General features: G+C 39.7%; 1 protein-coding gene and 1 pseudogene across 2 annotated transcripts; both read left to right on the top strand.

The window, feature by feature from the left end:
• The first annotated feature begins 39,206 nt into the window (after window positions 1-39,206).
• LOC147903020 (glucan endo-1,3-beta-glucosidase 14-like) lies at window positions 39,207-40,666 on the top strand. Its single transcript, XM_087373992.1, has 3 exons — window positions 39,207-39,289; window positions 40,106-40,398; window positions 40,482-40,666. Exons 1-3 carry the CDS (start codon window positions 39,207-39,209, stop codon window positions 40,664-40,666), a joined length of 561 nt encoding a protein of 186 aa, XP_087230118.1.
• A 2,283-nt stretch (window positions 40,667-42,949) lies between these two features.
• On the top strand, window positions 42,950-47,411 carry LOC147903019 (pentatricopeptide repeat-containing protein At3g03580-like; annotated as a pseudogene). Its single transcript, XR_015540913.1, has 3 exons — window positions 42,950-43,677; window positions 43,852-43,956; window positions 44,086-47,411. The product of XR_015540913.1 is annotated as a pentatricopeptide repeat-containing protein At3g03580-like (transcript).
• Window positions 47,412-63,331: the final 15,920 nt, after the last annotated feature.

Genomic DNA, 63,331 nt, shown 5'->3' with positions numbered 1-63,331 from the left:
TTGTGTTTTGCCATACTAGATGGTCAGTATTGTGGGTGATTCCATGTTAATACTGATGTTGCTAGTGTTATTGGTGTTGTGCTTGATTATTGTGCTTTGAGCACGGTTATGTTGGGATCGGTTGATTCGGTGATTCGTTCGATCGATTGTTAATAACTAATGTAATTGGCGGCTTGAGTACAGGTGATGGAACTCATAGCGAGAATTGGAGTTAGTGCAAGGGTACCAATTGAGCTGTGTCGCACAGTGCATTATAAATGGCCATAGGCCAATTTTGTATTTGTTTTATTATTGCAAGTTTGAGCAGTATATTTTGTGGAGGACATAATTCATTTTGGGCCCTAAGATGGCTATGTAAAGCAAATCCCTCATTTTTGGATGAGAGGGATAATTTTGGCTCCTCAGTGCTTTTATGAAATATCATAAATACTCTAGATGAGGAAGCATGAGCCACTCATCTCTAGGGGGGTAGATTGTACCCATTCTGCTGTCGCTTTCGTGGTGTGATTGTGTTCTTCTTCTCCAATTGATTAAGTGGTGAATTTGTGTGAAAAGAATTACCTTTTGGTTTCATTGTTATCAATATGTTATATAGGTTTGATCTTTTTCACGTATTTTCATGTAGTTGTTTCATCATGGCAAAGTCACATGATGAGATTATCTTTCTAAATCAAAACAATAAGCTAGATGATACAAATTTTTGCAATTGGAAATTCAAGATGATGAATATCTTATAGGAATATCGTCTAGTTAGAGAAGTTGTGGGATATTATCATAGAGATAGAGAAGAGACTTGAGCCTTTGGCAATGACTTCAACAACGTCACTCACTATTGCTTAGCTTCAAGAAATAGCAAAGAAACATACAGGTTAGGATAACAAGACACAATCAGCATTGAATATCATCAATTTCCACATTAAAGTTTTTGATACACAATCTTAGAGGTAAAACACTGATTGGTAATGCAAGGAAAGCTCTTGAGATCCGATTCAATCCAAACAAGGTGTCTAAGATCATTCTACTAAAGAATCAATTAAACAATTCATTAGCATCAGAGTACCTAATTGGATTGATATATACAATAGATTAAGAGTATAGAGATCAAACTAGAAAGGCTTGTCCAAATTGCTCTCACTAGACTAGTAAAAATTATGATCAGTTTATGACTATAATGGGCACTAGAGATGCAGCACTATCATTTGAAATCATGTCAAATATGAGCACATGAAAAGGTTAATCCAAAAATTCATGATCATGCCTTCTCAGCTAGAGAAAGAGGATTCCACAAAGGCAAATACATAAATATTGGTGGATTCAACAATGAAGCTAAGGAAAACAATTTTCATAGCCATGGCAAAATAGTTTCCATCCTTATCATCAAGACAATAGAATTAACACCATGGTCCTTTGCTCAGAGAAAGACATGGAATCCTAGAGTCATAGCAAAGGAAGAAGAAACCTTTGAAGAGGAGGAAATTAGTCCAGTAATCCTAAGAGAATAGGCAACTCTAAATGATAGAAGCAACATGGAGGTTATTTGTGGATGCACAGCTAGGGAACTTGAGAATCCAGTCCCATTGTTGCCAAAGATTCCAAGATGGCCATATGTTTAAACTATCTTGAATGGTCCCAATCAGAGAGCCTTAATAGCCCAGTATCAACATCATGATGCATATCAAACTACACTACGATAGAGGTTTTGATAGTCAACTTCAACAACCTAGTATCCTTGAAAAGTAAAATATTGCCAATGGCTTTTATAAATATGCTCTTTGAGAGATATTTGTCAGTCATGTTACATGGGAAAGAAACATAGATAGCCATTTTCAACATCTTCATCTCGAAGTTCAGATGTTCCTTAGATCGTATATTCTTATGTATGGGGGGTTATGCTTCCACATAGTCAATCAAAAGAGAATTATATTTCAAGAAGGCTTGGATATACTTGTTTGAAATAGAAGTCCAAGTCAATGACCTCAATTCCTTTTGCAAGCATGGTGGGAGTAAACGACAACTCTATTGTAGATACAATCTTGAGCAATGGAGTATCCGAGTAAAAAAATAGAGTCATTGAGTTGTAGAGTCAACAAAATGTATGCTCAATTAGAACAAAGTACCAAGGCACTCTTGACAAAACTCAGTCAAGCTAACTCAGTTGTGGGAAGCTGACAAGTACAAATACATGTTGGTTATTGAGGGATATGCCCAAAAGTATAGAGTATCAAACAAATAAAGGAGTGACCGTTGCACTAGTTGCAAAGATGACTACTATTAGGATGGCTAGAGCTCTTGCTTCACTAGTTACAAAGACATGTTGGTTGTTGAGGGAGATTTCCAAAAGTATAAAGTATTAAACAAGTAAAGGAGAGACCGTTGCATTAGTTGCAAAGATGACTACTATTAGGATGGCTATAGCTCTTGCTTCACATTTTGATTGAACCATACATTGGATGGATGTGAAGAATGCCTTAACAAATATTTGGATGAGGAAATTTAGATGACACACCCTATAGTATATGTTATCAATGGTATGGAAAAGAAAGTGTGCAAGTTGCAAGAATCTTTAAAACAAGCATCCCTATGCATGGAATGCAAGAATTCATAGTCACTTTCTTACATCCAAATTTCAACCACATGGGATTCAAATATGTCCCTCTACACAAAAGTTTATAGGAGACAAACTACTTGTAGTTCTTTATCTTGATGATTTGATCATCATTGATTCCAATGGACATCCCATCTCAAAAGCAAAAAGTCAACTCATCTCAGAATTTGACATGAAGAAGAAGGAAGAACTCCATGATTTTCTTAGGATAGAAATATGGAGGGATGATACAAGCATCACACTTTCTCAGGTCAAGTACACATAGAGAGTACTTAAGTAGATTCTATAGGCCATTCTCAACTTCTATGGAAAGCATCCATGGTCCACTAATGCTATATATGTAGTTTGGTTCAAAAGGCTTCTATCAAAGATTAAGATTCTTTCTAAAGCCCCTACAATGCTCTTTTCTAACAATATGAGAAGCATTCAACTAAAGAATAACCTTGTGTCTCATGCTAAAAAAAATCACATTCAGTGTATTATCACTTCATTCATGAAAACTTTCTCAGCAAAGAGATAGACTTGGTTTCATATCCACCAACACAAGAATAGGTCACATATATCTTCACTAAGTCACCTTTGCTTGATGAGTTATCATATTTTTTATCTTGATCTTTGCTAATTGAGAGCGAAGGATAAGTTGTATAAGATGTATTTTAATGCTAAAACTTTCATTGTATAAGTACAATGGCTAGCACATACTATCTTGATCTTTCCAAGTTAATTTTGTTCAGCTTTGGTTGCTATCACATGCACTAAAAAGTATAAAAAGATATCCTATACATGCACCCTCTATTTATGCAATGCAATTTAAGAGAGGAGTGCTAAGCATAGTGTAAATTCCACTATTCAAGAGAGGGCTATAAGGGTATAGGGACAATCCCTAACCCTAAGGGATAAAGATGTATATATCCTTCATCATGTTAATGATAAAATCATGTGCATTCCTCTCTCCCTTACTTTCTCAATAGATGGGCACAAGATGGTGGCATGAAACAATGCTCATGAAGTGCCAGGAAGTACAATTTAAGCCTATGAGAAGGCTCCCATAATGTAGTAGGCTGAAGGGTATATTTTCCATACCTTCAAAGTTTAACCTATAAACACTTCTATGCTCTAAGTAGATAAAGAGCATGAGAAGAGTAATATATAAGATAACTTGGTCCATGAGGGATGCAATGACCATTAAAAAATTCATAGTCCATGATAGGATATGAAATGACCATATTCTAGAGAAGGCATGCCACGTCCATAGCTTTAATGAGGACAAGGAATTGTTATGTAGAGTGATAGGGTTGTGAAGGTTCCCATGAAGGCTATTGAGCTTAATTCTAGTATAGGATTAGAACAAAAACATTTGTTAATGCTACGAAGATTATGAGACATCAAAACCTAGCTTGCCAATGGACACACTTATGAGAACTGTGAAGTGTTTGATAAGCAAATATATCCTTTGAGTGAATCAACTAGTGGAAGTAGATCTTCACTTAGACAAGAAGCATTAATGAGTTTGTGAAGCTAAAGAAAGAACTATTTCAGCATGGATGAATTTTATATCTAGAAGTTTAACCTAGTTTACTCAACAATGTTTTGGCTTTGAGTACGTTCTTGCTTAGAGTCATTGAGAAGCAAATTGTAGGATGGAAGCACGATTCGAATGATTTCATCTTCTTCTATTTAGTGATCGTACAAATTCAAACCTCAGGGAATTTCTTGGCTTATGGAGAGCATTCAATATGAGACCTTGGAATTCCATATGTACATTTCTTGCCTAATCTCCATCGAAAACTTGTCACTAGCTAAAGTAACTATAAGATGGTTGTCATTGCGCAATCATTTTAGTAAATCTTTGAACCAGTGCAGTGGCTAGGATAAACATCCCGCAAGTACAGGGGTCCATTTTAGAGCTACCATATTACGTCATCCCATAAAGTCAAACCAAAAAGGTGGACCAATTGAACTTTGAGCCGCCACTCCAAAGGGTCCTTACCACACTATCATTTTAAGCTAAATAAGCACATGTAATTGTCCATGTCCCAATTAAGCCAATTGAATGGTAGAATGAATAGGCATGGTGGACAATTTCCTCATGTAGAATAGAGTACCACTAATATAGAGATGTGCCATCATTATTATTTTGGGAAAAAAAATGTATTTGCTATATTAGTAGAAGAATTTGTATATCCAGATGAGGCCAATGTTGCTATGCTTGAATGTGATCTTGTTTGTAACAACGGGCATCAGAGAGCTTTACAGTCTGACACCGACATCGTCAAAGTTTTCAAGGGCAAGGTCATTATCTCGACAGAGCGTTTATGCCGTCAGTACAACCTCTTGCTTGAATGTGGTTTCATTTTATTCTTTGTGGGCAAGGTTCCTGGTGAAGAATCAAGATGAGTTTGCATGCTGGTTTTTATCATCCTTTTAAGGTCTCTTCAGTTTGCAGGACTTTGTCACTTGTAATGCTGAGCGAGATTGGATGTTTTCTTGCTCAATCGGTTTCAAAGGCAGCATCGTATATGCTCTTCCATGGTCCGCTTTGTTCTCTGCTGAAGAGGTTCTCTTACACGAGTGCCCAGTGTGGGTTCATTTTCCCAATCTTTCTGAGATTTTGATTGATGAAGTGGAAATGATCGCCTCCTATTTGGCTCGGGTGCTGTATGTTCTACCTACTCAGCCAAAGCGTGCTTCTCCCAAAGTTTGGGATAGGTGCCTTGATCCTCCTTGCTCACTACTCCCAATGGCTGGGAATTGGTAATGCAGATGCGATTCGGGGTCTTCCCGCACGCATGCTACCACTGTCGTCAGGTTGGCCATTAAGCTCGCGACTATTCGTTGAGATCGAAAGAGCTTGCAGAGAATGGTCGAGTTGTTCAGAAGAGCTCTCTTAATGATTTGGCTTTACATAAAGGGCTGGAGCCGCATTTGGGTGACATTAGTTCGGTCGTCTATACTGGAAATTAGTCTGGAGTTCACCTGAATGGAAAGACACATATTCCTTCAAGTGGAGGGAAAGCAGTTGTTGTGCCTCTTGAACCCACTCCTCATGAAGTTCCACAAATGTTGCATTGCCCGGCTCAAACTAAGGTGTAGGGGCGACTGCCCCTTGCTATGGGTGCTAGTAGAGACTCCCCCGATAGCTCAGGGATCCGCCTCGACGATGTAGGTGCTGGAAATCCCAGTAATGCTGGGCCTTGCTCCTCCACAGTTTTGCTCTACAAGGCGTTCACCAGCGTAGACATGTGAAGATCCTCCGTTGCATACCATGAATAAAAATACACATCAGAGGAACCCTTTTACTAACGTTTATGCCCAAGAGGGATAGCAACAACTTCCTTGATTTCATGCCTACTATCAACTTAGCTAGCTGGAACGTTCGCGGGTTGTGTGGGAATTGGAAGCAAATATTGTGACCAGATTTTTGCATCAATATTGCCCGAATTTTCTAGCGGTGCAAGAGTTGAAGACTGGACCCACCAACTTGGAGGGAAGGGGTATCAGTTTTTTGGCAATTGTCCTATTCAAGGTAGGGGGGTATCCAAGCTCATATATTCGAGGCCGTCGTTGATGGCTCGGTGCTCATTTTGAATGTTGACCTACACTCTAGTCAGTTCATGGTTGCCTCTGTTTACGTTCCCAGCTGCTCTCTTTCACGGGCTCAATTATGTGATAATCTCTGCCAAAATGTATGTGGAAGAAAGGTTCTCTTGGCCGGGGATTGGAACATGGTTACTTCACCTAAAGATTGCTCTCATGCTTTGTCTGACCTCTCCTTGGCGGAAAGGCATGCTTGGGAGCGATTGTATTGCAATGTTCGTTGCTGGTAGACTGGTGTGACTATCAGCAGCTTAAATAGCTTTCTAGGTTCACATGGCACAACCGTCACTCTGATGCTTCCTGGTGCGCTGCCCGCCTAGACAGATTTCATATCTCCGATTATGCATGGTAGATTGACTCTTGTGTGCATTGTCACATTATTGATTCTTCGCTTGCTTTAACCATTCTCATTTGGCTTAGTCCTTCCAGCCCTGGACCGAGCAATCTTGGGCCTTTACCATTCAAAATGAATGTCAGCTTCTTTGGGAGAAAGGATTTTGATGAAGCTATTGCAGAAGTGTGGCGTTCAAGTAGGCAAAGATTTTCTTGTCCTATTGCTAGGTGGGAAGCATGTATTCAGAGCATCACACAAACTTGGAAGCAGTTCAGTCAGCATCAAGCCAGGAAGCATCGTCATCAGTCTAATGCCCTTCAAACTATTCGACAAGCCTTGTTGGCTGCTCTACAATTGTCGCCCGTTGATCCCTACTTACCACCTTTACTCTGCTCGGTCGAATTGGAAATTCGCTCACACAATCATTTTTCGTCTTGCTGCGGCACGTGGACAATCCCGTTTGCACTAGCTGGAGGCTGGGGATAAGCCATCAGAATTTTTCTTCAAGGTGATCAAGCAGAAAAAATTGCAAGAACATATTTTCGTTATGCTGGACAGTCAAGGCCGACAGATTTCCAATGAGCAGGAGATATCTAAAATTGTTTGTCACCATCTTTCTTCCATAGTTGGGGCCAAACCGTTGCTCCCTCTAGATTATGAGCAGCGTGTTGATGTATTTCTTCAACACACTAATCCTGTGGTGGCTACTCATGAAGCCATGATGTTACAACGGCCATTCTCTCAAGACGAACTACACTTTGTTGTCAAGTCCATGGCTAAAAACAAAACTCCAGGCCCGGATGGGATTCTAGTGGATTTCCTGCAATACTTCTGGACAATGTGTGGTGCTGATCTTTCAAGTATGGTTAATACCACTTTCAGGAGTGCGTACATCTCACCAACTATGAACCAAGGAGTGATCAAGCTCATTCCAGAGTCTCTTAATCGGTTACATCCTGGAGATTGGAGGCCATTGACGATGCTTAATGCGTCGTCCAAAGTCATGGCCAAAGCTCTTGCCATGAGGGTGAGGTTTTTGATTTATCGATTCCTTCATCTCCCCTTCATCTTTGCTAGTATGGCTTTCTGCATGGTCAAAACATCCATGATGCCATTCTTAACAGGCTCATTGCAACTGACTTTGCTGAGACCAGGGATTCCAGATTTATGATGGTTAATCTTGACCTTGGGAAAGCTTATGATCGTGTACAATGGGATTTTGTTTTTTGAAGGTCATGAATAGGCTTGGGTTTGGATCAGGATTTTGCTTCATGGTTAGTGCCCTCTTTAGGAATGCTTCTGCAACTGTCTCTATTAATGGGTACCTCTACGAAAGTTTCTCGCTCAAAAGGTCTCGAAAAGGTTGCCCTCTGGCTCCACTCCTCTTTGTGATTGTAACCTAGCCACTTCATCGATTCACATATTAGTAGGGGATTGATTACAGGGCTCCCTCTACTTGATGGCTCTGTTTTTGCTTCACAGTTCTTTGCTGATGACAATTCCAATATTCTACTGCCCTCTTAGGAGAATCTGGATTAGTTATTTACACTTATAATGATTTCGCTTATGTGTCGGACTCCAAAATTAACTCAAAGAAAACAGCAATGCTCTTTTTAGACTGGTTGGATCAGCCTCAATGGATTGAGCAGCAAGGGTTCTTCATCGTCAAAGCTGGAGAGGTATTGCACTATCTGGGATGCCCTGTTGAGGTGGGAATTTCTATGAAACGACGACTTGATTGGTGCAAAACAAAGGTGTTCAATAAATTTTACAAATGGCGAGATCAGCGCATTTCATTGCTTAGGCGGTTGATGGTTTTGAAACACATACTTCATCCCTATATGGTCTCTCTCCATGGTTCTCCCCTTCTCACATCAAGGTTTCTCCCATTTCGAGCGATGGTCTTCTGACTTTCTATGGCAGGATCAATGGATTGCATTTCCGTGGCTGTATGCTCAGACGCCTAGGGATAATGGGGCTTTGGGTCTCCAGGCTTTCAAAGCCAAATGCCACAATTTGTGTGTCAGATGGGTTTTCAAGTTGCATGCCAACCAACCTTGGCCAATTATTTGCATATTTTGGCTACAACAGGCTGGGGTTCTAGGTTTTATAGGGGGACAACTAAAGTGGCAAGAAGTTCTTCTCTCGCCTTTTAAAATCGACATTCGCCGCTCTGACATTCTTCGCCACCTCTTACCAATTTGGAGATACGCGTAGGAGACGTTGTCTGGCAGATGAACACCTGGTTTTGTGCGGATAGATCGTTGGGATTGAATGTTTGGGTTAATCATTGGCCATATCGCAAATGCGTTGCTCCGGAGTAGATCAAGCCAAGAGTCTCCTTGAACATTCACAACAAAGGTCTACAACATGGAACGCCATATGGGACCAAAGGAGATCACAGTTTATGTCTTTGCTTGAGATAGTTACGTGTTTCCATCTCTCAAATGTGGAGCAAAGTTTTGTGAGTTCGGCATTGGCGAGAGTTTGGGGTCATTAGCCTACTAGCCCTATGATGCAATGGTTGGCTGATCTGCGTGGGTGGGCTAACTCCAATGGGAAAGAGCTTTCTCGTCTTTCACATTTTGATTTCTCTCTACCATTACCGGTTACAAGCGACCAGATTGACTTGGGTACGATTGGCCTCACATGACTCCTTTTCGATCTGGGCACACAGACTATGGCATATATGGTCTACAACCCCTTCACGCTGCCTCAATTTCTTCCTCTGGAAATTGATGGTTTGTCCACCAAAGACAGATAATCGAGGGATATCTTCCCTCTTTGCCCGTTCTGCAAAATCCAATTGGAGAGTCACTTTCATCTGTTTTGGGTACGTTACGGTACTAAGGAGGTCTGGCAGATGGTGTCACGTGTGGGAATGGTTGGACTGCGCATTCATTCACATTCAGGTTTGTTGGAAGTCAATGTTGCTGGGCGACAAGGGTGACCTGACGTACTTCCAGCTTATGATATCGCATTTGATTCGTGCTACAGTTCTTAGAGGGCTGTGGAAGTGCATAAATTCGTTGATTTTCCTCAAAGTCCCTATGCCAATTGGTTTCCATTTGAGTTTGAAAGAGTCTTTAAATGTTCTTTTTTTACGGCAACCAGCCTAGAGGCATGTTTCGGTTTTGTGAGCTCTCATTAAGCCACATGTCACAACCTTGGGCATTAATCTTCAAACAATATAATGGTCATTTGTTACTCTGGATTGTTTTTTTGTGCTGCTGCGTTTGTGGTTTTGGCTTTTGGAAATTTTGGCTGTGGTGGGAGTGTGAGAGAGATGATGCTTATTGAACCCTTTGGCTATGGCGGACTCTTTTGCCTTTTCCTGTTCACTCCATGGATATGGTTGCCCTGCCCAGCATGGAGCAGCCCCTCTGTTGCCTTCTCCACCACTTGAGCAGCCTCCCTTGTCCTTGATTTTACTATGATATGCCTGCTAGCCACATTGAACCTTCTTTCCCCATAACCTTTACAAAGAACACCAAAGGGATGCTCGGCAATGCCAGTATTGAAGGTTCGGGATTAGGCGATGAGCGGTATTCAATCCAGTGATCAATGTCGAAGGATTCATGAGTAAGATTTACAAACTCTTCCCAGAGGTATATCCTAGCCAGAACCTAGAGAGATAATAAGTCAACCTTAATGGAATTGTTTGGGCAAAGCAGTTCCAGATTTCTTGTCCAAAGCATCCCATCAAAGTTTGGGAATCATCATCGGAATGAACAATCTTCTTGAAAATGTTGGATGACTTCTTAGATGCGTCATAGAGTTTCTTGAATAGCTTCACGCAGGGGGAGCTGATCCTTTGCAGACCTTGGCGCTATCCATGTTGTGAGACAATAGTAAGAGTGCAGGAGAGGAGTCATGCCCTTTTGCATAGACAAAACCAATTGTGTGCACTCTTGCAACCCAATGCCAAGAGATTGGGTGTCAACAACAATAGCTTCAAAAGTCAACAATAAATTGGCTCCAAAAAGGGTTTCTTCTAAAAAGGTCTTTTTTTAGTTTAATAGCAAACATATCCTTCAAGTTTTGGCTTTGAATCCAATGATCCACCTATTAATTTATATTTGAAGTATTGATAAAAGCTAAGTTTTTCGAGTCCTATGTTGGATTTGAATTTTAGCACCCTCGTGTGCTTTGCTAATTTTCTATTTGTGGACGTAGGTTAACATGAGAGTCGTTAAAACGATGTGGGCTTTACAACCAACATGCAGAAATACGATTACAACTATTGACATCCAAATAATATGCCAGTATCATATCCATTTGCGAGACTTATTCTTGGCACTTATATTCTCAGTGCATGAGGAAGGGCTCGTTTCCTTGGATTACAACTCTTTGGGGTTTCCCTGGATTATAACACTTTGGGGAAGGAAGCACACTCTCTCCCCACTCACACTATGTGTAGTTATAATAATTAAATATTATGTATCATCATACAAATATTTTCAATTGCTCGTCCATTCAAAATTGCTTGTTTTCAATCCTAATTCTTACATCATTTCTCTCTCGATGCATGTTCTCAATGCGAGGGGACAAGGAAAGCCAAGCTGGATGCAAGATCGAAAAGATATCGACACCTTTATTCATATGATTGTAGTCCATGTGACAATATTGTATAGACTGCAATGAAGATTAGTTATGAGCTCTTATCAGCGTCGCCTTATTCATGTATTTGTAGGCTTCAACTCCCAAAACGCACAAACAATATGGCCAAGTGAATAATAAATCACCACCCTTAACATTTGCAAGGAGGATGGGTCCCAACGGCCCCTATGTAGTGTCTCATGTCCACATTTTTACTCATTCACTTTTTTGTTTTAAAATTTTGATAAAATGCTAGGATTCAGGTTCAATTTCAAGTTACTAGTTACGTGCTCAACGACGAAAAGGCTACGTGCTGCAAATCTAGTAATGAGTCTTTGCTCATGGCAGCCAAAGTGCTTGTCCACGCTCTCTAATTAGCTTCAAGCTATCTTTTTTCATTTCATAATTTAAGTACTTTTATTATCGAAAAAAAAAACAAGGGGCATGGGGTGCCGAGAGTACTACCTCTAGAGGAAAGACCAAAAGTGAAGTTTTTATAAAAATTTTAAGAGTGTCTCCCTTTTTGGCAAGAATCTGTTTGAGTTGGAAATTTAAATTAATTAAAGGGAAAAGGGAAATTTACATTTTCAATGACAAACTCGAAGAAAGGTATAAGTTGCGCAGAGCTTTAAAAACATGATACTGAAGTGCTTGATTGTGCTAATATAGTGAGACGAATCTTGTAGATTACATCATGCAAACATTTAATGTGACTGAGTAGTAAGAACTTTGATGTTCTCGAAGAAGCAGATCATGCTTTGTTTATAGAGTTTGTGAATAGGTTCAATATTTGGAGTTGCGGTTTTGTTGCTATGCTACTATCATTGATCTCGTTGATGCTATGACCTATGAACGAGTTAAAAGAAAGTAGGTTAGATTGTAGCCACGATTTCAAAGAGAGATAACACATTTCGTATCCAATTTACCTGTTTTTCAATTAGTAACTTTATCGCTTGGGTCCTTTATTTTTTTGTTGCAGGATGTTGACTTCTTTCCTGTAAAATACAGCAAGACTTGCTTGGTGTCATTGGAACTTTGCTATTGAAGAGAACTGCTTGTTTTGAAAAGAAGCTATGGTTTAATAAAAGTTAAGATGTGAAAGAGAGGGAAATAATGTAAGTAAGAATTGATGCGAATTAGTTATAAACGTACTTGTAAGGATCGATTGTTGGTCGAATTAATTACGAGCATACTTGAAGGGATCAATTGTCAATGTATCTAGCATTAATAGAAAGCGAGCAATTTACCGATCATCTTAATTGAGGATTAGGAATCAGAAAGTCCATTTTTCTGGTTATCTCATATTCCAGTTTCAAGTTTCCAAGTATGAAGTTTTCTATTGTCAAGTTTCTTGTCTCATTTTGAATGAAGGCATACACGATGGTGTTTTGTACGATAGTATAACTGCATCATGATCTGACCAGTAGATTAATATGTTATTGGCGATTGATTCTGACAGTGATGCATTTGTCCATATCTAATCTAACAGTGATTTGTAATTGGTTGTTGGTAAGCTGTTTGCTAGTACTAGATGATTGGCAGACAATCAATGATTGCAATTTTCTCTCTTCTTTACTATTTATGAGCATATCAATGTTAAAGTCACCAAGGATGAAGGTTATAGAATTACTTGGTGTTGTCTTTATCTTGTTGTTCAGTACTGTTAGGAAAGCTTATTGGTTACTAGAAGGTGAACGATATATTGCTATGATATGGAGTAACCCGTGTCTAGCTTGTAATGTTGTTTCAATTATGTCATAATCAGTTGTTGTTTTTACGAGTGTTTCTTTTAAACTATATTCACTGTCGTAGAGAAGTGTTGTTACGTGTAAACTAGGAGCTGTGATAGATTTGTATTTGTTGTTGCTAGTGAAGTATGTTGTTAAATGAGATGTGTTGACTTATGTTAAACAAATGGCATGACTATATTTCATAAAGTAATGTGCTTTTAGATCGTCTGCATGTGCTAATAAAGAGCGAGTGTTTAATGTCAATATATTGTGGTGACTTGCATTTAAGTCTTGTATTTGTAAGATCGAAAATTTCCACGAGAATTCTGTCAGTAGTCGTTTCAACGGTGTTGTCCATATGAAAGTTCGAATCTGTCAGCGGTGGTGGTAGAAGGTATAAGTGTTCTTTTGATCTTATATGTGATAGTGCAGTGTATGTTAGCCCATGCCTAGTAACGTTTGCTAGGCAAAAAGCTACCTGCTCTAGAGTTAAGCCTTGTGAGCGATGTATCATATGAGCAGCAACTCTTTGTATTGGAAACTGTTTTCTGATTACTGTATTTGTGTTGTGGTGTCCTATTTGTATTTCTTTCGAGATAGGAAAGATGCATGTCCAATTGTGTTGTATGCCATCTTTATATAAGTTTGCATATCGAGCTCGTGTTTGTGCACCTACACATGGTTGAAGGAATTGTATCCAAATAATTGAATCGCTTGTATTCGTTATTGTTGATGCACGAAAGTAGCCGTCTGCTCCGTTAACTAGTCCGTCTGTTGTGTCGTAATTTCTTGCACATAGTTCCACTAACATTGATGGCTTTAACTCTATTGATGTATGTAAACCGGCCGTTTTGTTCGAATTATTTGGTAACGTTATGCTTGTTTTAAAATGTTCGTTGTAAAATTCTTTTGCTTCGAAGATGTGAATTTCACGTTGGGTTTTTTGGAAAACGATGTTATTGTGTTGGTTTGTAGCCTTTTGAGTGTAGAATAAGTGTGGTATTGTCAAGTCATCTAGAGGTTCACGGAAACATGTTTCGTTTATCGTAATCATTTCCTCCTGTGTTTGTTTGTTTTTTTGAAATTTGTTTAGAATGCTTACGAACTCAATGTCAGTTTGCCGCATAACCTGTAAGAGTTCATAGTACCTGAAATTCTGTGTCCAGATGTTTGCAGGCAGTATACCTTCTCATGCGAATATCCACCTGTCATGTACGGGCGGGATTTGATATAAGTCACCGAAGAAGAAAACATGCACTCCACCAAATGGTAGATGTCGAGTGTGTTTAATTGCACATAAATGCTTGTCTAGTGTTGTAAGCATTCACACTCCTATTAGCGATACTTCATCTACGACTATTGCTTGTAGTTCGAAGTATGCTTTTGTGATTGCATCTAATCATTCATCTGGTAACTGTGACTTTTCTCTCTGGTTGATAGGAATATGTAAAGCTGAGTGTAGTGTTATTCCATCTATATTGTATGTAGCTTTACCAGTGTATGCTAGTTTTAGGACTTTTAGTTTTAAAGGATCAACGTATTTATTTGAATTGAATTTTCTTGTTAGGAATTCAAAGAGCACTCTTAAGAGAGTTGTTTTCCTAGTACCGGCTCCTCCTGTGATGAATGCGTGTATTTGTTCTTCTTCTCGGTAAGTTACCTTGAAGGTGATGCCATCGAAAATTTGGTGCTGTTGTGGATTTAGTTGTCTTATTTGTTTGTAGTACTCATCTGAGGATAGAGCAACTCCTTTTGGTGTTAGTAGTTGGTAACGGTGGCATGTTTCGCTTGACTTTTTGCTATCTTCTTCGTAGGTCAAGTTATATAACTCAACATTTGCACCATTGGTTAACTTGATACAGTTCTCATGAGAGTCGAGTGATGTTGAGCTTATGAGGTCATCGTTGTCTTTTGACAATCGATGAGCATTTTCTTCAAAGTTATTCTAGCTAGAGTCTTCGTTATTACAGTAAGCATGTTTGTATTTCTTTGCGTTATTTGTTATACTATCAATGTGGAGATTGTAGAAGTCCTTCCACGTTGTATATGAACCTTTCAAATTTTCTTTGTTCTATCGGAAAGGTAAATGCAGTAAGCTCATCTCTTTGTAGTAGTTTTCGGGGTCATGGTGTCTATTGTATTTAATTGATCTTATGATTCTGCCTTTTTTTCGCTTTCTGAAGCCCTCGTTGTAATTATAAAATGCAACAATGTCGGATAGGGTACAATTGTCAAGGCAAGAGGGACGTGCTTCATATTTTTCTATAATGGATATACACATTATGTTCGTGGAATTATCGGGTAAGGCTTGGAGCTCATAATTACGTTTCAGTACGAAAGATTGGTCTTCCACAGGTGCTGTGTTGATGAATTGGAATGATGTGGAGGCATGGTGTAGGGGTAGTGATAGTATTATAAACACTGCTTGTTGAGCAGACATTTACTGCATGTTTAGGAATGCTGACCCAAGTTGCTTGATGCATGTAGCGGCATCACTGTGCTCGTGCTTGCATTTCTCTATAATTGCATTGAAAGTTTTTGTCACTGTATTGTCACATTTTGTGAGGTACGATGTGCAGTACGATGCAGTTGCATATGGCTCCAAGATATATTAAGTGTCCATATTAGATTTCCATAGATTTATAAGTTGTGGTGAAAACGGATTGGTGCATATGTTTGCTAGGTTACGTTTTAAAAACACTCTTGAGTGTTTTAATGTCACAAAAATTGACTGTTTGTATGCATGTTCATCGAGGCATAAGGCGGATAAAAATTCTTCAAATGTTTTAATTTTATTTTCTTCGGTGTATGCTTCTAGGAATTGGAATATTTCTTTCGCTTTTTCAAGATCTTCTTTCTTTATGTTTCTGTCAGGTACTAGAATCGTAGTTTCTTTCATTGGTGGTTGAGGAAAATTGAATCTACATTTCGTTTTATATTTTTTTCAACATGTGTGCATGTGATAGTGTGTTTGTATATTTCGTATTTCTTCATCGATAAGTTCTCTATTGCATGAGATATACATGTCTACGAACTTAATGATTTCATCATTGTTCGATTGGTTGTATGCAGGCACGTTTTTTATCCATAGTAAACCATGTTCGTGTTCATTCCCGCGCAATTGGAATGCTGTCACAAAGAAAAAATCTTCAACTTCACCGTGTATATGTTTTGTGTGTTTTAGAAGCTCTCTAAGTGAAGAAGTTCTATGTGAGTAGTAACATGTGTATGTAACAGGATCCTGTCTAATTAGTTTATGTATGTTATCTTTACTAGTATCTTAGTTGTTAGTAAACGTCTCAAAAAATGTAGGTGGACCAAGTTGATGTATCATGGCAAATAGATTCCTTCACAATTGTTCAAGGTAGTCTGGTGATGTATGCAAACGTCACAGGTCACGGTAGCCTATGTCTGATCGTAATATTCAATCGAGGTTTGGTTTTGTTTTAACCTCTCATGCATAAATGATTCTATTTTTGAGTTTTCCTTTTCGAAGCCGGATCCATGATGATGATGCGATTTGTTGGATCATAACTTTGATCACCTTGAAAAATATATTAGTAATATGCGTAGCGAATCGTTAGTCTTGGTTTGTTAATTCCCATTGTGCTATTTTTTGGTAGCTGAGTCTCTCTTTTGCTGTTTTTCCTCTTTCGTTGCCATAGAATAATTTCGGAAAGTTTAATTCTTCACAATCCTCATCTTTGAAAAATCCAAGTGGATGGTATTCTTGTGAAGGTGCTATTGTTATAATATTAGATGTGGCATCAAAAATTTCGCCTGAGTCTATGAAACCATGTACAAGTGTATCTGTACAAGCATCGATGGCCTCTTCATTAGAAATTTCAATATTAGCACTGTTATCTTGTTCGTCATCATGTGTTCAATTTGTTTTGTTCATTTCATAATTTAGATGAAATTGTGACATCCACAAATTTGAGATCTCGATTTTGTACTTTCTATAGAGTGGTGTTTCTCCAAGAATATGCATAGCTTCCATGATCTTATATGGCTGAATGTGCTCGCTTGTGTAAATTGATTTGTACTCAAGTTTACGCTTTATCGTTATACCTATTGTTGTTGTATTTTCTACTGGGCGTGGAAGTACAGTTTGTATGATGGTTGGTATCTGCAGGCACATTGATAATGCTACCTTTTAGTAAGTATTGCCCGTAGCTCAAAAATTGGTGTATTTGGCCGAATGTGTTTCAAGGAGCAACTAGTCTTTCTTCCAATTCGCTCAACTTTGAAATTTCTATCAATTTGTTTTGCATTGTGATGCAGTATGGTGACGTGTATTTTGGTATTTTGTCTTTTTTGATTTGCTTGTAGCATTCAGTGCAAATTTTTGTGTCTTCTTTTTCACTGCATGCTAGTTGCAATTGCAATTCACGTTCAAGGAAATCTAAAAAGCACATAAAAGAACACATCAAAGCACATAAAAGCATAAAAAAGCACACATAAAAGCACAAAACACATGCAAGCACATAAAAGCACACCTGAAAGAACATAAAAGCACCAAAAAGCACATAAAAGAATCTGTAGACAAAATCAATGTTGCCTTCATCAATATGTCCCTTGAGGGGTCCCCTTTAGGGGCAAGGGACATATTGACAAACAAGTTTAGGTGGCCCTTGCCCCTAAAGGTGACAATGGTACCAATGCCATTATCATATTCTCATAAGGCTATGGAGATTGCCACTAGCTCCATCCTCCATCACCTCATAGGGAGAATGACACTAGCTAACATTCTCTCTATGAGGTGATAGAGAATGGCACTGGTCACATTCTTTATAACCTCATAGGAGAAAGGCACTATTCTATTTCATATTCTCATAGGATTATGAAAATGGACTACTATTCTTCATAATAGGTGTAGTTGCTGGGACCTTTGCTCTCATGTTTTACTTTGTCGGATTTTAGAATCTTGTCTTTTTTATATCCTTTCCAAAAGTTTCAAATTTTCTTTTTGTTTTATTTTTAATAACTACTGGTTCATAGTTACTGTTATTTTATTGTGTATCGTAGTACGCTAAATGCATTTTCTCTAGGTTAGGGTCAATATTTATTTGAAGGAATGGTTGACTTGTTGCGTGTGACCAGAGTGTTATGTTTTTTTGTATCCACTCTGCTATCCGATGTAGCATGAAGAAGTCACCTTTTAAACCACCGTCAGTAACACTTTTACACATGTTAATATAGTATTCCTCCATGGTACTAATTGTATGCAACTTGAAAAGAAGTTATTGGTTAAAGGAAGGTTGTGTGGTTTTAATTGTTGTAATATCTGGGTATTGAAATGCGAGTTGCAACTATTTAATGGCCTCGAAGTGTACCTATTGAGAAGTAAAACGTTTTGCGAGCAAGTAAGAAATACTATCAAAAAGGGAATCTCCATCTAGATAATCGTAATCTTGGATCCTTTGTAGATTGTGTTTTGCTAATTCCATGTCTAGTTGTGTCGTGCTTTGATCTTCGCATGTTGTTTGTATAGAGTGTTCAAGACGTATTAACGGCTCAAAGTGTCCTGTATGTCTAGTTTGGTCGTCGTATAAAATGTTGAAGGCATGTGGGATTTGTCAGTATACGTAATGTATGGTTTTACGTGAGTTGAAGACCAAAGCATGATTAAACGAGCAAAACACCTTACTAACCAAAAAAATGCAAAAGTGGTCACCCCATAGTCCATTAGTTGAAGCTGGTAATCGCATATGGTGGAACTATTCTTCTCTTGTGTATACTCCATGTAAACTTGAAAGTATATCAAGTGTCAAGAAAGTATGCATACACGTGGTTGCATCGTGGTTTTTGTTTTTTAAGAGCTACTAGGAAACTATCAATTATGATTTTATGTATGTTTGGACTAGACTACTTAAAACCCATTAAAAGGCTTAAAGTATCAAATAAACAATCACCAGGTACGTATTTATAGTTTGAGGGACAATGTAAGCCATGCAGGCTTAGGGCTCTATCTATTCTATCCATGGCTTGTATGTATACTTTTATTTGGAGCCTGCAAGCAACAAATGAAAACAAGACGTAATGCAATTAAAATTTTACTGTCTAAGAGATCGTTTGAATTGGAATCAAATATTGGAATAATGATAAATCGGTAAAAAATTAGAAGAAAGTGACACTACGTATAAATTTGAATGGCATTGCCTATCTTAATTTGAGTTTGAATAAAGAATTGTAAGTGAACATTTCATAAGTTAAAAGAAAATATGTGCGAACTAAAATCTAATAATGGTGAAAAGCATACTTAATAAAGCAGATTACAAGCTTGCATGTCAAGGTAGATGGTAAATTTACTTCTTACAACTTAACAAACTCTATTGACGGATCAAGGTACAGTGATAGAGTCAGTGAAAACAAAAAACCACTTTACTAGGAACATGTAACTAGGAAAAGAGTTGTGATCTTGAAATATATTTGAGATGTCTATAAGGTGAAAACAAACATGAAGATCCATCCTATCTTTTGTTATCATTCAGATAACATGTTGACTGCATTCCCATTCACATACAAGTAGCGACCATCAATGATGGTACTTGGTGATACCAAAGCTTATTGCTGCACGCTAGCCTGTGATTAGTCAATCTTTGTCTTTCCCTTGTTGCTCTCTGTATTGTTAATGTTTTCTATTTCTTTCCTCCAGTGCTATCATATCCAATAATTGAGTTTGACTCTGTGAGCATGAACCATCCATGTATCCTTTTTGCATTAGTTTCTTTGTGAAACCTTACTCGGTTCTCATTAGAGTAGATTTCGATTGGTTTATCTGTTCCTAGAAATGATAGAAGCCATTGATCTCCGACAAAAACATTGATCTTGCTTGAGATTGTACTAATGGTGCCTGCCATTAGCGGTATTATTTTTTACTCGACATCACTTTAACACTTCAAGCAGTAGAAAGCATCTAAGTTTTTGTTGATTTGTACTTTCGAACTGCACTTTGAACAGACATGGTGAAAAGATTTGCTTGTAGGAGCAAATCTGAACTCACCTTCAACCTACACAAATCCAATAACGTCTTTAATAAAACTTGAGGGTATTGAAAGGTTTTTTAATGTCTCATCATAAATGTACGAGCATGTAAAAAAGCATACTTCTCTGTAAGTTTTTTGCTTTCTCCAATGTCTTGCTACCTGGGTCAACTCTTCTTGTATGGCAACATCATTTATTGGAGCAACGATACTAGATGTTTGGAATTGAATGTTTCTCTTGTTATTGTATGTACTTACATGTACATCTTTTAGAATGCACATGGGAAAATCTTTTGAGTGTAGTTCATCGACCATCCAATTTCTTTCACTCTCTATTTCGGGGAAAAAGGTAAACTATAATTCCAAGAAGAGAAAAAAAAATCATAGTTTTAGTATAGTTTTGTTACTGGATTCAAGTAAATATTCTAAAAAAGTATAGCTAGTTACTAGTTCATTGTCTGTTTCATTCACACCATCAGCCACTTGCACATAGAACATCATGGTCTTTTCAGTGTCTCTTTTTCCACCATCTTCCAAGATAGCAATGGTAAGAGTGCCCTCTGTTTCCTTACTGAATGTACCCGTTAATGATTTTATACTTGTATTAGGGTAAAATTTAACCTCAATTTCTTTTGGATGTATAGTGAATATCTTTGTGTAATATGCAATTCGTATTGTCATGTCAGCGTCTCCTTTATCATATGATGTCTTCCTTCCCAAAGCGATGAAATTCTCGATTCTTATATGATGGTTTTTTTGTATATATTGCTCATACTTTTCTATTAATTCCTTGTCTAGTTGTAATGTAACCGTTACAAGTCCTTCATCATCTATTAAGTCAACACGGATATTTAAATATAAACTCTCTTTGTTAAAGCCAAATGTTCCGTAATGGTTAAGAATCAATCCCTCGAATGTGACTGCTTGCATCTGTTCCATGAGGTCTGTAACTTTGATCACTTTTAACTGATTGTTGTGTAGTTGCGTAGCTACACATAGAATGCTTAAATGAATGCAAGTATGTTTAGAGAATTTTGTGAAATATTTCATAAAAGATTGAAACGCTTACCTATGAAACATATCGTAAAAGTAGTTGAAACTCTATACACAAAATGCTTAAATGAATACAAGTGTGTTTAGAGAATTTGAGTCATGTACTTTTGCAACATTTTGTGAAAGCACTTGGAGGAGTTGCTTGGGAAGGCTAGACAAGAAGCCACTCGAATGGATAGAGCTTGTGAGTACGGATCTATAGCAAAGTAAGGATTTAAAGGGCATTCGTTGCAAAGCCTCATGATTGCCAACATGAATGTATACTAACATGAATGGAACATCTTACGTTACTAGAGAACATAGTTAATTCAAACCTATTACCAAAGAATTGTTCAAGTCGACAAAGTGCATTCAAATTGCCCTTGATGATGAGCCAATAATTGACCAAATCGGCACCACAAATGAATTTGAAGTTGGGACTAGACTTGGATAGGGGAGGTTCTTGAGATTGGAGCAATAGTCAAGCTTATCATGTAGAATGACTTGGGAATGACCTTGACCTATGGGTATTGCGACCAAGGAGGAAATGAATTAGTCCAAGATGGGTGACAAGATATTCATGGGTCTAGTGCTCCTTTGTTCTTTCCTAAGATAGCCTAATGCTTTTGTTGATCCCTAGGTTTTTCCTAGTTTTTGTGGGTTCAAGTTTGTTGATGTGGTCAAGTTGTAGGTTATTGATGTAGTCAAGTCATAGGTTGGTCATGCAGTCATGAAGCCTCAAATATTGTACCTTAACTAGTCAACATGATGGGAACATGATGGAGCTTTCCTTACAGTTTGTACTTGTTTTCAAAGTGTAACGATCTTCTTTTTGTTTGCACATGGTAGTTTCTTAGTTGGTCTTTATTGGACTTTGTGTTACCTCATAGGAGCTATATTGGCCTTTCCACCTTGTTGGGTTAGGATTAGGACATTTCAATGTCAGCATACTATGAGCTCCATTCATTATGGTGTAATTATGTTTTGGGTGGGCCTGGGACATGGCTTTTTTTGGGCATTCTCCTAGCTCATTACATTTTGTGCATATTGATGGCAATGCTAACTACTAACATTATCTCCACCAAATAATTATTCTTGTAATTCACCATCTCCTCATGATTTCTACAAATTAAGGTCAATCCCAATGGAAACTTGAACAACTAAATTAGCCAGAATAGACAATGGATGTCTCTAGTTGCCAACCACCCTCAAGCCCCCCCCCCCAATATGTGGAGAAGAGCGCAGAGTTAGGTGGAGGCATAACAACACTCTCATTGGAGGCATAGGTAGGGAGTTCCCTTAGCACAAATGGAGCTCCCCATGTGGATGTACTGCACACATCTTGTTTTTCTCCTTTCTATGGGTAGACTAGCTATCAAGGACCAAGCAACAAACCCCCACTAAGGTTGGATTCCCAATGCGTGATGATGTCTTTACTTCCATTTTGATATGCACCCATTGTGTGGTTTTGGATAATGGCACTATGGTGATCACATTACCTTCTAGAAGTCAAAGCTAAGGATTTGATGGGCAAGTGCAAGCAAGTGTTAGAAGGTGCATGTGAATTACAATCTTGCACTGCAAATAGCCCGTCCAAGTGATGCACAACACTTATTTCATTATTTTTGGACTCATATGTCTACTTTTGGACTATTCCTTAAAATCCTTACCAAATGAAAAGTTTACTTTTAAATGAAAATGTCATTCGAGAATCAAAAGTTTACTTTCTAGCACTGTCATTTTCACATAATACATTTCAAAATATCTCTCTACAATGTTGTACAAATAATGCAAAAACTACTATTAAATCCTAAATTTGTTTTTCTTGTTTATAAGAATCGTATTCTTAAATTAAAAAATCTGAGTTATTAGTTTAAATCCATGAAAAACCATGCTATTGAGGATTCACAACATTTTAAAAATGTATACATAAGAGACCTGCAAGACTCTTTTTACTTTCAATGTAGAAAACTATAACACTCTTGAATATTCAAGAAATTAAAAGGTTTATATAGACATGAGACATGATGGAAGCCTCTTTTGTACTCTCCAAAATAGCAATAGCTAGGCTTGCAATTTTACATTATCATATCATAAGTTTTACAACAAATATTCCGCTGGATGAGTCTTTGTACAAAGGATCTCCTGTGGCCTTTTCAATAATTTAATTTTTCCTTTACAATGAGTTTAGTACAAATGGGTGATCCAAACATTTGCTTGTTTGAATGTCCTTTTCTATCATGATCACAGAAATGAGCGATCCAAACGTTTGCTTGTTCAGAATGTCCTTTCTGTCGTCACTTGTCACTTGGGTGCCATCTTCATTCACTCTCATCTGACTACCACCACCACCTTCACTCTTTCTCGATATTTGAATGGTGTTATCATGGGCATTCTTCATTTGCGCTATCTCCTTCTACTTCCTCCTGGGTGAGCATCTTTATGAACTCTGTAATGTGTGAAATAATTGGTTGCGGTAATTTTATTTTGTCTTCTACATCATACCCCATGTGCTTCTTTGTTTTCTTTGACCTTGATTTCCAGGGAGAGATAGTAGGAGAGAGAGAGAGAGAGAGAGAGGGGGGGGGAGAGAGAGAGTAGGAGAGCGAGAGAGAGAGAGAGAGAGAGAGAGAGAGAGAGAGTGGGAGGGAGAGAGGGGTGGGCTACCGCGGCAACGCGAGAGAGAGAGAGAGAGAGACTAGGAGAGAGAGAGAGAGAGAGAGAGAGAGAGAGAGAGAGTGGGGGAGGGAGAGAAGGGCACGCTGCCACGGTAGCGCACGAGAGAGAGAGAGAGAGAGGGAGTGGGATAGTGGGAGAGAGAGAGTAGGAGAGCCAGAGAGAGAGAGAGTGGGAGGGAGAGTGGGATAGAGGGGCAAAGAGCGCACGAGAGAGAGGGGCAGGCAGTGCGTAAGAGAGAGGGGCAGGGAGCGCGCGACGTGAGAGAGAGGGGCAGGCAGCGCACGAGAGAGAGAGAGAGAGAGAGAGAGGGAGAGAGAGTAGGAGAATGGGAGGGAGAGGAAAGAGTGGGAGGGAGCACGAGAGAGAGGGGCACACTACCGTGGCAGTGCGCGAGAGAGAGAGAGAGAGAGAGAGAGAGAGAGAGAGAGAGAGAAAGATAGAGAGGCGAGAGAGAGAGAGAGGGTGGAGAGAGAGAGAGTAGGAGAGCGAGAGAGAGAGAGAGAGAGAGAGAGAGGGAGGGAGGGAGAGAGAGGAGCGCGCTGCCGCGGTAGCGCACGAGAGAGAGAGAGGGAGGGAAGTGGGAGAGAGAGGAGAGAAAGGAGAGAGAGAAAGATAGAGGGAGCAGAGAGAAAGAGAGAGAGTAGGAGAGTGAGCGAGAGAGAGAGAGAGTGGGAGGGAGAGAGAGGGGCGCGTTGCTGCGGTAGCACGCAAGAGAGAGAGAGAGAGAGAGAGAGAGAGAGAGAGAGAGAGGGGGGGGGAGTGGAAGAGAGAGGAGAGAAAGATAGAGTAGGAGAGCGAGAGAGTGAGTGAGAGAGAGAGAGAGAGAGAGAGAGAGAGAGAGAGAGAGAGAGAGAGTGGGAGGGAGAGAGGAGAGAGTGGGAGGGAGAGAGAGGGACGCACTGCCACGACCGTGAGAGAGAGAGAGAGAGGGGAGTGGGCAGCGCGAGAGAGACAGAGAGAGGGAGTGGGAGAGAGAGGAGAGAAAGAGTAGGAGAGCGAGAGAGGGTAGGAGGGAGAGAGAGAGGGGCGCGCTGCCGCAGCAGCATGAGAGAGAGAGAGAGAGAGAGAGAGAGAGAGAGAGAGAGAGAGAGAGAGAGAGAGAAGAGAAGAGAGTAGGAGAGCGAGAGAGAAGAGAGAGAGGCGCAGCACGCAAGTGAGAGAGAGAGAGAGAGAGAGAGAGAGAGAGAGAGAGAGAGAGAGAGAAAGAGAGGAGAGAGAGAGAGAGAGAGAGAGAGAGAGAGAGAGAGAGAGAGGGGGGGGGGAAATGAAGAGGAGGGGAGAGAGTAAATAAAGATGAGAGGAAACGGAGAGTAGAGGGGAGAGGAAATAAAAAAGAGAGGAAAGAGAGAGAGAGAGAGAGAGAGAGAGAGAGAGAGAGAGAGAGAGAGAGAGAGAGGGAGAGAGAGAAGAGAAAAAGAGAGGGAGAGGAGAGACGAGAGAGAGAGAAGCATACTAGAGTGAGAGAGAGAGAGAGAGAGACAAGAAGAAGAGAGAAGCGTACTAGCGTGAGAGAGAAAGAGAAGAAGAAGAGAGGAGATGAGAGAGATGGACGAGAGATAAAATTTTAGAGAGGGAGGGTGCAAGAGAAAGTACGATCAAAGATAGAAAATCTTACCAATGAGGAGGAGAAATGAGTGGGTGACGATCAAGGAGGGATAAAGGAGAGACGTTTTGATGGAAGAATTTGGGAGCTACGATCAATGAGGGATATTAGAGGAGTGATAGTGAAGGAGAATGTAAACATGTGGAAACTTGCAAACAAAACCATCTATCTTGGTGTGTGATTTAGTCGAAACTTAAACAAACAAAACTATAAACCTTGGCGTTTGAAAAGAGAAACGTGTGGAAACTTGCATTTCAAATTTCTCGCCTTTTTCTAAACTATGAATCCCTGTGTTTGAAAAGACAAATGTGTGGAAACTTGAAAATTGTGATAAAAGACAACCTTGTGTTTGAAAAGACAAACGTGTGGAAACTTGAAAAGTGTGAAAAGACAAACGTGTGTGAAAATGAAAACTTGTGGAAACTTGAATTTTAATTTTTTTTTAAATTTAAAATGAGTTTCACTTCCATTTTCAATTTACTAGTTTAATTTCTCAATTAAATTTTCTGAAATATAGTTTACAAGAATACATTTTGTGTTGGAATATAGAAAGTATAATTTTAATTTTATTACATTTTTTAAAATTTTAAAAGTAGTTTAACTTACATTCGTTATTATTACTTTAATTTATTTCTTTTTAGGGAGAATTAATATATTCTTCTAGGTAAATATTAAATTTTTTATTTTAAGTCTTATTTTATTAAATTTACATTATTTTTTCATAAACTTTAAGTTAAATTGAATTTATTTATATTTCAAATTTTGTGATTTCAAACTAATTAGAATTTACTTTGTCAAAATTTAAACTTCTTATGATTATGAATTTTAAATTCTTATTAGTTTTAAGTTAAATTAATTTGAATTAAAAAAGAGTTTGGGGGTTTGGGTTTAAGGTTTGGGGATGGAGGTTTAGGGTTTCGGAGTTAGGGCTTAGGGTTTGGAGTTAGGGGATAGGGGTTTACGGTTTAGGGTTTGGGTTTGGGATTAGTGTTTAGGGCGTTAGTATTTGGGGGATAGGGTTTAGGGTTTAGGATTCACGGTTTAGGGATTAGGGTTTAGGATTTGGGGGTTAGGGTTTAGGGTTTAGGGTTTTGAGGTTTGGGTTTAGGGTTTAGGGTTTTGAGGTCTAGGTTTAGGGTTTAGGGTTTGGGGGTTAGGTTTTAGGGTTTTAAGGTTTGGGGGTTAGGGTTTAGGGTTTAGGAGTTTAGGGTTTAGGATTTAGGGTTTGGGGATTTGGGTTTAGGATTTGGGGGTTTGGTTTTAGGGTTTAGGGTTCATGATTTGGGGTTAGGTTTTAAGATTCGAGGGTTTGGGTTTGGCGTTTAGGGTTTAAGGTTTGGAGTCAAATTAAATTTGTAGTTTTTATTATTTAAATTCAAATTTATTAAGATTTTAACTTCTTATTAATGTGAATGTTCAATTCTTATGAATTGTAAGTAAATTAGTTTTTGTAAATAAAAATTTTATCTTTTTTAAACTCGCAACTTGAGTATATTAAAAAGAAGAATGGAAAATAGATTATTTCTTGCTTTTAATTCGCAACCTAAGCATATTAAAAAGAATAATGGAAAATAAATTATTTCTTGCTTTTCTTCGCTTCGACGGTTGGTGTAGTCTAGATTAGCATAGATTAGTTTGTCCTTAGAAGAGAGAACTCCAAAAAAACCAATCAAAGCCATGCTCAAAATTTCCCAACTAGTTCCTAATCGGAGTCAGTCCATTCGTTCACATTCGGTTTCACACTCACAACAACCCTACCATTTAAGCAACGATTAAGGTTTTTAAACTTTCAAGATGATTGAAAGTTGTATCAGTGGACAGGATAGATTACAATTGAATCAGTTAAGGGACTAGACAGAGCAGATTATATTCGTACCAGTTGTGGGAGTTGACAGAGCATTTTACACTTATATCAGTTGCGAGAGTTGACAGAGCATTTTGCACTTATATCTGACAAACTTCAAATTTGTATTCGATTGTACTTTATTTCATTTTACACTATCCACAAGATCATTGTAAATCCTTATTCTTTTTCACATTTATGCATGTGTCTAAGCCTTATAAAGCCTTTTAGGCTATTCCCAAAGCATGAAATTGACACTTATACGATTGGGAAGAATAAAAACTTGAGGTGTATCAATGGGACTCATTGTACTTTTGATTTATCAAAGTAATTGTAGTTTGTCAAAGTACTTAAAATTTTTGTTGTGCTTTAATATAGGATGGATCTTGAGGCTACAGCATTTGTCAATGGTATGACACTAAAATACAATGGAAGAATTTATGCCCCAAAGGACTTCACAAACTGGACCGTTGTTGACACAACAAAGAAAGCATGGTTCTTGGTATTAAGTAAAGGAAATCTCATTCTAATGATGACAAAGAGAGAGTTGGAGAAAGATGAGTGGGCATCAAATGTATCTTTCTCAAAGAGCAATTTGATTCAAGGGGGCACGTTACTAGGAATAAAAATTGAAAAAGATAGCAGTACAATGATGATTTACATAAAGTCAAGAATGAGCAACAGATTGTTTCTTCTTTCTAAGAAAGATGCAATGCACTTTGTGATGCCGCCGCCAAAAGCACCTAGATTTCCTGAATTGGTTCCTGCATTGGAGATCCTCCAACATGTGTGGGACAAATTTCCCATTGAGGAAGCAAGAAAAATGCAGTCAAAGATTATCCTTGAATACTTTCAGGGTGTCATTGAACAAGGTTCAACTTCATTGGAGGGACCTAAGGTGCAAGAATCCACACATGAGAAAGGAAGTGATGAGACACGCCATGTAGACCTGGTTCATGGTAATACAAATGAGAGAGGAACTGGAGTGGATGAGACAAAACACATATTGTAGCATTGGATGAGGGTCTTGTACACGTGGATGCTTACAAGAGATCTACATCTGAGATAGAGGAAGTGAATTGGTGGAGATAGGACATGCATCAGATGATACAGGACGTGCAATGCATCTCAGACAGAAATTAAATTGAGTGAGACACGACATGCATCAGATAAGACAAGACATGCACACACATCTCTTGTTCATGGTATTACTCACTTAGATGGTGTAACTCATGAAGTTGATGGAATAACAGAACAAGTGAAGCCCTTAAGTATACCTGAAGTTGAGGCAATAGAAGAAGAAGTAGGGCGATCTAAAGTGGTTCACATAGAGCCCCTAAAAAATAAACCCTGACGTCAATTACAAAAGGCAAGTACTTCACGAGCTAGAGTTCCAAGTCCTATAACTCGAAAGAGAGGTCATTCATATACAAAGAAAGGGCAAAGAAGAGAAGAGGAAGAACACGAAGAGGATGCGGAGGGTCTTGAAATGGAGTCAGATTTAGAAGCAGAAATGTTATCAATGAAGAACCTAAATCTTCACTTGAATGAGGCTGTGACAGATGAGGATCCAGGATATATATGGGGCCAGAAGACTCAAGTTATACATGCTTCAATGGTGGTCAAAGCAAGTGTCTTCACCAACAGCAGGACCTTAGATATTGTCTATGCTGAAAAGATTTTCGAGGCTTTGATTAAAGGAAAAAAAACCAATTGTTTCTAATTTAGAACTCCGTCCAAGGGCATTTTGGCCAGTCAGAGGAGATTATAGTCAATCCATCAATTTCTCTCAGCCTATAGATTTTGAGATGCAATTCACTAAGTTCCTCGGAAAACAAGTTCCCTCACTTTAAGAAGCACAGAGTTCAGTGAATGATCCAGAACGACATATAAAGGATGCTAAGAGAAATTTCTTAGCTCATTGCACATTTGAGGCAATAGATGGTCAGCACTATGCCTATGCTTGTAATGAGCGCTCTAGAGAGGCATACAACAAAGGAGAAATTACTTATCAAACCTTCACGAGTGTGCCTCAATTTCACTTTTATTCTGCATGCATTTGTATCTTTAAGAATGAGAAAAAATATTTGATTGAGTCAGAAAGACTTAATCATGACATTCATGTACTATAAAAGATCACCTCCACTTCAGAGATGTTGCTCAAAGCTAAGACCATATGGAGAACTTTTCATTCTCCTGTGACCACTCTCAAAAGAACTGCAACTAAAGTGGAAGCAGATAATCTTGTTGACTTTTACACATGCTTGAGTGCCATTGTACCAAGGGGAAAGTAGGAAAGAACAGAGGTGATTACAAGCTTTAAGACAGTAAGGGATAGGTATCAAGACTACACAAGCATACTTTTCCGTAGTGATGAAGTTTTTCATCAGATCAAAGACGTGTGTCTTGCATGTGAGAAGGGAGATGTCACATATGAAGCTCCATCATTGATTAAAGACAAGGCAAAGAAGATTGAGAAAAAAGAGATGACAGCTCAGATGTGGAGGCCTCTAAGAAACTTACCAAACAAATACGCAAGTCTTGCTGCAGAGAAATTAATGTCCAAAGAATGGTTTTTTGGCAAAAAGGATAAAGATCATTGCATGGAAGACTGCATCATCCAACAGGTCAAGCGTGATGCAGTAAAGAGTGTAATTGAATATTTGTGGCAAAAAAAAAATTCTAATTAGCCAATGTAAAATTAATCATAGCATTATGAGGCAGATGGCATCAGCTTTACCATCGGCTAAACAGAAGGCTTGGGCGCATAAATGGGTTCAGGTAGAAGATGATGGATCTAAAATTACTCCTTCTATGACAAGTGACATTCCAGAAAATGTGTATGCACATGCACAAAAAGTCATCAATAAGCACACTCTCAGAAAAGAAAAAACTTTGAACAATGGCTTTTTTTTCATACATGAAATCATTTCAAAGTCGGGAAAGAGTGTTGAGTGCAAGGGAGTTTCATTGAATGATTTTTTGTCCGACGACACTACTTGAGAGAGGCCTCAGCTTTTCTTTGTCTATGAAATATCACCGAATGACATTTGTCAACTCCTTGACAGAATATTACATAACACCATTGGTAGAGTGGGACTATGTAGTAACATAGTCATATTTGCTGATAAAGATGACAAGGAAAAAATGTATGCTGCAATGAGCTTAAGATTTACAATGGTATATACTCAAAAAAAAGGGACAAGAGAGAATGCGGTCTCAAGATACAGAGTCTTGAAACCTTTTTCTTGTGCATGAAGAGCCCTTACAATGATCACTCCTTTTATTACAACATAAGAGGGAATGCAAAGAGATTGCAACTACTAGTGGAAGAGCATGAAGCTCCAAGTCCCCTCCATTGCAATGCAAATCACTATGAAAGGCCAGCATAAAGTACTGATCTTTTAATTAGTATGATGGAATTTTTGCTATCGTCCAGATGGGAAGTCACATTGTGTCGAATGGGACATTTGTTTGAAGCTCTTATCAGAAAAGGACACCATGTAAATATTATTGAGAGCCCTGCTTGCTTGGAATACCTTGATACCATGGCTTCTCTCACAATAAAGTATGATAAGAAAGGTCCGATCTCACATGAAGAGGATGCTGGCATAGAGATGGCCATGTATGACGAGAGCAAGAAAGATGATGAAAATGTTGAAAGCTCTGGATATGATAGTGAGGACACCAGTGATAGTAAGGAAGCTGAAAAAGATGGATATGACACTGACCTTGCCTTAGAAGGTTACATAAAAAGACCACGAAGATATCTAGAGGTATGAAAACTTGTCTTTAATTTTCTTTATTCATTTAAAGGCCTTTTTAAATTTATAATTAATTTAAAATTTTGAATCTCATAATTATTTTATCCTTTTATAGGAGAAGGAAAAGGAGGAGGATGAGGAGGACATAGCTGGAGTAGAGAATATAGAAAGCTCATCTCAAGAATGCAAAGCTACTTTGGCTATCCATCAAATGACTCTAGAAAATAATCATACCTTGCAGCAAATGGAGAAGTCATTTCAAGTTAGGTTTCAAGTTCGAGAACAACCTCTTACTTTTCTATTCGATGAAGAGGACATTTCAATCCTTATAAACTTCAAGAAAGAGATTAATGACAAGGTCATAATAGCCATCCTCAGGTTGACACAAACTTTTTCTTGACTTTATGCTTTTGTATTTCCATTGGATCAAATGAACTAATATTCTTTTCTTTTTATTGCAGTATGGTTTTAGAATAGTTTCCCCTATATATACAGAGATGTACATATATGGTCGATCCTCTTATTTCTAGTGTACTTAGCAATAAGCAGATGACCATAGATGATGTTTTTAAGTGGTTGCAACCTGTTGATTTGACTGCGGCGCGAGTTATCTTTACTGCATATCACGAGGAGTGAGTATCAATCCCTACTTAGCTTATCTCTTACATTGTGGAGGATTATATCAAATAATAATTATTCTTAATTGATAATGCGCACATTCATTTATGTTATCTATTTTGATGTGTAGATCGGCTCGAAAGTTGGTAGGTGCTATAGATGCACTTATGCAAATGGAAGGTGACTTAGAAAGTCAAATAGAGTATGTAACATGCCCTGCAGCGAAGCAGAATGATGACCACAGTTGTGGGTGGAGAGTCAGATATAACTGCTTTTTGCTCCTTGCTCAAATTTAATTTGAGCGGCGATGAAACCTCATTGTCGACATATAGAGACTTGCATCTATATGCATTTATGTCATCTATCATTAAGGCATTTATTGATAACGTGGTGGAGCATCCAGAGAAAACATTGATTGCTACGCCCATAAGTTGTCCTAATGTAACTGTTGTATTGGACGAAATGGGGAGCTCTTTTGACGTTAGGGTTATCATTAGCAAGCAACCTCGTGTTTTGACATTTGGTAGCGAGGAAGTTACAATCCTCTCCGACCCTTTGAAAGAGGCTAACGACAAAGTCATGATGGCCATCCTCAGGTTTGATATGAACATCTCTTGGCTTGATACTTCAATCATTTGATTCAATCTGCTTCTAACGTTTATTTATTGCTACAGTACGGTTATCTCACTTTCCTAGATCAGTACAGAATCGCATGTGTATGCTCGATTCTCTCCTTTCAGCTGTACTTAGTGACACCAAGAAGACAATAGATGATGTTTGTTCAATGCTACAACCTTTAGACTTGGATGGCATGCTAGTTGTCTTTATGCCATATTATGAGAAATAAGTATCGTCTCAATCTTTCTTTTACTCTTTTATTTGTAATATTGTGTCAATTAATACTTAATATTGTGATAAATCTTATCGCTCTTTATTGGTGACGTAGCTCACATTGGAGCCTGATAGTATGGGATCTTGATGACAACGATTGTTGGTTTGTCAATTCATTTACAGGCTTTCACGGGGTGTTCAAGTAAGTGTTCTTTTATCATATCATTATGAACATGCATCTTACTATTTACTACACAAATTCACTTTGTCATATGTCATGATGGACAAATCTGCAAACGAGTTAGTATCTGTGATTATGAAAATTAGGGAGCATCAAGACCAACCAAATTTCCAGACACGCCTCGCACACGCCTCGCAGTGGAGCAGAAAGACAAGCTTAGTAGTGGGTGGAGAATTGCCTACAACTTCATGTTGTTCCTCAATGAAATTTTTGAACATGTCTCAATAGAAGCATATACAAAGCTCGAGCTACAAGATTTTATGACTAAGACTATTTACTACCTAACTGCTACCATTGGGAAACAACATGATGGACTCAATGAAGAACCTAAGGGAGCCAAAGAAAAACAAGAGACAATTCAATCTCCTTCTGCATCACAGCCTCAAGTAGAAGCATTACAGTCTCCACTTGAATTAGAGACTCAATGCATTCTTCCTACACAAGAAGTAGAGACTCAATGTGCATTTACAACATCACATCTTGCAAAGGAGGAAGAGATTGAGTCTATCCCGATTGCACTAGAAGTAGAATCTCAATGTACACCATCCACACAAGAAGTAGACTCAATGTACTCTTAGAGAATCACAGCCTCAAGAGGACTCATCAGACTCTATTCAGTTGTAAAACATGTAGAAAGAAACATGAGTCCTTGAATATTTTTATCTTGTTTGTATTGACTAATGATAGTGTTTTTTAAACTTATGTTAAATGTTACAATACATTAGGATATTTACTTATGATATTTATTCAATTTATATTATTATTGTATTAGCAATTTTAAAAAAATAAATTGTGTTAGCAATTCTAATATGATCTGCTCAGCCCTACCAGACTTGTTGCAGAGAATACAAAACTATTACAAGCCATAGAGGCCAAGATCACACTAGAAGATCTCATAATTAGTATCTCTTATCTTCTCAACAATCCAATCTTCCATAGACTCCACGTCCATATCCTCAACATAATTACAATGAAGAAGAAATTCATGCAATCATGATGGATAGGCCACAGACTCCACGTCCATATCCTCAACATAATTACAATGAAGGAAGAAATTTAAGCAATCATGATGGACAGGCCACAGAGGCTGAGATCACACTAAAAGATCGCATCATTAGTATCTCTTATCTTCTCAACAATCCAATCTTCCACGGACTCCACTTCCATATCGTCAACATAATTACAATGAAGGAAGAAATTCTCAACAATCCAATCTTCCACGGACTCCACTTCCATATCGTCAACATAATTACAATGAAGGAAGAAATTCAAACAGTCACTGGATAGGCCACAGAGGCCGAGATCACACTAGAAGATCTCATCATTAGTATCTCTTATCTTCTCAATAATCCAATCTTCCACGGACTCCACTTCCATATCGTCAACATAATTACAATGAAGGAAGAAATTCAAACAGTCACTGGATAGGCCACAGAGGCCGAGATCACACTAAAAGATCTCATCATTAGTATCTCTTATCTTCTCAACAATCCAATCTTCCACGGACTCCACTTCCATATCGTCAACATAATTACAATGAAGGAAGAAATTCAAACAATCACAGATTGTTTCTTTATAATCTCTTTGGGAGGCCTTTATTGTTCTTTTAGCATCCCGATCAAATCGGCCATACCGAGTGCTTCGATAACGTAGGTTGCTTAAGAAGTTCAAGAGATCTTATCGTGCTTTTATAATACATTGTAAAAGTCTTTCGCTCTCTGCTATCTTATGAGTCTCCTCCCTCTCTATCCGCCTCTATGCATCGAATTCCTCTCTCTCCATCCGTGTGAGTGGAGAGCCTTGTCGAATTCTTGCATCTCTCCTTGCTCCTTGGTCAGCAACCCATTGTTTGAGACTGTCGATTCAAGACTCCACGTCTCCGACAATGCCAAGGATATCCATGGTGGGTGGAGAGATGATAAATTAAGAGTGATAAACGAAGAATGTGCTTGTAGAAGGACTAGGATGGACTAAAGAAGGGAGTCTAATTATATTATTCTTGTCTTCAATCACTTTATTTCATAGATTTAAACCGATTCAAAATCTATCATCTCATGTGTCTCACATTTACGGTCTTTTATTTTTTACTTCACTCAATGGATAGCTCACCTCTCTAAATTTATTAAATCGGTTTTACTTTTTTGAAAGTCTAATTTATTATATACAATAAATATCTTCTGATGAGAATCTAATAATTATATCATTCTTATGTTCCATCACTTTATTTTATAGATTTCAATGTACTCAAAATCTATCATCTCACATGTTTTGCATTACGGTCTTGCATCAGCAAGTCTAACTTATATTATATTTAAAAAATATCTCATGATGAGATTCTAATAATTATATCATTCTTGTATTCCATCATTTTATTTTATAAATTTCAATGTACTGATCACTGTCTTACATGTCTCACGTGTCTCGCATTACGGTCTTACATCCCATCATTTTATTTTATAGATTTCAATGTACTCACTGTCTTACATGTCTCACATGTCTCGCATTACGGTCTTGCATCTGTTACTTCAGATAATCTAGTCATCTCAGCCTCTACCAATTCTTTATTCTAAATCTTTCATCTCACATTATGAGTCTGCAGTTCTATAAATCCCTTAGTAGTCGTTCGTCTTCTATATCTCACCTGCAGCAAACACTTCTTCCACTTTGCTCTTCTTACCTTACTCCTCTCCTCAAGCTTGCTCCTTCCATCTTGCCCGCAGCCTTACCTCCTCTTCTCAAGCATACTTCTTTCATCTTACCTTACCTCCTCTAGTTACCTTCCTCACTCTCGTTACCTTCCTCCTCTCGTTTTTATGGATCTTTTTAAGGTAATCGATTCTGTCGAGCAAGCCATTAGCAGCATCAAAGTATGGATTGCCGAGAACCAAGGAAAGAGAGAGGAGACAAAGTGAAATCCAGCTCCATTAACCCAGTACGAGAAGGATGACTTTGCTTGTCAGAAGGGCTTAGAGAAGGAAGAGAAAAGAAAAATAAGTATGGCTACTACTGAAATAGATAAATTGCAGTCATATAGGAGAGAGCTGATAGACTTTCAAAGTGAGATATCTTCGCATGTGGCTCGTTATGGAAGATTTCCACCCAAGGAAGCGCAAGCCATTCGGAATAAACAAAGTGTTATGTAAGAGAAAATTCATCAATCCTTACTTCTCTTCTATAATTTTAACTACATCGATGAGGATGAGATGAGCTCAGGTTGAATTTAGGCTAAAGTCTTGAAAATAAAAAATTCATCAATCCTTACTTCTCTTCTATAATTTTAACTACATCGATCATCCTACTTCTCTTCTATAATTTTAACTACATCGATGAGGATGAGATGAGCTCAGCTCTTGAATGGGTTGAATTTAGGCTACAGTCTTGAAAATAGATTTGCCTTCCAGTGAGAGGCTTATTGTAACTTTTGGTGTTTTTCAACCCCTTTATAAATATTGTGAGAGTTTACTACTTACACTTGTAACTTTTGAAAGTGTTTCCTAAACGCTATTATAAATATTAAGAGAGTTTACAATTACTAAATCTTTTTTTTTTTGGTAACTTATCTCAGGCTTATTGTAACTTTTGGTGTTTGTCAACACCCTCATAAATATGGTGAGAGTTTCTTTAATACTATAACTTTTGAAGGTGTTTATTAATACCATTAAATATTAAGAGAGTTTACAACTGCTGAATCTTATTATTTCATGTAACTTATCTAGGCTGCGTTAAATTTTATAATTTTAGTTTCATCTCCTTAAAAAATATATAAAAAAATGCTTGTTTTTATGTTTTTATATGTGCTTTGAAGATTAGGTTTTTCTTAAATTTTATCTGAAAACTAGTCCAAAAGTATATGTAAAAATGAATTTGTACATTAATAAGTCCAAAATTAATGAAATAAGTGTTGCACATGAAACTGGTTCACTCATGGTGCACGGATTACGGAGTGATCTACTCACTTTGGTGTATAACATACTCACAAAGCCTCGAGCACCCACATTGACCCTTCTAAAACCACTTAGACCACCTTGTAAAGTGGCTTGTAGTGTGGTGGTATTGCTATTGTGGCCCTGTCCTATGCTTATAGGATGCATATAAGATGTCAGCGAATGCATGACAACGCATAGGAGTATAGTGCATACACATGATCTGAACATGGGCCTTCTAGGTTTCTTGAGAGAAGAATTATGACATACATCAATGTAGTAATGAGGAGCAAATACCATGCGTCTTTTTGGGATTAAATGATGTTTCTTATATATGTGAGATCAGTTTTTATTTCTATCTTTTTATGCTTTGGAATATGCTATCAAGAACTACTGAAGCTTGTTTTCTGGTGACTGCATGATTGTTTTTACACCCATTTTGCATGATGGCTTGGGAGATCTAACATATGTTGTCATGGTTTTCAATACTTATGTATTTGTCAAGTCGATACCCTCTACGGTAAAAAAACAATGCTGCTATGGAACAAGGAGGACAGATACTTCTCATGATGTATTTCTATAGGTTGCCTAGAATCCATGTGCCAATGTGTAGAAATTTGATCAGTCAGACAAGAGAACATTATTCTTCCGTTGGAGGACTTGCCCAAGGAGGTATAATTGTGCGATGATTTGGACAGTTTTCTAATTTGTTGTGAACATTATATCTCACCATATGTACCATGCAAATGTAGATTCAGAAGTAGGTCCTACCTCTTACCACTTAGTCATTCAAGCTGAACTAGAGGAGATAGCAAAGGTAATAGAAGAGCCAAAAGGCTACAGGTGTTCAATGGTTTGCAGGAATATTTGCTTTATGGCTATATTGCTTCTAATTCAAAGCCCTTATCTTCATGCAGGGCGCTTAGAAAAATGAGGAGGGTCATGAGAACCAAAGGGGATCTTTCCATTTGTCGGCATCCTAGTCAAAAGGTGGCCATGATGATGTGGGTTGACGAATCTAGATACTCAAGTGCCAGAGTGGAATACTTTGACTGGCAAGCTATGTATGGTTGCTTCCAAGATTGCTTGGAAATTTGTGGCTAATGAAGGTTGGTTTATCACCACATCATTGGCAGATCACTTGCTTGTTGTGTAAGCACTTGCAAGTGAGCCTCTAGTGCGCAATAATGGTGTGCTTGGACATCGGATATCAAAGGTGAGAGCTAATTGAAGAGTTGTGCCTTTAATTTTTTTGAACACATTAGATCATCTTTCATGACATTAATGTTTCTTACTCGTCTATTTCTGTAATATATTAGGTTGTTTGGTTGGAGCTTTGTACTTTTGTTCATGAGGTTAGACCATGTTGCGTATGAATACACAGATCAGTCATTCGCCACTAGCTTTCTCGCGCTCAAACCAATTACAGTGGGATCGAGCTCCGGGAACGATGTAAAGGTAGAAAATTTGTTGGTGGGTTGTGGGAGGCAATACGGTGGTCCGAATTACAAGAAATTGGAATTATCTGATCAATCTTATGCAAACAAATTCTCCTACTGCCTTGCGGATTTTTACTTGGCCAGCACTAGGACGATTTTCAGAAATCTCAAATCCTAGGCAGCCAAGTGGCTTCAAAGGAACCGTGAGATGTAGGAAGCCTTTAATAGATGTGCTTTTCTTAATTTGTTGTTTGCCATTAAAATAGCCTCCCCCTCTGCCCATAGATTTCTGCAACGTCCATGTGGTATCATCGCTTCCCAGGTACTTTGGCGTGATTGCAACTGGAGCTACTGCTTCTTCTTGAGGGTAAGCTCCTCAAATCTGTTCCGATTTGATTCATGAACATTGTCTGCACGAATTTATCGTCCTCTCTATGCTTCTCGGGTCAGCATATGGATTCTGAAATCCCAACGCACCAAGGATCACGCAACGGAATCTCTTACTAAGGATGCGGAAGAAGAGGAGAGGGAGGAAGAAGGTGGAGCAGCCATGGAAGCTAGGAGTGAACTGCGAGGAGGTAGTGAGCTACGAAAATGGTGCAGGAAAAGCTCGCCATGCGAGCTTACTATATAGAATTCGAGCTAGTTTGCGAGAATCGAAGCTCGGATTTCTCTACACGAATGCACACAACTCTGCAAACGAGATGATGATCGCCATCTCCTCTCAACAGGAGCTCCATCATCATCTCCTTCGCTCTCCCATCATCCCTCAAAAGCTGCTTCCGCTCCTCTGCAGCTCAGTACACACTCTCCGTGCGAAGCTCGCGAGCTCTCCTCATCGCCATCTTCTCCTGTTTCAGCTGCTTTTGCATCGCCATCTTCCTCGTCTTCTATCTCCTCTGCTTTTTCAGCTTCTTACCTCCTTAACTCCATCGCCATCTCCCTCGCCAACCATCCTCCACATTCCATCCACACCGCCTTTTTGCAGCCGCTCCAGCTACTCCGCCGTCTCCCACTCGCCACCACCCTCATCTCCAACCGTGCTTTTCCCTGCTGCTGTTGCAGCTACACACACACACACACACCCAGAGCTTGCTAGCATTCTCCCAATTGCCTCCCTCCTTCCCCAAAAAAATTCAAACCCCCTCGATTTCCTCGCTCCGACAAACTTCCACTGATTCTACGGAGCAGAGAGGACCCACCGCCTCTCATGCTTTTCTCCATCGCCTGTCCACTCGTGACTGTGGTTTGTACTTCCGCGGGGCCAACCCCCGTCGTACGTTTGCCTGTTCGTTCGTCTCCTTTCGTTTATAAGGGGATTCAATCGGTCTAGATTCAGAAGCTGGAATTTGGCCTCTACCAGCGATTACTTCGTTAAGACCATGAATGCGAGCGATCCCATCTCCGACTTGGAGTACGGTGCCGGTATTGACAACCTCTACTTCTGGAACATATCCCTCAATTTGTTTGCGAATAATACTGCTAATTTCGCCGGGTCGAATACGGAAGCTAATACGGAAGCTAATCAGCTGCGTTTTCCATGGCCCGGAATAGGCCAATGTGATAACAAATGCTTTAGCTTAACCCATTGATGGCAGAGGCCAAATTCCAGCATGCGCAAATGCAATTCACCATCTAAACGACTATTCGGACTCTCCGGAGCTCTTTCTGAGGCAAGGCGAGAGACTTGCTGCCGAACCTGTTCAATTGCCCGTTGTTTTTCAAAACGAATAGTATAATTTTTACTATCCTCCAATCTTTTTGGATCTTCATCAGCCGCATCAACGAGATCCCGCTTCTCCCCCTCCAATTTGCGTGAGTCCATTCACGCGGATCTCATCCGCTTTCACTTTTGCTTGTTGCAAACGAGTCCGAGCCTGCTTGAGTTTTTCGGTAGCCTCTTTATAACGTTCCTCCGCGTCACGAATAGTACTCAAGATTGTTCCCTTACAATTCTCCAGTAGATTGGTCAATGAAAGTAGATTATATATCTCCGGTTCCCAGAGATCTGTGGTCCCTTCCCAAACCGAACATGGATCTTTCGATTCATTCGGCTTTCCCGCCCGTACCTCTCGATAGGATAAGAAAATCCAATATCTTCACGGACCTGCCATCCCTATGAATGTAGTCCACAGGTGGAAATCAAATTGCTGAAACTTGAAAATCATCGAGGGCTCTTCTGGACGATACTCCTCCTACCAGCGAAGTCGTTTCCTCTGAGGAGAGCGACCAACAACGTACACACGAGCCACTTCCTTCCAATTGATTTTGGGTAATGCAGCTCTTTCATGAAGCCATTGCTGGACTACTTGGCATCCATTGGGTCTGTTCTCATGATCAACGCTTACCCTTACCTGGCGTACACTGCTGATCCAGCCACATTGCCCCTGGACTACGCTCTTTTTGAGTTCAAATCGCTTGTGGTTGATCCCAATACAAACTTGCAATATACTAGTCTTTTTGGTGCACAGTTGGATGCCCTCTACTTTGCCATGGAAGGGAGTGGGCACCTGGAACTGAGTGTGATCGTTAGTGAGACTGCCTGGCCCACAAAGGGTGATGCCAATGAACCAGGTGCAAGGGGATACATGGCCCACAAAGGGTGATGCCAATGAACCAGGTGCAAGGGGCTTAAATCCTCCATTCTCATTTTTAAGCCCTCTTCAGAATTGTCCAAGGGGATACATGGGCGACTCGGGCTTTCGAGCGCATCGCCGGGCACTGCACCGGAGCCCGTGGAACTAATCAGGATCCTGATCCACGAAAGTCCGGCGAGTATCAACTTATTATGATCTGTGTCAAACATGAACGGAAGATGCCATGGCCGCTCATCAATTATTGATGGGTGCATACTAATAAAGTAGCTACATGTGATCACTCGACTATCCAAGAACCAATTATGCATGCATAGCATGACTGACAGAGAGAGGATTTGCAAGAACGTCGAGTCGTGTAAATTGTTGTCCTAAGCTCCATAGGTCGTCGCAAAGACACATGTCGCAGCTTTTTCTTACATGTCCTTTATTTTGTTATGTACTGAAACTTGTCCTTGAAATTTTTTACTCTATCCAATCGCTCCCGTCCATTGGAATTGTTCGATCGCTTTCGTCTCGCGGATGAGCTTCAGAAAAACCACAAACAAATATTTTTTTTTTTCTCAGATTCCTATTGCGAGATGTACTTCATCTCAATGAATTAATATTGACTAATCATGATTGTTTTTCAGATTCCAACATTCCAACAAAGAAATAGGTGACTTCTCCTCGAGTTGTTGACGTCACAAAGGATACTCCACGTAAGTAGCATGTACGGTCATTTCAATTCTGAAACATATCTGCGCCATTTGTTGCTATGGTCCGCATTAATGCGCTACACCTCCAACACTGGAGGTGACTATTCGAAACGGGGGGATGGCACGTTCCCCTATGATATAAAATTTTTGGAGAGACATGTGCCGGCTCTCCACCATACATTACGTATGGTTTTTTTTTTTTTACTCCTCATCTTGAGCACGCACACTTCTTCGCACATTCTGTTTCCGCAAGGGAACATTACATTTGCTTGGTTCGACCAACATACTAATCATGTCTGCAACACTTTTGTTTTCGAGATGTTTGCAGCCTCCAAACGAGTCTCTTCTCCTAAAGGTACGCACAACAAAATGTATTTGCTTGATTCAATTTATTTTATCAATTCTTTCACCTTCTAAGGATAGAGGTTCAGTCCATTTTGTTTTTCCTGTTGCATTTAGACAAAACCACGTGAGTGAAATTGTAGCATGCTTGATTCAATTTATTTTATCAATTCTTTCACCTTCTAAAGATAGATGTTCAGTCCATTTTGTTTTTCCTGTTGCGTTTAGACAAAACCACGTGAGTGAAATTGTAGCAAAGTTTCGGATGGTTTTTATTATTAATCCATGTAGGTGTTTAAACCCGAACATAAGACATCGATTCATGTCACGATGTAGAAATGACCACCGGAAACTCCTTCGAACATGACCATTCGTCTACACTCAGAGCAGCCAGAGATCGAGCTATTCAACTTGATATAACATCAAGAAAGATGTCCTTGAGGCCAGCTACGTCATCGTGGTTGACCATCGCAGATAGATACAAGCAATGGGTTAGTAATTGCGCGGCTATTTTCTCTAGCCTTCAAATCTGCAGTGTCTGTGGCATAACCACGCTAGTGTCTGCAAACCAAAGGATCGTTTCTTCGCAAGGCATAGGGATCTCAAGCCACACCGCCGCACTCGGAAACATGATACTTTTGGATGCCTGCGAGAATATGGGCATGCAAGTGACTTACTGGAAATGCCAAAGCTGCACACGAGATGCCCAACGGAGCAGATACATTGTGCGGCTGATGCCACAGTACTCTCGGCAGTTGCTTAAAACAAACCACCTCCACACGCAACTGCTAAGCATCATAGATGTATCCATTTCAGTTACCACGACTGCAAATGCGATTGCTCGTGGCACACTCGATCGAAGGTCACTTCTAGACAATCCTCTGATATCTTGGCGAAACGTCCCACTAAGCTCGGCTCAAGAAATCGTGACGAACGAGCTGTCAGGTGTGCTCGCATACAACATCGAGAACAATCCAATATTGCGCAAGTACAATTCTTTAGCAGAGCGTGCGGACATCAAGTCGTATCAAACGCCGCTACAGTACACACCCTTGTTAAAAGATCCGTTCGCAGAGACTTTCTACTACGTGGGTGTTGAGGAGATCAAGGTTGGAGGAACTCCGCTATCTATTCCTGCTCGGAGATTGATGGCAAAGGAAACGGAGTAACCATAGCCGAGTCTCGAACGAGATTTTGGAATGAGCCGCGCCCAGTTTGCACAGCCAGCATGTGAGGTTATCCGCGCTTACAGTCTGTACAATATCCTTTAACATATCTTGTTGCGGATCTGAATTTTGTGTTACAATGTTACTTGACCTCCACTTCCTAGAGTTTTCAACGACTCTTACTCCTCAAGACAACTATTTTAGAGATAAGTTACTGGCATCAAATGTTTGGAAAGAGTGACTCCGAGCTTGCCTTCCTCGTGCAGTTCAGGTCATAGACGCCGTCATTGCAGACGTGCCGCTTCAGAAATCGCCTGCCTGCGGGACAAGCGCTGGCTTCGATTGCGGATGATCGACCTCAACCTCCAGCTCTGTGCCCTGTTGCGAAGCTCTCCAAGGGCGTTGCTACTCTGGGGATAAGAAAAAGGCGAAGAAGCTTGTGTTTTGTGAGAGAATGGGTCCTAAGGCATGTGGCTGAGAGGGAGGAGGGACAACAGAGCATGTGGGCGATGCAGACGAGGAGGAGAAAGAGGAAGAGGAAGAGCATACAAGCCAAACGATAACAGCTCCCCTGGAGCTGAAAGGCACGATAGAGAGTCCAAACGAGGTTTCGTGCGGGACGAATAGGGCTGGAAGAAGAAGGAGAAGAGGATTAATTCCTCCCACTCCCCGCCATCTCTAGACATAGTATTCCCTTCGCACCAGACAAAACACTCTTCTGCTCTTACATACCGGCTGTTGGAGACGTAAAACAGCACGAACAAACAGGCAAACGGGTAAACGACAACAAAAACGAAAAATCACCTAGAAAAGGAGACCAGCAAGTCGGATTTTTACAAGCAACTCGACTTTTCTTCAAAGTAATCCACAACCAAACGAGCTACAATTTAAAAAGCGAACACTGCTAACGAACGAAAGACGAGACGACAGAGAAGAAGATGCAAGAAGAAAGAAGAAACAACGAACCCTCTTTCTAGATATCAAACCCGCTTTAGACGGGGCAATGTTCTCGTTGCTACAGCCTACGCCTAGTGTTAAAATTTATAATTGCAGGTACTCAAGGCTAATGATTTTTTACATACTATGCGGGCTTGAGAGCATGCATGAAAGATTGAGGTGATGCGCTTTTAATACATCTTGGTATTGATTAATGCTCGGTTGATTTGCGATTGAGATGGGAAGTAACGGCGTCTCCTCAAATAGATAAACCACTTCACTGTGCGGCAGTGTTCAGATGAAGATGTATACTCAGTCTCACTACACTCTAGATAGCGCGCGGCTTCAGGCCATCAAGCTCTCCCCGCAGGACAGTGGAGGAATTTTTCCGTTCAGGTACTCGTATTTTGAAACGATCATTTTCTCCGTTTTCTGTTGCCGAGTGGGGAAATGGGTTTTTTCTTGGTGCAATTGGTTTTCGTTGTGCTCATGCTTTTCGCTGGGACCGAGCGTTTATGGAAGCAGTTCTTCACAGATCCCTCCCAGTGGCGGGACAACCGAGAGAGCAAAGAGTGTGAACTGAACGTTATGCACAGGCAACGTTTTAGATGGCGAGTCTGACGAGTCTGTTATGAAGCTCCACAACAGACAAGCCCAAGATGGAGTCGCCATGGACAGATCGCCATCACAATCCAAGTTGGGCAAAAAATACGCTTGAAAACAAGGCCAAAGATCAGGCCCAAGACCGTGTCTTTGTGGAGGAGTGTGGCTTCATGTCTGGATTAAAGGTGAATGTATCTAAGCCACAAAAGGTGCTCGAGAAGAGTAGCTGTGAAACGTATAGCTTAGAAGAGGCACTCGCTTCTATGGAACAAATGCTCCAGCTGCCTTCGGTACAGAACCTTACATGCATCTTGCATAAGTGTAGAACATTGAAAAATCTAGGATATACCAAGCGCTTGTATGCCTACATGTGCAAAAGAGGGCTGGAAGATCATACTCTTGGGAATTATCTAGTCACAATGTTGGTCCATGTTGGAAGCATGTGCGATGCTCAGCAGGTTTTCAACAAATTGGTTGATCGGAATGTGTATTCTTGGACTTCTCTCATCTCTGGTTATATTGAATGTGGGGAATCACAGCACGCCCTCAACCTCTACCAGAAAATGCAACAGGATTTTGTAAATCCTGATAACTATACCTTTGCAGCTATTCTCAAGGCTTGTGCTAGGCTGAAAAATGCAGATAGAGGCCGAGAAATACACGCAGAGATTGCCATAAAGGGGCTGGAAAGAGATCTTTTTGTTGGCAACAGCTTGGTGGATATGTATGCCAAATGTGGCTCACTTGCAGAAGCACAAGAAGCGCTTGACAAGCTGCCAGTTCGAAATGAGATCTCGTGGAATGCACTAATGGCAGGATATGCAGAGCATGGGCTTGGTGTGGAAGCTTTGAACTGTTTTGATCTAATGCAACTGGAGGGTCTCTCTCCAAGTATTGTCACATTTTTTTGCAGCTTGAAAGCTAGTGGAAGCATAGGAGCCATAGACAAGGGCCGAGAAATACATGCCGAGATTGCCAGAAAGGGACTGGAAAGATATCTTTTTGTTGGCAATACCTTGGTGGATATGTATGGCAAATGTGGCTCGCTTGTGGAAGCACATGAAGCGTTTAACAAACTGCCAGTTCGAAGCGAGGTCTCGTGGAATGCACTAATGGCAGGATATGTGCAGCATGGGCTTGGCAAGGAAGCTCTGAACTGTCTTAAACAGATGCAACTGGAGGGTTTCTCTCCAGATGCTGTCACTTTTGTATGCAGCTTGAAGGCTTGTGGCAGCATTGGAACCATAGACAAGGCCCGAGTAATACACACCGAGATTGCCAGAAAGGGGCTGGAAAGACATCTTTCTGTTGGCAGTACCTTGGTGGATACTTATGCCAAATGTGGCTCGCTTGCAGAATCATGGGAAGCGTTTGAGAAGCTGCCAATTAGAAATGAGGTTTCATGGAATGCACTTATGACAGGATATGCTGAAGATGGGCTTGGTGAGGAAGCATTGAACTGTCTTGAACAGATGAAACTGGAGGGTCTCTCTCCAGATGCTGTCACATTTGTTTGCAGCTTGAAAGCTTGTGGCACCATAGGAGCCATAGACAAGGGCAGGGTGATACATGCTGAGATTGCCAGAAAGGGGCTGGAAAGACACCTTTGTGTTGGCAACACCTTGGTGGATATGTATGCAAAATGTGGCTCGCTTGGAGAAGCACAACAAATGTTTGACAAGCTGCCAGTTAGAAACGAGGTCTCATGGACTGCACTAATGGCAGGATATGCCGAGCATGGGCTTGGTGAGGACGCACTGACCTATCTCAAACAGATGCAACTGGAGGGTCTCTCTCCAAATGCTGTCACATTTGTTTGCAGCTTGAAAGCCTGTGGCAGCATAGGAGCCATAGACAAGGGCCGAGAAATACACGTGGAGATTGCTAGAAAGGGGCTGGAGAGAGATCTGTTTGTTGGCTGCACCTTGGTGGATATGTATACCCAATGTGCTGCACTTACAGAAGCACGGGAAGCGTTCGATAAACTGCCAGTTCAAGATGTAGTCTTATGGAATGCACTAATGACAGGATATGCCCAGTTAGGAGAAAGTGAATTTTTTTTCAATATGCTTGAGAGGATGAGAGGAGAAGGGGTAAAGCCTGATGGGGTCACATTCTCTAATGTGCTTACTGTTTGCAGTCACACGGGTCTAGTGGATAAGGGCCAGAAGTACTTTGACGCCATGAGCACAGACTATGGCATCACTCCAACTATTGAGCACCACACTGGCATGGTTGATCTCCTTGGCCGTGCAGGCCAATTAGCTGAGGCGGTAGCAATGGTGAAGAGGATGCCTTTCCATCCTAACATTGTGGTGTGGCATGCAGTGTTGGGTGCTTGTCGAAAGTGGGGTAATGTGGAGCTTGGAAGGCTGGCCTTCGAACATGCAGTGCAATTGGATGAAAAGGATGCTGCAGCTTATGTCTTAATGTCTAACATCTATGCAGATGCTGACATGCAAGAGGAAGAGAAGAGGGTAGAGGCAATGAGAGTGAAAGAACAAGCATGGAAGAAGCCAAGACAGAGTTGGTGGGCTCATATTGGTGGTATTGTACATTCACCTCTTTCCCTCAAAATAAGGAAGCGTATGTCCCAGTTTTGCATTGGGTGTCACCTGACTTATCCTTTGCTGCAAAGAAAGATGGGTTATGTAGGCACAATGAGCAGGCTTTTGTGAATGCTGTAATCAATTTACCCAAGGGATACCCGTAAGCGTTGCCAAGAATCTCTTGGTTTGTAAGGACTGTCGCACTGCACCCATATCAAAGGTTAGGCAGCACATGTCCCGGACTCCAAACAGAAGATTTGGTTGTGCTTCATTTTATTTGGATGGGCTTTTGTTTCATGGTGGTATTGCATCTGAATGTGCTTGTCATTGTCAAGTTTCTCATGTTTGTTTTGCAACGTGTTTGCTCGGAAGGCCTTCAGGCTGTTGTTGCAAGGGGTTTGCTATACCAAAAGCAAAAGCAACAGCTTCAGCACCAGCAAGGTTCATGAAGCATATTGGCAACTAAATGCTGGAGCCCACATATGACTTGCAAAATGCTTGTGAAGAGTGATGCGCAGAGATGAGGGGACTTCTGAAAGCTAAGCGAAGGCTATCTCAAATTCTCTCATGAGCAATTGTTCTTGCAATTTTGGTTTCCCCCTTGTAATCCTCCAGAGCTGTTTCGTCCTGAAACATAGAGGCATGGGTAGATTGCTCTTGGTCTGCTTTTCTCCAGTTTGCTTGGTGGTAGGCTGCTCCCATGACCATTATTATGGCATGTTCTTTGAAATCCTCCCTATAAATTCCATATGAGGTGCTTCTTATGTATATCCTTTGTTGACAATGGGTTTGGCTATTTTCAGTGATCACCAAAAGAGAGCAGAGTGGCTGATGTATAAGCTGACACTTCAAAGGCCCTTTCAAGAAATCAATGTATTTTTTTGTAAAGAGTTCTATTCTTCTTTGTTGGGACTAGAATTCCAATTCTTGCGCCCATAGTTGCACGAAATGCCGTTTTGGTGACCTGGTTTCAGGTTGCCGAAACGGCACGTGTTTCAAAACTGCGAAAGACCATTGCGAAAGCCTGCACTTTTTCCCATGATACAATACTGAATATACTTTGGCAGCTGGCTGCTTTTTTTAAAAACATGATTCATGATCATGGATGCTACTATGGGTGCTTTTATTTTTATAATACGTCACTTGGCATGAATCAGGATAATGGATGCTTTTAACTGGTGCAGTTCTAAACTATAATCCGTTTCAGATTGTTGTTAGTTGACTGTTGAATCATCATTCATGAATGATAGATAGACCATGGAATCATAGATGTTGAAGCATGCTGCATGAGTCGACTTAATGCTAAATAGCATAATTTGTCACTCTAAGCACTATAAAAATAATTGTATTATGTATAGAAGTTTTATTTTTACGCAACCTAAGTTTTCCCCCGTTTTGGTTTTGGCTGGCAACCATGCTTGTGCCATGGGTGCACTATGATTCTCATGTATAGCGAGCTCTAGAAAAGCTTGTGATGTAGCACAGGCTGGCAACTCCAACAATGAAGCAGTACATAAGCATCGGCCACGCTTTAAGAGACACTAGCAACCATTTGCAGTAGAATAACAGCACAACAGGCTACTCCAAACAATGAAGCAGGAGCTGCAGTGAGAGCCACCTAAGCATGGCACAGCTGAGCAGCAAAGCATAGCACTCACCCCACTCTAGCAACAAGCATTGAGTTACAAGCATAACAGGAATGGGTGTCAACAGCCCGGCGACAAATCATTTAGCAAGCCTTAGAGGATCTAGGACTTATGGTAAAGGTTTTGCAAAAGCCAATGTAGTCATAAGGCAAGCTGTGGAACAGCTTTCAAAGGCAATTATGAAGAATAAGATGTCGAGCAATAGTAGCAGCTCATAGAAAGTTTGTCTAAACAGCCCTAGATCATATTTACTATGGCTTCACCTCTGCAGTCTTGAGATTGTCATCCTGATATGATAAAACTAGAACCATGTGTCATTACTTGTGTTGGAAAACATGGGGTAGAAGAGATGCATCTTGGAAGAGAAGTGAGAACACAAGATGCAAACCAAAAAGTGTTGTTCTCATTGATTGTGAGAGAGGTGACTCTCTCTTATAGAAATGGGGAGAGGGTGGCCTAGGTCATAGGCACCTTCCCTACATCAATGGCAATCAGCCCCTACATCATAGGAACTGGCTAAATCAAAGGAACCTCCCATGTGGGGGCCTTTGTACTTACATCATCACTTATGTCATGGTCTAGACACCTCATAGCACTAGGTGTGCTTCTACTACATACACACACACACATGTGACTCCCCTAGATGCACACATGCACCTTAGTGCAAGCCCTTGATCACATTTATCCCAACATACCCCCCCTCAAGGGTTTGCCTCGAGCTATGCCAAGGATTCATCTAGTCACATAGTTTCTCATGCCATCTCAAGGTGGTCAAGGATAAATCTATGGCTAAGATCTCATGCTAGCAAAGGTGCCCAAGGGTCAAGGTTTACAAAAATGGGATAGATCAAACACACATATCACATGGCCTACATCATATGGTGACTAGAGGTGATTTACAAAAGACACAACACAACATTCTTTTTGGAGTATATTCCAGGCAGAGAACCTCAAAATTTCACTAAGTGATGATAAACAAAATTTCAGAGACAGAGTGCTCAAAAGGCATAGTCCTATTCTTCTACCACAAAGTTTGATTGTGCATTTGTTGAAGTACTTTTCTCAATCATATTTGCCTTGGCATTCTTTGTAAATGCTTAATCTTCTTCAAGCTTTCTAGTGTCCAAAAGTGATGTCTCTTGTTGAAGAGAATCACAAGCAATATGAGTATCATCCTTCATCTGAACTTTGAAGAAGCCTTCAATGTTGATTGGCTTGGTTAGTCATATTGTTGTTTGGGATAGCTATCTTGTATGTCTTAGTTTGAATGGTTTTTGGCTTAGTTCTTGAATTGTTTTCATATGGTCAAGGTTGCCTTTTTTGTAGTGTTTTAGGTGGCCTTCATCCTTTCCATTTTGATTTTCGTGCACCTTTGTGCTTTCTCTCTCATGGTCTTTAGTAGAGCAATAACCTTTTTTTTTGCTTTCTCCTTTTTAATCTACGTCAGTTTTTTGGGACATTGCATGCTCTCTCTAAGGGTTTTTAAAACCTTTCTCCATGTAATCGTCTCTCTCTCTCTCTCTCTCTCTCTCTCTCTCTCTCTCTCTCTACTATTGGCAGTAGTGTCTTCCTATTTTCTCGAAAATTCTTGTTTCCCTACTTGTTAGTAAAAGTGATATTAGAGAAAAGTGTCCATATTCCCTCCTCACTATCCATGTACGATAGCATGTTCTAACCCTATAACTCCTACAATCTACCCTACAACCCTATGACGTACCCTACAACCTACCCTCACTACCGTGAACTCCTAGATTAGACTTTACATTCCTTGAGACCCTTGATCCATAAGGAGACAAGATTTCCACTCGTCAACCCTATCCCCATATTTGAACCTTATAATCTTATAACCTTACAATTCCTTCTTACCCTTAAAACTCCTGGAGGTGAACCCCTCCATAAAGACAATTCTTTTTCATCACTAAAGTTATTGTAAGAATTGCTTTCGATGCTTAATCCCACATCTCTAGCCGGAGTACGAATTGAGGCCCTATGCTATAACTATGATCGCTTTACTACAACAAACAGGCAAACAAATTTGTACATGGCCAAAATCTTAGACAAATAGTGGAAACATGTATGCATTGTTGTTACCAAGAGATCGTTGCCTTAAGCAAAAACGGGTCATGTGTAGGCTTGCTAAAGAAGGAAACTTAAACAAAATGATCATGGATAAATGAATCATAGGAAAAGGATTGGGAATAATGGATAGATTATATTCTAATTCAAAAGCTTGGTACACATGAAAATCCACTACCATCAGCCATCACAAGATATTGAACAAGAAGATATTTCATGTTTCAATCAAGGATCAAATTTTGACAACATATGGGAAGATTATTCAAAAGTTCCAACACAATAGTCAAATATTTAAGAAAGTACCAACCTCCATCCTTGAATATCCACATCTATATCAAATGTTAAATAATTTATGAAGTCTTATGAATACGATTATACTTTTTAGCAAATTGCAACTTTCCAAAAGAATAATAAAGTTTATAGGCAAAGCAATGTGTTTTAGTTCAATGATTTTATCACTAAGTTCTCGTCTGCTATTTCATTTAGGCTTGATCAGAATAGGAGGAAAATAGCCATTGCTCACATCTCCAAAAGGCCACCTTTTCTCAATAGTTTTAACTCTTTTCATATCAAGGTACAACCATAAGAGGGAGATAAATTGCACTCTATGTAAATACTTCCATAATTTAATAACAATGCTTAGTTACATACTACTTTAAATTTTGTATTTTTAAATATTAAAAATTTTCTTTTTTTTTTATAATTCCCTTCTACTTATATATGCTAAGCGTTTTGTAATGCACGTCTACATATACATGCTAAGAAACTTAACGGGGGGTATCAGAATGGCGTATATGGCACCATATACTAAGTTCTAGAGAGGAGCCTAAAGGTCACATGGGGAAACCCTAACTATAAAGGAAAAGAGGTGGGTCTTAGCATGTGAAGGTGATAAGAAAATCACAGTCTAGAACAATGCTTCCAGCTTGTTTTCTCAACACAAAACAAATGAAAAATCAATGTTTAAATATCAACATATTTCAAAAGGTGGTTATAGGATTGAGAGATCTCAACAACAGAAGCAGAATGGAAGAGGGTGAGAGAAAGGGAGAGCCATCTCCACTTTCACCATAACCCAAAAAGATGCATTTCCTAGACTTAGGATCTAGCTTCTTCCGAAGCACTTTTGGCACATGTGCATATGCCTATGCCTCACACCCAAATATACGCAAATGAGAGTAAGAGGGCTTCTTGCCACTCCATGCCTCTTCAGGAATACCACCATCCAAACTCTTGCTAGGTGATCTATTGATCACATGCACTGCAGTCTTCATTGCCTCAGTACAAAAACCACCAGAAATACTTGCATTGGAAAGCATACATTGCAACCTTTTTGAATGGTGCGGTTCATCTATTGTGCAACTAGATTCTGCTCTGGAGTACGAGGGGACGTGAGCTCCTTCTTGATCCCACGTGTATCACAAAAGTGATGAAAGTCATGAGAGATATACTCTCCACCATTATCAGTCCGTAGGCATTTAAGCGTTCTACCTGACTGATTTTAGCCAACCATTTTTGAAATACCTAAAACACATCGATCTTCCAAGCTATAGCATAAGCCCACACTTTCCTAGTTGCATCATCAATGAATGTCACATAGTATTCCGCCCCGCCTAATGACCGTGTAGGCATGGGACCACGTACGTCTGAATGCACCAAATCAAGCCTTTCAAGCTCTTTCTTTCCCCTTCTTTTATGGGCTGATTTAGTCTACTTCCCATAGAGACAGTGCAGAAAATTCAAAATCAGAAAAACTCAAATGCGGTACATAACCCAAACTCACAAAATTCAAAATTCAAAAAAACTCAAATGCGGTACATAACGCAAACGGCATAAGAGTTTCATTCCATTCTAGCTCATGAGCCCCAACTTGCAATGCCATAAAGAAGTACTTGGCTGCTCGGTTATTGCAACAACATGATCAGACACCCCTGATACATGTAAGGGATACAAAGTCCCATACTTAGCACCCCTGGCCAAAACCATAGAGCCCTTCTAAATTTTCCAACTCTCAAAACCAAAAGTGGTCTGAAAACTAGCATCATCTAGCTGACCAACTAAAATAAGACTCTTGGTCAGCTTAGGCACATGTCTCACATATTTCAAAACAAATGCAGACCCATTTGCAAAAGAAAACTTTATGTCACCTGCTCCCACTATGCCACATGCATAGTTATTTCCAAGATGCACACAACCTGTCTTTCCAATATCATAAGTGGAGAACCATTCCCCATGGGGAGTAATATGGAATGAAGCACCAGAATCCAAAATCCAATCCTGGGAATATGTATCATCTGAAGTGGTACGCACGTCTGCAGGTAGACTAGACATGAAGAGAATGTCATTGTCACTATCATCAGTGACTGCATTAATCTCCTCGATCTTCATGTTTCCTTTGCCCTCCCTTGGACTCTCTTCCTTCTTATTTACACCCCAATTTGCATTCTTTTTCTTATCCTCTTGTTCTCTTTTGAGCTTGTAGCATTCCTTTTTCTTGTGGCCCTTCTTGCCACAGTGGTAACACTCAATGTTCCATGCCCTGGATTTGCTACAAAACTTTCCTCTTTCTTGGGACTTCCCCCTAAAGTATGATCTGCCCCTTTGCACATTTAAGGCTGCATCCTGCTTGTTGCCATCCACAGAATTTCGTCTAATCTCCTCGGCCAGCAAGCTACCCACAACATCATCAAACATCAATACTCCACCAGGTGCAGAGTTACTGACAACTATATGGAAGGTATCCCATGAGGATGGCAATGAACATAAGAGAAATATTGCCTTAGTCTTCCCATCAAAATTCATTTTCTGAGCCTGAAGCTGGCTGAAAATGAAATTGAATTCATTCAAGTGAGAAGCAATGGAGACCCTTTCCTTCATCTGTAGCTCAAACAACCTCTTCATGAGGTAAACTTTATTAGAGGCAATTTCCTTCTCATAAGTGGCACATAATTTCTTCCACAAATCTTCCATAGTCTACTCATTTACTATTGTGAAATATATTGACTCTGCAAGATTAAGTCTAATAATAGAGTTTGCTAATGCATCCAACTCATTCCAATCATCCTTAGACATATCTGTAGGCTTAGCTTCAATCCCTACCAAGGGTTTAATCTACTTCTTTTGAATAAGCAAATCCTTTATCTGTTCTTTTCACAAAGAAAAGTTTGTCCCATCAAAATTTTAATGCTGAAAAACTCCTTTTCAGACATGGAAGAGGATGCCATGATGCAAATGAAACAAAATCCCAAATGCTAGTACCTACAAGAGAGATATTACACCAAATACTAGGTGCACCCAATATGTCTACCTTAATGAAGGATAGTGTCACCAAAACTCAAGGCTCAAAGCACCAAAATGCATCTGACTCATGTGCATATGCTATGCATCCATATGAGCAAATCTGGCCCAAAAGAAAATGTCAACCCACAATGACAAAACAATGGCAAATATAATGCCAATAAGAGCCAAATGCCTCAATCATAAACACCGTCCATGGGCATAAGCATCAATAATGTCTCATCCAAGAGATCATAGCACAACCTATGCACCACTGCAATATGTCAAAGCTATCCCTCAACATAAAATAGCATCTGTGTGCTAAACGTCCATCCAGTAAAGCATCTCACAAGGCAATCTTGGCCTATCAGTGCATCCAACAAGAATCACAATGCATCCAAATGGCCTGTAAAGCATCCATTACAACCCGATGCAAATCACAAATGAGCACACACGGCTCAGATTGCAACCAGAGTAGTCTACATAAGGTATATCCAAGAAATCATGGCCCCACGGCAATGATCGCTAGTGAAAATAGAACTTGGGATGTCTCAAAATGCATAACCAAACTCAGCAATTCCAAGTGATCTGCATAAGGTATATCTAAGAAATCATGGCCCCACGGCAATGATCGCTAGTGAAAATAGAACCTGGGATGTCTCAAAACATGGGCATCACTGCAATATGTCAAAGCTGTCCCTTAGCATAAAATAGCATCTGTGTGCTAAATGTCCATCAATAAAGCATCCCACAAGGCAATCTTGGCCTATCAGTGCATCCAACAAGGATCGCAATGCATCCAAATGGCCTATAAAGCATCCACTACAACCCGATGCAAATCACAAATGAGCATACATGGCTCAGACTGCAACCAGAGTGATCTACATAAGGTATATCCAAGAAATCATGGCCCCACGGCAATGATCGCTAGTGAAAATAGAACCTGGGATATCTCAAAACATGAGCTTCACTGCATAACCAAACTCAGCAAGACAATCCGCAAATATCTCTCTTCTGCCACAACTCCAAAATCTCATCCAAGGTTGGAGTAAGAAGAGCCAGTCAACCCTTGCATTTACTTGCAAAAATGAACCTTAGGAAACTTAACCTTAGCCAAAATGCCACCTGGCAATCATTGAGAAGGTCTTGGAAACTTTGAGAAATTTCCTTCAAAGAGACGACGGAAAAACACAGAGAATCACAACTACCTCGATTCTTCACAGAATAGCAAGCAGCTTTATAGACATATGTTTCAGGCAGTCCTGGATCCAATGGTACAGACAGCTCTGCAAATGGAGGCCCGGATGTTGAGTTTCCACTACATCTACCATGACAATGTCCTCTTTTATCTTTCTAGAAAATAAGACTCTAAGGGCTTGGAAAGCATCAAGGAAGAGGGAATAGAGAAGAAGTATGAAATGCAAGCTAGATGAAGAAGATGAGTGCAAAGAAATAGCTAAGAGAACAATCATAGAAAATATTATATCATTAATACAGAAGGAATCAACATCCTCTTCAAGGAAGATGGATTCTGGGGTAATACAACAAGTGCTTTGTGTGACCGACACATCACAAAGTGTACATAGGTGTAGAATGCAAGCATATCATTGCTTTTAGCTATAAAAGAAACATTAAAAATCCTAAAGAATCCAAAATCTAGTGACGAATCGTTCATCAAAAGAAGTACTCTCATTTGCTTATTGAATGCATATTTAAGAGAGACTGAAATATCCATTGGCCAGTCTCTAGAATTTTAGATATACATCCAAAATGTTTTCATCATGCCCAAGGTGTCTTGTCCTGCAGCAATGAAGTTGGAGAGAAGCTTCCACTGTGTTTATGCAAGCGTCAAGATCCCAAGAGAATTTTTAATGGGGAAGTCAAGGAACTTATTGTCAAGTTTTGGATAGAAAACACTCTCGTCTCTAAACAAAAAGGATATATGTTTACAATGTGTTGATAGAAATCAATACATTCATCATCCAACTCATTTTTTGAGGAATCACAGATAAGTAATTCATCTTTGCATTTTTCTCATATTTAAATGCTTTGTAATGTGCTTATAAAGTCCTTCATGTGCTTATATGTGCTTTTTATTATACTGTCAAGCAATCCTCATATGCTTATATAACATTTTTGTTATACTTTCAAGCAGTCCTCATATGCTTATATAACATTTTCTATTGTGCTTTCAAATAGTTTTCTGTCTATTGTGCTTTTCAGTAGTTTTCTATGTGCCTTCTATTGTGCTTTTGGAAAGACCTCATGTGCTTTGAAGATGTATTCATATGCTTTGCAGCAATACTCATGTGCTTTGAAGCAACCCTCATGTGCTTTTATGTGCTTTCAAACATTTCTCATACGCTTTTAGCATTCCTCAGGTGCTTTTACGTGCTTCCTATTTGCTTTGAGGTAGTCCTCAAGTGCTTTTATGTGCTTTCAATGTGCTTTAAAGCTATCCTCATGTGCTTTCACATTATCATGTTTGTGCTTTAAAAGATCACTCATCTATGCTTTTTATTATGAGTCCCCATGTGATTTCTGAGTGTTTTGAGGCTATCCTCATATGCTTTGAAGAATCCCTCATGTACTATGTGTTTTCTATTGTGCTTTCAAACACATCTAATGTGCTTATAGTATTCCTTATGTGCTTTTACATGCTTCTACTTGCTTGGAAGCCCATCCTCACATTCTCATGTGCTTTCAAAATTCATCATTACTCCACCTATTGTCACAGCACCAGCAACGGGATCCACAGCTACAAAAATAGTTTTTGCACCTGTAGCAAATCCTACCATCACTCGAGCTTAGGTAGAATGGGATAAGAAAGACAAGTACGCCTATCATCTGATCAAGCTGAATGTGCAAGATGTCATGCTAGGACAACTCAACACAGTCAAGACATTGAAAGAAGCATGGGGATATATTTGCAGCTCTCTACGAGTCCAAGAACACATCCAAGATTCTCACCTTGAGAAACCAAATCAACAAGAGTTTTTACAACAGTAGCGAAACCGATCATGCTTATGTACTCCGCATAAAAGACTACAACAATCAATTTGCAGCAGCTGGAGAGACTACGAACCTCGCAGAAATGGTTCAAGTCATTCTAAATGGACTAGGAGAGGGATACGAGGATCTAGTTTAGAGTATTGCCATCCAATAGCAAATTTCGACACTGGAAGAACTTTAGTTAGTTCTAGTTGGTGAAGAACTCAAGACTCAGGAAATTCAAGCACGTAAAGGTCATTCTAATGATCATGCATTCACACCTTCAGTTAGAAGCAGAGGCAGAGGCAGAGGCAAAGGCAGATCATATCAGAGAAGTGGTCATCATCAACAATAAAATCAAAATCAATATCAACATCAGCATCAGCATCATCCTTAGCAGTATCAAAATCAGCAAAGAGGAAATCATTCCAACTGAGGAAGATTTCAAGGACGAGGAAATGCATCCACCAATGTGTCAAACATCTAGTGCAACTACTGTCACAAGTTTGGACACTATGAAAGAGATTGTCACAAGAAGCAGTACGACCAAGGTGGTCAATCTAGCAGCAATCGAGGGAATTTTCGAGGTAGAGGAAATCATCGTGGTGGACATTCTAGTCACAGTCATTTTGCAAATGAACATGGGAATATGTATAAAGATCACTTGCAAAAAAGGAAGAAAGAAAATGTAAACACAAAATACGTAAATCTTGATGAAATCACAAGAGATGAAATTTCAAAGGTTGCAGAAAATGAGAATGAGTGGCAGCAGCAAGAACCTCAAATTCCTCTAGCAACGAAATGATCACATTGAGACACTCAAAAAACTAGACCATCATGTACATTCAAGGGAGAACGCTGCAAGTGCAAGAGTTTAATCAATTTTTGCATTTTCTCACATATTAGCTTTATACGCTCTCTTATTATTTGCTTCTAATCCCTTAGCGGTGCAAGGGTGGCATACTTTACAAAATCATATTCTACTATAGAATTTTCATCACAAAAGTCTAAGAGGATTCACTCTTTGGCACTTGCTGAGAGAATATGAGAAAAACATGTTTATATTATTACAAAAAATATTACAAAATTTTGGCAGCCTTAGGCCTACTAGTCTACTCTAAAAGTTTTATTACAATAATATAAGCAAATTCACCATTAAAAAAATTTTAAATTACAAACTTTTGGTAGCATTGCACCCTATACACAATGGGCTGATTTTGGTGAACCAAAAATGTGTGAAGAAACAATGCAGATAGAAACCAAAAAGGAGTGGGAGTGAGGCATGAAAGAGGAAATGGACTCTTTTCTACAAAACCAGACTTGGGATTTGGTGCTCTTGCCTATGAGAAAAACAACATTGCATAATAAATAGGTTTACAGGGTGAAGGAAGAAGATGGAGGAAAAAGGAGGTACAAGGCAACGCTTGTTGTGAATAGAAGGTATAGATTTTGATAAAATATTATCTCATGTTGTTAAAATGACTTCAATCATAACTATTTTGAGCCTTGTGGCTGTAGAGGACTTGCATCTTGAACAATTAGATGTGAAGATAGCTTTTCTTCATGGAGATTTGGATGAAGAGATCTACATGTAGCCGCCATAGGGATATGAGGTCAAGGAAAAGGAGTTAGTAGATGTCATTCAAACCATTGTGTTTATTCTCAGAAACTAGACAATGACAGATATGGGATCTTGTTATTGTATGCTGATGAAGACATGTTTATTGTAGGCTCTAACATGCAAGATACAAATATGCTCAAGAGGAAGTTGGCAATTATATTTTCAATGAAGGATTTGGGTGCTGCAAAGCAAAACCTTGGCATGAGAATAACAAGAGGTAGGAAAATTTACAAATTAACATTGTCTCACAGTGAGTACATTGAAAAGGTATTGGAAAGATTTGAAGTACAAAATGCAAAACTTGTTTCTACACCTTTGGCTAATCATTTCAAATTATGCAAGGATATATGTCTCAAGACACTGGAGGAGATTGACAATATGTCAAGGGTTCCATATGCATTAGCAATTGGTAGCTTGATGTATGCACTGGTATGCACAAGGCCAGATATTGCATATGCTGTGGGAGTTGTGAGCAAATTTATGAACAATCCAAGTAAAGAACATTGGATGGTTGCAAAGTGGATTCTTAGATATTTGAGAGCCATGACTGCTTATGCACTATGTTTTAAAGGTTCAAACATTTCTCCATTTCTCTAAAAGATATGTTGATTATGATATGGGCAGTGATAAAGATGGAACACCACTGGGTATGTTTTCACTATAAGTGGAACAATAGTAAGCTGGGTTTCAAAGTTGCAAAAGGTTTTTGCACTTTCTACTACAGAAGCTAAATACGTTGAAGTTACAGAGGCTGGTAAAGAGATGATGTGGTTGCAGAGGTTTATGGAGGAGATTGGGAAGAAACAAGAAGATTGCAACTTGTAAAGAATTATGTCTTCCAGCTCATATATCATTTCATCCAATCTATTTTGGAGGATGAATAGTTGAAGTTAGAAAAGATACACGCTAGCCAGAATCTTACATACATGTTGACTAAGGTGGTAACCATGGAGAAGTTGAGTTCTTGCCTAATTTCAATTGGTCTTCAAGAATGAGGAACAATATGAGAGATAGCTAGATCCATAGAATTTCAATAAGTGTAGTAATGGTAGAGTTACTATGATCAATCTCCAAGTGGGAGATTGTTGTATGTGGAGCCTAATCTTTTTTTAGAGGTTTTTATATGTGCTTTGGACCTAGGCATGTTTATAAAGGGGGTTTCTAGAGGAGGCAATGCCCCCCCATAGGACTATTGTCTCGCTGAGGGGTTCCAAGGGGTTCAAGGGAAGCCAAAAATACACAAAAATTGGTGCATGAGTTGTATGGTTAAATTTGAAAGATAAGTGTGTGGCTCATACGGCAGGAGAGAAGTGGATATACTGCTTGTATCTTATATCTTCTCACTTGCTGGATAAGAGAAATGCAAGACTGGCTGTTTCTCTATAAAGATGTAGCCCACACTGGGTGAACCACGTAGACTGGTTTCTCTCCGTCTCTTCCATTTTGTGTGATTTTTGTATTGTGTATTTTACACATTCTGCTTCTCGCATTGTTGCACTGTTATCATAGGTTTCTTCAAAACACATGAGGACTACAGCTTACTAGAAAGAACATAAAAGCACATGAGGAATTCTAAAAGCACATGAGAAATATATGAAAGCACTATAGAAAGCCCCTTGAGGAATACTCATGTGGAGTGCTTCAAAGTACAATCGATGCAATAAAAATCACAATAGAAAGCACATAAAAGCACATGAAGATGCTTCAAAGAGTAGAGCTACTAGTGGTTGGATCGTCTAATGGTCTAGGTGTAGACCCATCGACATACTCCCATTTGTCCTGAAGTACAAGAATGGTCTCCATTTGGTATTTCCATGTACTGTAATTGGAGTTGTCTAACTTAGCAGATGCCTCCGAATTGAGGTTGCGTCAGTGATGGAGGCCAATTGGGCATCCCGTGGAAGAGCAGTCGTTGGCTATGTAGCTCTGCTAGAGGTCGTTGGCAAAGTTGTCACAGGCGTTGCACTCCAGGGTCCATTGGCAGAGTGCGAAGCCTGAGAAACTATCGTGGATGTTCTTGAGGGCGCTTGGTTGGCGCTGGTCACTGAAGATGTCGAAGTTGTTGGATGCTTTGAAGAGACTATGTTTTGACCAGAGATGGCTAGACGCTATGTGAGGAGCCTCCATGTCTGGTTGAGTCTCGGCTATGGAGCTGTCAACGAGTCAAGCTACCAGACACTAAGGCTCGATGGTGCTATGGGGGTGCATTCTAGCGTAGTCAATGTTGATGCAATCCGTGAGCATCGAGGCACTAGAGCCTTTTGCTATGCGGAACGTCCATTGAAGAGGCTAGGCTTTGGAGCTACATAGTCGGCTTGTAGGAGCTATTGTGAGAGCCAAGGAGATTGCAAGAGAGACACAGATTTTTGGGGTGTGGAGCATCTACTATTGTTCGTAGATGAAGGTGGCTGCCATTATGAAGACGGCTAGCTGTATGAAGCATGTTTTGGTTGCTATCAACTAGCTTGCTTGCTATGAGTTGGAGGAGCCTTGTTGCGTGTCACTGGGCCATTGATGGAAGGTTTATTGATGAAGCAAGCGTTGTGAGTCTTTCTTATCATACGATAGTATCTGGATCCCTTGCCATAGATGCGCCGAGTCCTCTGCAAACTGCAGATGCCCATTTCTACCTCACCTTCAATCGTCAAGGTGTTAGATATCAATGCTCCACTCTCATGTAACTACGTGGGAACCAGCTAACTCTACTTGTAAGCCCCCCATATGAGAAGGCATTTGAGTAGCTCGGTTATTTGGTAGGTCCTGGTTTGGACACCAGATGGGGGCCATGTGTGGCCTGATGGCTGGACAGAGTTGGCACATTGCCAACTAGGCTATATGCAAGTGCGGGAAGGCATCCCATGACTGACCGCATTGAGGATAGACAAAGCATTTCTTGGGGCAGCCCAAGTCTCGGGTTACGGGGCCCGTTTGGAGTCCTAGATGATCTCGGATGGTTGTGGGCCGAACAGTGCCCGTAGGTTAGTTCCTCTATTTTATGCCACGGTTCTATCATGTGGTCAGTAGCCTATTTTAGGACCGACCCCTGGTCGATCATTTTGGGCGAACTGGGTCGATCACCCAATTGGGTCCAACCGACTACGACTAGTGGCTATATAAGAGCAAGCCCGTGAAGCCCATTTTATCATTGGCTACAGCAACCCTGATTCCTTAGCATTCAGCCTCCGTCCTCTATTGTTTCCAGCTCACCATCGAAGCTTCTTTCATAGGAGCACATGGCTGGGAGGCAGCGCCATCTATTGTATCAGTTCTACAATAATCAAATTTTTGATTCTCCATACTATCTGGTTTTCTCTCTTGCGTACGAGATCCTGTTATCTGTATGCCCCATGGCGACTTTGGTTGAGCTCTCATGGAGGCTTTCAATTGTTTGAGAAGCTCTTGATCCATGAGACAAGCTTTGGAGTAGAGCCTTAGTCGCAGAAGGGCGTAGAAGAGGGGAGAGGAGAAGAGTGGAGATGAGGAGAGAGGGCACAGCAAGAGAGCACACCACAAGTGACTAATTGTACACTAGATTTAGTTGAAAAAATAGAATATATACAAACCCATTTAGGGTTAGGGTTAGGGGATCTAACCCTTTCCTTTATAGCACTCTATAAGGTTAGTGCTATGCACATATGATGATGTGATGGTGCTATGCACACATGATCACATGATGTTGAGCATGAACTCTCAACATGAACGTCCCCAAATTCACCTTAAACATAGTCTTGAAAATATTTCTTAGGAGGTGTAGCATGAAATGAAGCCCCTAAGTCCACTACCCATGCATCAATGATAGTATCCAATGAAAGAATTAAGGCATCTTGCGACATAGTTTCTGCTATACTTGGTTCTTGCATATTCTCTTATTGTCCATCTTCTTCCGTTTTCTTTCACAACCAATAATCTTTCTTCACGTTTTCTTTCTTCCCACAATGCTAGCACTCTAGGTTCTCTTTGGATTTGGATCTTCTTCTTCTTGACTTGTCATGATGTCTTGGGCTCTTTCCTCTCTCCCTTTGTCTTTCCTTGTTCTCAAGTATTAAAGCATTACCTAATGTTTCACTTATGCTTTTCCATTGCATTTCCTTGCTAAGAAGAACACCACCAACATCATCAAACTTTAAAGTGATTGATATAGAAGCATATTTACTCACATCCATGACCAAACCATCCCAACTTTCTAGAAATGAGCACAATATCAAGAGAGCTCGAATCTCATCATCAAAATTTACTCCTATAGATCTTAGTTGACTTTGTATTTGTATTGAATTGATTCAAATGATCAGCTATAGATCCGCCTTCTAACATCTTTAGATTGAATAAACACTTCATAAGAAATACGTTGTTACAAGCTTTCATACAATGTATCTAGTGTTCTCATCAAGTCCTTTGTTGTCTTTTATTCAAGAATGTTGAAAGCCATTAACACTGCCAAACACAATCGCATTGTCCCTAGTGCCTTTCTACCAAGAACCTACCATTTTTCAACTGGCATACTTGCATGCTTTTTTTCTATCCCACCTAATGGCAAGAAAAGGTCATTTGGTTTTAATAATCCTCAATCTACATCTTCCATTGAACTCCTTGATTTTGAAATTTCCTTCTTCCGCCATTTCCCCACCCAAACCAAAAACTTGCTTTCAAATGAGTCAACTGAGCATTGCTCAAACGAACACTCTAATACTAATTGTTAAGAGCAACATGATAATGGAGTAACAATGCAAGAGGCAGAATGCATAAAATACACAATACCAAAAGCACACAAAATGGAAGATACAAAGAGAGAAGGATATATGTGGTTTACCTAGTGTGGACTACATCCACATAGAAATAGCCAATCCTACATTTTTCTTATCCAGCAAGTGAGAAGATAAAAGATACAAGTAGTATATTCACTGCTAAAACTTGCTATATGAACCACACCCTTATCTTACAAATTTGACCACACAACTCATGCACCAGTTTTCATGTGTTTTTGGCTTCAGGGGTGTTTCCCCCAAACCCCT

The sequence above is a fragment of the Dipteris shenzhenensis genome, chromosome 4 (genome assembly GCF_047967505.1).
Source record: "Dipteris shenzhenensis isolate YYH24624 ecotype China chromosome 4, Dip_SZ_1.0, whole genome shotgun sequence".
Classification (NCBI taxonomy): Eukaryota; Viridiplantae; Streptophyta; class Polypodiopsida; order Gleicheniales; family Dipteridaceae; genus Dipteris; species Dipteris shenzhenensis.
This window is presented reverse-complemented; position numbering and strand designations above follow the sequence as displayed.

What these genes read in the sequence shown, in the direction of transcription:
- LOC147903020 (XM_087373992.1), top strand. Translation starts at nt 39,207, where the DNA reads ATGAATGCGAGCGATCCCATCTCCGACTTGGAGTACGGTGCCGGTATT. An exon ending in TGGAACATATCCCTCAATTT is followed by an intron (nt 39,290 to 40,105) that starts GTTTGCGAATAA and finishes TGGGTAATGCAG; the next exon opens with CTCTTTCATGAAGCCATTGC. An exon ending in GGGTGATGCCAATGAACCAG is followed by an intron (nt 40,399 to 40,481) that starts GTGCAAGGGGAT and finishes CTCATTTTTAAG; the next exon opens with CCCTCTTCAGAATTGTCCAA.